The 72,089-nt window shown below is 32.8% G+C and overlaps 6 protein-coding genes across 7 annotated transcripts in view; 2 read left to right on the top strand and 4 right to left on the bottom strand.

Annotated features, from left to right (window-relative positions):
* The window catches only part of LOC107919691 (vascular-related unknown protein 4), a 752-nt gene extending 231 nt beyond the window's left edge, over positions 1-521 (top strand). Inside the window, exons 1-3 of one of the 2 annotated variants that reach the window (XM_016849087.2) lie at positions 1-135; positions 205-264; positions 337-521. The exon at positions 1-135 is cut by the window's left edge and continues 231 nt beyond it. In XM_016849087.2, the coding sequence (XP_016704576.1) occupies positions 1-135; positions 205-264; positions 337-471 (330 nt within the window). In that variant the 3' untranslated portion in view covers positions 472-521. The remainder of the gene's footprint in view (positions 136-204; positions 265-336) is intronic. The other variant, XM_041109059.1, reaches the window with a different exon arrangement.
* Positions 522-13,264: 12,743 nt separating this feature from the next.
* Positions 13,265-20,051, top strand: LOC107918370 (protein disulfide-isomerase 5-3). Its single transcript, XM_016847912.2, has 15 exons — positions 13,265-13,502; positions 13,959-14,049; positions 14,316-14,410; positions 16,221-16,278; positions 16,636-16,820; positions 16,952-17,009; positions 17,500-17,540; positions 17,631-17,705; positions 18,024-18,080; positions 18,444-18,510; positions 18,621-18,755; positions 18,890-19,111; positions 19,427-19,588; positions 19,679-19,756; positions 19,852-20,051. Exons 1-15 carry the CDS (start codon positions 13,462-13,464, stop codon positions 19,927-19,929), a joined length of 1,443 nt encoding a protein of 480 aa, XP_016703401.1. The 5' UTR covers positions 13,265-13,461; the 3' UTR covers positions 19,930-20,051.
* Positions 20,052-21,087: 1,036 nt separating this feature from the next.
* Positions 21,088-22,262, bottom strand: LOC107918841 (early nodulin-like protein 3). The gene is made up of 2 exons (XM_016848426.2): positions 21,870-22,262; positions 21,088-21,759 (listed from the first exon to the last, which is right to left on the bottom strand). The coding sequence occupies exons 1-2, from the start codon at positions 22,069-22,071 to the stop codon at positions 21,308-21,310; spliced, it is 654 nt and encodes a 217-aa protein (XP_016703915.1). The 5' UTR covers positions 22,072-22,262; the 3' UTR covers positions 21,088-21,307.
* Positions 22,263-22,743: 481 nt separating this feature from the next.
* On the bottom strand, positions 22,744-25,477 carry LOC107919484 (COBRA-like protein 10). The gene is made up of 3 exons (XM_016848936.2): positions 24,687-25,477; positions 23,199-24,622; positions 22,744-23,114 (listed from the first exon to the last, which is right to left on the bottom strand). Exons 1-2 carry the CDS (start codon positions 25,264-25,266, stop codon positions 23,205-23,207), a joined length of 1,998 nt encoding a protein of 665 aa, XP_016704425.1. The 5' UTR covers positions 25,267-25,477; the 3' UTR covers positions 22,744-23,114; positions 23,199-23,204.
* Positions 25,478-45,183: 19,706 nt separating this feature from the next.
* On the bottom strand, positions 45,184-47,157 carry LOC107920654 (protein translation factor SUI1 homolog 2). The gene is made up of 5 exons (XM_016850465.2): positions 46,958-47,157; positions 46,083-46,165; positions 45,806-46,011; positions 45,669-45,722; positions 45,184-45,571 (listed from the first exon to the last, which is right to left on the bottom strand). Exons 2-5 carry the CDS (start codon positions 46,117-46,119, stop codon positions 45,527-45,529), a joined length of 342 nt encoding a protein of 113 aa, XP_016705954.1. The 5' UTR covers positions 46,120-46,165; positions 46,958-47,157; the 3' UTR covers positions 45,184-45,526.
* A 1,140-nt stretch (positions 47,158-48,297) lies between these two features.
* On the bottom strand, positions 48,298-50,727 carry LOC107919923 (polyubiquitin). Its single transcript, XM_016849363.2, has 2 exons — positions 50,506-50,727; positions 48,298-49,913 (listed from the first exon to the last, which is right to left on the bottom strand). The coding sequence occupies exon 2, from the start codon at positions 49,911-49,913 to the stop codon at positions 48,507-48,509; it is 1,407 nt and encodes a 468-aa protein (XP_016704852.2). The 5' UTR covers positions 50,506-50,727; the 3' UTR covers positions 48,298-48,506.
* Between the last annotated feature and the right edge of the window lie 21,362 nt (positions 50,728-72,089).

Genomic DNA, 72,089 nt, shown 5'->3' on the forward strand with positions numbered 1-72,089 from the left:
TCTGCCGCTGGACCACTTCCTTCTTTAGATCATACACGTTTGAGTTTCAAGAAGAGAAAGATCAAAGGACCATCATCTGGCTTCATTGATCATGATTTGGAAGATACTGCTACTTCTCCTGCAAATAGCCCCAAGGTTACCTATACATTTTTACTTCAAATTTTTTATTATAATTTTAAATATGTAAAACTTTTATTTTTATAGGTTTATAACCTGGGGAACCAGTTTGATAAGCAGAAAGATGATGCCATGGGGATATCACAGGTAAGGAATCAAATTTTTTATTTTTGTTTTAAAAGAATCCTTGGTTTTGATTAAGTATGGCCGTTGTTCCAGGAGATGAAAGGGAGTGGTTCGGGGAAGACAAATGATGAAGTGGGGTTTATTGAAGGAGAAAATGTTGGCCATAAACTAAAGAAAAAGGGTCTTTGTTTGGTTCCTTTGTCTATGGTACTTCATTATTTAGGTTGACTCCAATTTTATTTATATAAATTGCAGACAATTATTGTTGCTGTGGAAAATATCATATTTACATCTCTCATTCCTCTTTGTTTTTTTTTTCAACAATTTTGTTTAGTATTTTGCTGTGTGTCCTTGCGACGAGAGAATCGAGTATTTATAAGATATACCGTTCATCGAAATGGCGTCCTTGGTAAGCTCCATGTATGTTGACACGTATATTGTTCTAACTTAACATGTGTTCGCCTGTCAACTCGCTTGACTTTGCATCCTCTGCCTGCGAACACCGAGAAATATTCGAACTTAGCTTGCAAGCCCTCCCTACGAACCCTTAATGTATCCACCTTGTAAGGCCTAGACTCGAGTTGCGGGTTGACATTTCGAGTTATATCCAGATTTCGAATTAGTAACGACAAGTACCATAACAAAATTGGAGTAAAATTTTTTTTTAAAAAATTCAGTGTTGGATGTTTAAAAAAAATTATTTGGTAAATAAATTAGAAATTTTTAAAGAAATTCTGAAAAGAGATTTTAACTAACTCAAATTTTATATATTTTTATAAATATAATGATATTCATATTACGTAGTTTTATAATTATCTTTTTAATGAAAAGACCTTTTCAGTCCATTTCAAAATCAATACGGAGTAAATTAGTTTTTCTCTAAAAAATAAAATAATTTAATCCCTATTAATTTTAAAAACGAGCAACTAAAGACAACAAATCATGTTTTCTATCAATTGTAATAATAAATTTGTCCCTCGAAATTTATACATTCTATCAATTTGGTTCTAATTTAACAATTTTAGCCTACAACATTTGTGTAAATGCTGAAATAAAATTTGTTGATTTTTTTAGAATGAAGACCACATTGACAAAATATATATACATTGAAGATTAAATTTGTTATCATACATAATTCAAAAAAAAAATTTGTTACCATACCAAACAAAATTATGTACAGTTGACGGAAAATATTAGCAAAATTTTAAGAATATTTATGTTTTTTATATCTAATAAATCTATAAAAAAAAATATATACATATAATTGAGAATTATGATATTTGAACCCAAAACATCAAAATGTCGAATTCAGAAAAAAACCATAGTGTTAGGCATCTCATTTTAACAATTTCAACCAAACTCACGTTTAAATTTTTATATGAATTTCGAATAAATTTATTACATAATTTAATTATAAAAATAGAAGAATTAGCGTTTACTTACTAATTTAATTCTGCCTAATCAATTGAGCTAATTAAAGTGGTTAGCAAAACTTGACAATGAGGCTATGAAAATAGGTTGCAACTATTTTCTTTTTATCTTATCAATTTTAATATTTAGAATTATAATATAAAAATGAATGACATTGCACCCATATATTAAATCAAAATGTTACCTTATGCATTTAAAAATAATTCACCTCATATATGCAATATTAAGAAAATGCTTTACAAAACATCACTTTAATTCGCATGCCATGGAAGATTTGGAATATAATTAATGGGCTGTTAAAATAAACTTAAAACTAAGGAATTATACCAAGCCCAAAGCTTTTGGGCTAAGAGCTTCCTGGGCCAAACTGAGATGATGGAGTGGCTTAGCACGTTGATGGCCTGTTGGGTAGCCTAATCCGGTTCAGGTTCAAACCAAGCCTTTGACCTAGGTCATGGCTGGAAAGAGAAGACTATTTTTTTAATCCATTTCCTCCCTATTTTCAAAACAAATTAGGGTAAATTAAAAATAGTCATTTTTGTTTACCTCATGTTTGAAATGTTATTCACTGAGCCGTTAATTGTCATTAACGATGTAATGATAAACTGACATGGCACATTAAATCATCATTTCAGACAAAAATTTTAGGTTAAATTATACAATTGGTCCCTATTTTTTTTATTTTGAGTAATTTAATTTTTTCTTTACTGTTCTTTTAACTTTCTTTCTTTTTTTTTCTTTATTTTTCATTCTCTTCTACTTCTCCCTTTGTTTTTGCCCCTTTTTTATTTTTTTAATGTAATTTTTCTATATTTTCCATGTGTTAAAAAATTACTTCAACTCTGTCAAAAGTTTCAGATAGGGAGCTTAATGATATTGCTTTTCGTAGAGATGGAGAAAAAGATTAATTTGATTATGATTTCAAACTTATGAATCGGGTTTGACAAACCATCATCTTTTGATGAGGTGAAACTCGAACCCATAACCATTGTCAACTAGGCTCCCCAATTATGCTCCAATTCATGACCACACATTAACATTCGTCAAGTACGATTCCTAGTTATACTTTAACCTGTGATCATATAAGCACCGTGAACTTGGAGCCTGAGTTGCAACATGATAAGCTTTTAAGGTAATGGTTCCATCCCGACACGATAGATGAAATGTATGAGTCTCCAAGCGCTACCGCATCACCGCCAACTCAAATATACATTTAAGCTTTCACAATGTCTACCTCAAACACAAACACAAAGGAATTTGTCCCCACAAATTTTCAACCCTAAACCTTAAAAAAAACCTAAAAAAATTTGAGGAAAGAGAAAGTGAAAGCTTGTCCTATACAACACGCTTTCCTGCCATAGAAACAGAAAACACACTTCCAGGGCGTGTTTTCACTCCTCTCTAAAATCAACTTATTTCCTTAAATATCTCGGTCCAAAATCAAAATTATTTTTAAAAATCGACACTTAATTCAAAATCGACCATATAAAAATTGCAAATTAATAGCTTGAAAATGGGTGAACTTTTATAGTGCAAACATGTGGCGTTGTAGTATGCTGCCAAGTGTCGCAAAATAAACTATGTCATGTAATTAAAATTTCTTAATTTGTAAAATGTCTAGCTAATATATATATATATATATTAGATTACTAATTAGTCTTTCTAATTTAATTTTGCGGAATCAACTAATTAAAGTTGTTTTGAGTTTCTTTTTTCTAATATAGGATATAGCTTAGAGTATATGGCTTGTGAAATGTTTAAATTCGTGATTAAATATATGAAACTTTTTTAAAAATAAGTTTTTAACTCTTAGATTAAAATAAATAAATTTAATATTTAATCTATTTTACTAAAATAAAGAGTAGAATATCTAAATTTTCTTCTTTTAACAATGAAATACATGTTGTAGGCTAAAAAAAAAATTGGGTAATCTGTTAATTTCAGATTTTATTTTGAAGCCAAAAATTTTTTGAAATAAATTTACGACGGGATTGAAAGTAAGAGATTACGGTTATTAATATTAAGTAATTTAAGTATTTGACATTTGTTTTTCTTTCAATATTTGAGATTTTTTTCTTGATGAAAAGCACTCAAAGAATTTCAAAAGATATAAGTGAATATCGAATGCCCAAATTTTTAAAGTGAAATTCTCTACAATTTTTTCAAGAAAAAAAAAACAAATACCAAATATGATACGAGCCAATGAGGTAACACTCAAGGGGTTGTTTTTCCTAGTGGTCCAATCACTCGAAGCAAGGCACGACAATTAAAATCAAAGATGAATGCTTTTGTCCAAGACTTTGTTGCTACAAATTTAATTCATCATGTTCGTGACATTGACAAATACGGGAATGCAATTCACTGGACCAATCTTGGAATAGTGAAAGCCAATAAATTGGTGGATTAATCTTTTATGTATATTATTATTATTATTTACTTAATTCTCATTGGTTGGGACATCATTTATGAGTTAAGTAATTTTATTGGTTAGGTTATTATTTATTTATTTTCTTAGATAATTTTAAAGAGTTTTATTAGGATTCAATTACTCTTTAAAGAGTTTTTATTAGCATTCAATTACTCTTGTAATTTGCCTATAAATAGGCTTGTTTTCTACACATTGGAAATATATAAAAAAGAAAGTATTTGTTTTCTTCCAATTTTGTGTGAGGCAAATTTTTGATAGTAGAGTGATTCTTCTCTTGCTATTTAGTTTGGAGTTTGTTACTTTCGAAGGTATTTCGGAGTTACAAATATTCAAATTTCTTTCCCGTTCATCGGTGTTTCTAGAGGTTCTTCTTCTAGGGGTTTCGTAGGGAGCCGCTCAATCATTGGCGTTTTTGGTTACAGGTTAACCAAGGGTTCCATAGGGCAAATCTATCCTTTTATTATTATTATTATTATTTAACTAATTATATTTATTCTCGTTTTATTTCTAATTTATGTTTCTCTTGTGTCTAGATCCGAGATTTCCGCATCAAAATACCCCAAATTGCTTAATCTTGATAATTCTAATGTTTTACTTTTTGTTTCGTTGTAAATTTGCTTCCAATTTATTTTTTTAAAAAAAATTAAATCTAAAAGTAAGAGAATATCAAAATCTTTTTATTCCTAAAACTTGTATTACATAGAGAAAAAAAAAAGAAGATTAAGTGTTGTACTCTTTATTTGATGAGGTAGATTAAATCTTAAATCTAAGGTTTAGGTTTATTCATTTTGATCTAAGGTTAAAAACAATTTGGTTCTAAAGGTTCTTATTTTAAGAGTTCTCAGTATAGCTGCCACCATTAAATACGCAAATATTTTCTAATAAAAAAAGTGAGCATTTGATATATTGACAATGCACTTTTTTTAATTCCATAGGTAGAGTTACAAATTTGTCACGTATCTAATTTCTTTTATATATTTATCTTTTACAAATTCTTTACTATACCGTACGGACACTTCTCATCATCCCAACCTACTTGTGGAATTTTTAAAATTCACTAGTAGTGTACCAAATATTTTCTCTAAAAAAAAGGAAAATTTTTTGTCATTCTATTAATGACTTAATTGGTTAGTTATTAATAAGGACAGTAGTAGGTTGATTATTTGCTATTTTAGCAAAAATTGAATTTGTAAATTTTTTGGTAGCAAATAGCAATTAAGAATGCCTAAGAGAAACTATCTTTTACATGCATAATACATATTGAATCATGAAGAAAGATACTCCAAAGGTGCGCGGGTGAATTTGCAAACTGATTCGGTATCAAATCATGGCTGTGAGCCAATTTCGCCATATTGTCCGCCAACTAGTTAACCACTCTATAAATGTGCTTGAAGGAAACCTCTTAAGGCCTGCCACACAACGATTTTACATCTCAAACCAGTTGCAGACTCACAGGCTACTATTGCACCCTTGCTTTACTGTGACCAGTTGCACTGCCATGGTGCTACCACATTCCACATCAAGACAAAGGATACCTAAGCTCTACGCCACAGTGAGTCACCTGAAAACTCCCCACAGCTCTACTTCGAGTATGGAGCAAGAACCTAAGAACCAAGAACAACCCAACATCCAATTCCCAAACCGATCTCGCAGTAGGGATGGCAACGGGGCGGGGTGAAATTTTGCATGCCTCGACCCTGACCTAAAACTTAACCTATAACACCCCTATCCCGTCTCTATCACCGAATTAAGGTTATGGAATGTCACATTAAATAATGAAATAATTAACAACTAAAAACTTCTCAATATCAATTTAAATATAAACAATCAAATCATTTATTAAACAAAGCAAACATTCACTTAAAGAACTTAAACTGAGTTTAAAAGCCTAAATGTGAATTTCAAATACTTAATAGAATAAAATTTTAAATTTTAAGTAATTAGTGAAATTCCGTAATTGGTATTGATACTGAAATGATACCTTTATGAAAACCGGTACCAAATTACTATATTATTTTCATGTCAAAACCATGGGTATCGATATTTTATAAACAAGTATCGATACTTAAATAAAAATCAATATCATTTTGGCATTTTGTTTTTCTTAACACTTTTTCACAAAGCCAGGTATCGATGCCGAATGCCAAAATATCGATACCTCAGTTCAAAAAGGTAAAAATTTCAACTTTAAAAGTTCATTTCAAGCCAAACCACTTCTAGATACTACCACACAATTAAAATACATTCAAGGACACCAAAAACATGTCAAAATCATTCATCCTAAGTCTAACCAAAATACCATCAATAGGCACCACAATTTATACACTAAAATAACTCAAATTCAATATCACAGGTTCACATATTAAGCATATACCAAACATACCAAATAACCAATTTATTAACCTTCCATTCTACTATAGATTACCTACTTTCAAAAGGGCATGCATAAGTATCCAACATCATATATTTACACCATCATTTACAAACCAACAACTAAGGGCATTTAAACACAAATCGCTTGGCACGAACTCAAAACAAACCAAGTTGCCAAGATAACATTTAAGCCCTGTTACATGCCATTTATAACCATTAGCCAAAGTAATAAAAAAACTACCAAAATGATGGATGGATAGTGTGATTGAGCTCTGACGAGATTCCAACCGATTGAGCTTTTCGATGATTTACAAAACAAAGAAAACAACTACATAAGCAACTAGTGCGCTTAGTAAGCTTGTATAAATGAAAATTAAACTTACTGAACATAATTCGATTAAACCAAACATAATTTCATTATATCATGAGCAAATTTTCCTTTCCTAAATACACTACCTCACAAGGTTAGTACGTATAAATCCAACCAATTTGTGAAACATAACTCAATAAGCATTCAATATACATATCATCCATCATGTGTTCAAATAGTACTCTTTCCATTTCAAGTATAAATACCAATATTTTCCATTTCATCTTATAATAACATAAATCTTTTCGTATACATACATACTCAGTTAAAACATTAATCACTCGTTGAACCAAATAGAATATTATTAGATACTTGGGAAATGCTCACACGAGCTATGAAATGGGTTTGCTCACATGAGCTGTGGGTCAAGATGATAAGCTACATGATGCTACTTACACGAGCTATGGAGAATCCACAACAAATGCAGGACCTCAACCATCGGTAGGACATCCAAGACCAATACCCGAAATTGTATAACTCCTAATGACATGTCATTTGTATCCTAAGTATTTGTAAGATTCAAATGAGATATTTATTCATCCAAAACCTTTCATTTCTATCCATTATACCTGATACGGGGTTGCGCGCGGACCAAGATCGAGTTGCCAAGTCACGGGTAACTCCTATGAAAGCTCTGAACGAACAGATCTAAAAATTAAAACAAAGAGCAAGATTAAACTAATCAGATCTGAAATTAAATCCCCAAATTCAATTAAATGAGCAGCAAGGAACAAAGAACGAATGAATAAATGTATTCGGAGTTTAAGAAGATGAAATCGAACTCCAATAGTGAAATCCCACAAGCCGAATTTGCCAAGAACACCAAAACAGTAAGTAGATTGAAACAATCAGATTTTTAATTGGAAGATTAGGGATTTGGGCGGCAAAAAGAAAAGAAAGAAATAGATGAAATTGAACGGTTCAAGAAGTGAATTTAAGTTGCGATTCGGTCCAATTGAACACCCAAGATGAATTGCCCAAATTTCAGCAGTCGAATTTCACCCATCAAGAAGAAATAGAAAACGGCAAGAACCCTAAATTTTGGGGAATTTTGAATCGATTAGATGCTGCCAATAAAAGAACCGATTAAATGAAGAGTTCTTGGAGTTTGAATCAAGCCTGAAACACAAACAAAAACAGCAAAGAAATTAGATATAGATTCGGCATCAACAGAAATAAAGAAAAGAAATTGAACAGCAAGAATAAAAGATAAGTCCTAAAGATCCCTAAAATCCCAAAAGATCTCACAAATCTCTTCAAACGGCTCTAATCTCCCCTCCAAAGAATATCGATGGCAAGAAGAAGGTTGAAGATGGCTCCCACAATCAAAAGATTGTTAAAACAACTTCTAAAGAAAACTCAAGAGAGAAATCTTGGAGAAAACTCAAAGAAAATTCTGCTATCTCAAATCTGAAATTTAAGAATGAATCTAAGTGTTATGTACAAGGGGTGGCCGGCCATGCCTTTAAATAGGCCTCAAGTAATCCTAATCTAACAAGTAACTAATAAAATTAAACCTAATTAATAGAATAAATAAAGGAAAATTCGGCCAAGCATATATATGGGCTGTTTTTGGGCCGAATTTTACATGTATGTTCCTAAAGCTTAAAAAATTAAATTAAACAATTAAAATGTTTATAAATTGGGCCCTTTGATATTTTGGCCTGATTTTCAACTAAGTATGAAGGAATTTCTTGATTGGGCTGGAATTTGGTTATTGGGCCTCGCCTTCAAGAATTTGGGCTCGTGATCCATCTCCTACCGAAATTGGGTCGTTGATGCTCGTAACGGAGATCCAATGCGCTTTGGCTGCAAGATTCGGTTTCTTGGACCAAGATTTCCAAGATTTGAAATCTTGATTTTCTTGATTCTTGAAATCGCTCCAAACAGCAAAATTGTGCCAAGATTCGGTTTCTTAACTTTCTTGAAAACAAGAAAGTGAATCTTGATTTTCTTGATTTGAGCCCATCACCTTCTTGAGCTTGGGTTGGGCCTTTGTGACTCGTATCAATACCATTTCAATATACTTTCAAGAACTGTACATTTCCAAATATAACTTTTAATTTGATTAAATTTGCCATAATACCATAATATCACAAATTTTCAATTTAAACTATACATATCATTAATTTTCATTAACATTTCATCCAAATTAACAAATAAAATATTTAATCTTTATACGAACTTACTTGTACCCAAAAGCAACTTCTAACACGAACCGACGACTACTCCAATACTTTAGCCTTTTTGCGATTTGTGTCCGTTTAAGTTGTTTCTTGATCTAGATAAATATTTTTATTCAATTAATCTAATTCTAGCACTTAAAATAATTAATTTAATCCTATATCTCATTTTTACTATAAATTTATAAAATTACCCCTAAAAATTTAACTTTGTACAATTTAGTCCTTAAACCCGAAACTCACAAATTAACCACCATCAATGAAAAACCAAGCTAGCCAATTTTTCCTAAGGTCCAATACAACCCATTTCTTTCATCAATTCACCCTATTTTTATTAGATTTCACTATTTTCTCAAATAAGTCCCTAAACATTAAAATCATCAAAAATCACTTAACAAAATACTTATATTTAACTACCAACCTTAGTAATCTATCAACTAAATTCACAAACACTTCCAATTCATTCATGAAAAGTCCCTAAAATTTTAATAATTTTACGAATTGACCCCTGAGTTAGCTAGATTAAGCTAAAATGATAATAAAAACATAAAAATCATTAAAAATGGAACTCAAAAACATACCATGCAAAGAAGAACACCATAGCCGAAAGCTTCACTTCTCACTTCTCTATGATGGTTTTCGGTTTGTAAAACAAAAAGAAAAGGAAGAATATGAAGATGATACTATTTTTATCATCTTTTAATTTAATTTCAAATTACTTATTTACTAAATTAACCTTTTAAAATCATTAAAATTACATCAAAACCAATCCATATTTATCCACTAACTAAGGACATAGTATTTTTACCCATTAAGTCCATTAATTTTCCTTTCCATATCTATTTAACTCATTTAACTAATAAGCATCAACTTTTATATTTTTTACAATTTAATCATTAACTATTTAAACCTTAAAATTTGTTAGCCAAATTTTAATATAACCTTCATAAATAATCGTAAATATTAAATAAATAATATTTACTAACTCGTTTGTCGGAATTGTGGTCCCGAAATCACTATTTCTAGCACTACTAAAAACGGGATGTTACATAACCAATCTGCCTCGACCCAAACTCTTAAGAAAAAATCCACCTCGAACCCAAAATTAAATATATAAGAGACTTGACTCCGACCTGACCTAGCTTGAATTTAATATAATTTTTTTATTTTGAAGCAAGTAAGATTTTTTTAGTTTAGCCTTAAACCTTAATATATTCATATATTTATTTAGTGACAGAAAAAACTTAATATATATACATATATTAGGGGTATTTTTGTAAATATATTAAGGTAGATTTACCTCAAACCTGACCCCAACCCGATCCGAGTATTTTTTTAATTTCACCCGACTTGAACCCAATTTTTCAAAAAAAAAATCCAACCCTAACAAATCGGGTCAAAACCCATCAGATTTGAGCTTTTCTTTTATCATCTTTATCTTGTAGCACACCGCCAATAATCCACCTATCCCGCATCTCCTCTCATCGAACCATCACAAGTCAGCTTAACCCAACCATCCTTTAATCGCGCCCAGACCAACTCCTTTGATGCCTTTCAACCCTACTTTTCATTATACAACTGAGCCCCTTGTACATGCCTTGCACACAACATTATTTGAGAGTGAAACTTTATAATGAAAGTATATCAAGAAAATGAAATTTTGCTTGACCTGAAGTGTTCAACAAAGACAATTGTTCACATAATGACAATATAGATGATTATTATTGAGCATCCAATATAATCGAAATTATTTAGTATAATTTTTCATGTAGATTAAAGATACTGAAAAGGAATACAAATGGTCATACAATAAAGATGGTTTTGAAGTATTGTTTCGGTTTATTTTTTGTAGAAGAAATACTGTTTCTTTATATGTATTGTGTTGGCAATATTGAATGATACAATACATCATATTTTATAAAGTTGTTAGTGATATCTAAAGCATGATAATATAATTAAATTTTATTATTTTACCTTTAAATAAAAATTGGTACACATCAACAAAATTTATTATATTTGTTGATGATTTATGTTAGTTTGAAAGATCAACTCAAAATCACCAAGAGGGGGTAAATTGACCTTTAAGAAAATGGTGAAAACAACGAATGAATGAGCAACAAAACAATGATTTATAGTGGTTCAACCCTAATTACCTACTCCATTACCTCAACTTTCCACAAAGGATTTTCTCAAATTCACTAATTTGATAACCTTTGAGGACAATGTTTAACCTTATAATCTCTCTTAAGATTTCTACGCAAAATCTTAAAATTGCAACTCCCTTAAGGTTTCTACCCAAACCTTAAGACTTAAACCTCTCAAAGAGTAAATACAAATAGCAAACTAAAAAGTAATCCTTACAAGATCAGAATGTTTGCCAATTAAACACACATAAACAATAATACACTTGAGCTAAATAATAACAATGAAAGCTTACAAGTGTGTACAAGAAAAAAGGTATGAAAGAATTAAGCACTAAGATTGTATTGGTTGATCTTTTGGCTTGATGATCTCTCTTATTGTTGTAGGACCTTTGGAAGATGGTATTTATACCATCTAATTCATTTCCAATAGTTGTGATTGTTGGAACCATGAATAGATTCATTGTGGATGAAAGCACTAGATCATTAAATTCACTTGCAACAAAGGGTATCAATACTTTTTCTATGAGTATCAATACTATTAACATTTAATGCCTGATTCAATGACCGTTAAAGTTAGTTTACAATGATATTAAAGATAATTTACGATACATGGTAAAAGGTATCGATACTAAACTTTTTGTAATTGATTGATAACAGAATATCAATCTGGTATCGATTTTAGAATGAGTATCGATATTTTGAAAACTATCAATACTTATAGACTTGTTTTAAAACAATTTTAACTTGATTGAAAATGTTTAACTCAATTGAAACCATTTTTACTTGATTTTATCATTTTGCTAATTTTTTTCAACTATAATTTTTATTCAAAAACATTTTAATTTGTTATATCAAAACATGTTATCAAATAAAGCTAGGTATAACAATTTAAAATTGCTAAATAGTATTTAATATTTTGAAAAATTGCTAAATAGTATTTAATGTATTGAAATTGAGTTATAAAATGTTCAAATGAGAGGGAGTAAATGCATATTCTTGAAGAGGTTTTATTTCATTGGACTTTTCCCACAAGGTTTTTATGAGATAAGTTTGCTAAAAGCGTATGGACATGAATAGTGTATTGTTTTTTTTATTACGATTTTTTCCTAATAAAGTTTTAATTTATTAATGGACATCCAACAAGAAAGGTTATAAATAATATTTTATTATGGATGTCCATAACTTTTGAAGTGATAACCTCTAATGGAGTAACCTTAAAGGATATATGAGATTAAAACCTATAATTCCAAAGATTTTTTTATAATGTAATTAAATATGTATTTACTCTTTGTAACTTGAGGTTTGTATTATATCTATAAATAGAGACATCTAAAAAGTTTGTATATATACAAAAAGAAATAAAAAAAAGTTCTCTATTTTGCCTTTTTATTGTATTGTTTATTTCTACTGATATTTTCTTTTAAGATATGTTTAGTAGGGTGGGAAAATGAAGAGATAAAGAGAGAATAGAAAAGTAAAAAGAAAATAAACTTAGTATATTTAGTAGAAAAGAAAGTAAGATGGAAAAAAATAGAAAAAATTACCATTTTTCATATTAACTCATAAAAAACAATACTTTAAAAATGGAATGATGAGGAGAGAGACAATGAGAAAGAAGCATTTGTTAGTTTAAAATTACGCATTTTTTAAATTTTTTATTTTAATTCCTTTTATATTTCAACTCTATCCAACAATGAATGTTAAGAAAATTGCAAATTTATCATTTTTCTTATCAATTACATTTATAAAAAGAAAATTTCCATTTTCTGTCCTACTATATTTAATTTTTTATTTTTCCTAACTTTTCTCACTCTATCAAACAAAGCATTCTTTGATTATTTCATAATAAAATATTTTTATGAAAGCCATTTATTATTACACCAAATTGTTTTTTTAATTGTATTTTATACCATTTGGGGGAAAAAAGCAAAAATGTTGAAATATTCAGATAAAATTTCGACCCAGCTTTTCCCCCCATTATGCAACGTGGCAGATTTAAGAGGACAGTTCTCCGATGTAAAATCTAGTTTCACTCACAGCAGATAACGACCAGATTGAAAAAAAGGACAAAACCTTGGGTAAAAGGAGAAATTAAAAAAAAAAAAGAAAGAAAAGAAAAGAAAACACGCACGAGAGTTATGTAGTTAAATGCCTTTTGCTCATCTCTATGAAATAAAAAAGGCTCTTCTTCGTTGCCGGATATCTGCTTGGGATTTAAATTCCCTGTTCTTTGTTTTCTCGAACATTTCTATTTAAAAATCTGATTTTGATTTATTAATATCAGAAGCAATGTTTTCTTCAAGCAAGATCAAATCCGTCGATTTCTACAGGTTCAGATCTCTCGTTTCTCTTTTTGATTCACCGCATTCTTTTGTTTTATTTTTTTTAAATTTATCTCATGATTGACTCAAAAGAATGGATCTGAGCATTTTTTAGAAAGACTTAAACTAATCTCTTTTTGCTACATTTGGATTGAAATTTCGTTTATTTGTTCGCTGGGAAATGAAAATAAATTGTTGCTTTTTAGCGCTGGATTGTATTCGTTTCAATAGTTTTGGAGAAACTCTTGTTTGGTTGCTGAAAGATTGATAGTAATTTGGTGAATGAGCTGAAATTTTTCTTCTTCAATATTGTGTATTCATTTTTCCTATTGAGGTTTAAGCATACCGCATTCACTCCATCTGCTGAAATGCTTAGTTTTTCTTATTCGGAGTTTAAGTAAATTTTATAATGATAATTCTGCTTCTATAAAGTTCCTCTTTTTTATTTCTTTCATTTCTGTACAGGAAGATCCCCAGAGATTTGACAGAGGCATCATTATCTGGTGCAGGGCTATCCATTATAGCAGCACTTGCTATTATGTTTTTATTTGGAATGGTAGGCAGCCTTTCTTTTTACACTCCAACTTAAACTCGATCTGATTTGACGCGCTTGACTTGTAGTTTGTTTGATTTTTTCACCCCGAACAACAGTTATGGTCCAACATTCTTTCTTCGTATTAGTTGTTGTCATTTCCTTGCCTTTGCTCTGATGATAATTATCAGATATATTTGTAATTTATTACTTCAAATTTTGCCTTGAAATGAAAGCATTTCTGTTTTCTTCTCCTACACCCATTTTAATCTGTTAAATTTCTTTTGCAGGAATTGAATGATTATTTAACAGTCAGCACGACAACATCTATTGTTGTTGACAATAGTTCTGATGGGGACTTTCTACGCATTGATTTCAACATCAGGTGCATTAATTTTCCGTAGCAATGTTCTCTTGGTCGTAATGTCTTTTCGTAGTTAAAGTCTTAAGCTTTATGTGGTATTACTTGCCATACAATCTTGTTATTGGATCTTGAAGTAAGACTATTTTTGGCATTTTCAGTGTTTGGTATGATTGATCACCCAAAAACCCATAATGACCTCCACCTAGTGATTAGATCAGCGAGAACTCGGTGATCTTTTGTGGCAATGATCTTTGATGACTTGAGTAATTAGATAACTTAGCTGGGTGGTAATTTAATTCCCATCCAAAAGAGGGTAGAACTTTTATCAACAAAGTAATATGTTACTATTACTCAATATGTACAGTTGAAATTTTTCATAATTTTTCATATTAGAAATTTTTAGTTTTCCAAAATGATAGTCATTATATCAATTTCAAAACCTGTGTATGTATGTATATATATTCTGTTTTCTCTTTTTTTTTTTTAAATAATCTTGTAATGTCATATGCATAGGTGGCAAAATGATTATGAACTGGGAATCCCTCCAATTGTATCATAAAGTCAAAACCAAACAAAAAATGGTCCATGCCCAAAATAATTTGAGCTTGAGAATAATTAAGCCTAAGAAATCCCGAACCAAAAATTAATTGAGCCTGATCTGAACTGAGGCCAACCTGATTTTAAACCCGGATTTAATGCCAAAAATAAGAATGGTTGAATTGTAGTTAATTAATTCTTTTATAAAACAAAATCTTTAATTCTTAACTTTATTATAATATCTTTTTACTGATTTATCTAAGAAATTTAAATTTTAATATATGTATTAAAATAATATTTTTATTGAAAATTGTATTTTTGATGTGTAACTTTAACCTCTTAAGTCTTATGTATTGATGAATCTACCATCTAAATAAGTATGTTAAATATTTATTGCTGACAGTTGTTTGTAGCAGTGGTTGGAACTCCTATCAGTCACTTAGATGATACAGGTTTTAACATTGTCATCCCCTCTGCCAATATTGTATTAATAAAACAAATATTTATTGTCTAATTGTTAACAATTAGTTTAAAATTAAATCAACATTAAAATAATAAAATAAAAATAAGTAATTGATTTTTTAATAAATGATAATTGTTTTTTTCTTAGAATTTAAAGAATAAAATGGTGATTATTATTTTTAATTCTTCTAAAAGGGAATTTTTGAATGTAATTCATTGTTCTTAAATTTTAATATGATATATATTTTCTCTCATATATTTGCATATGTAATATGTTTAAATTGTTTGAAATAACATATTAAAAGTCAAGACTATTAACTTATTAGTTAGAAGCTTAAAAACAATCATGCTACTATTTTCATATGAGATAATGAAATAAATAAAAAATGTGTAAGAAATGGAAAACTTAATTAGTATGAGATCTATTACATAACACACATATAGTTATATTACCAATAGTTTACTGGCAAATGAACAATGGGATAACATTAGCAATTCCCCATGTAATAGGCTCCAACCTCTGTTGCAATATTTTTTACTTGACTACCAAATGAACAATAAGATAACATTTCATTGTGGTTCTTACGACACTTTGTGCTGCTTTCGAGCTTTCTATACAGGTTTCTTTCTTTTCAAAAGAAAAAATGTTGCGCTCAAATTGCTACATGTCAGTCAAGATTTATTTGGACATACTTTTGTGGATTTTCTTCAAAAATGTCATAGGTTGATATACTGTCAGTAATCTTAGTATGCATGTGACTTTTCGTTTCTGTAATACCCTTGAACATTGTTTGACCTTTATTTTTGGCTGACTGTTCCAAGTGATCTCCAGTTTTCCAGCGCTATCATGTGAATTTGCATCCGTTGACGTGAGTGACGTCTTGGGAACTGTAAGTTTCTATTGTCAGATGTCTTCCATTTGCTGAATTTAATTGAACAAGAAAACCCATACTTCTATCTAGCTGTAAATATCTTAAACGGATGGTCCTTACCTTGCTTTGAAGTACTTTAATAGCTGCAAGCTTAGTAATGCACTTCAAATGCCTTCCATAGAAACTTATCTGACAATACTTTTATGCTGAAGAAACTGAAATAGACCGCACCAACTTCACCTGGATATTGTGTTAATATTTGCCTGTCAATATTGTTTTCATACTTCTTTCTTCAAGATGCCTGATTGCTTTTCCTGAAGGGCATTTACCATTATATTTGGTCCATATGACTAAATCTGTGTCTTCTATTTACAGAACAGGTTGAATGTAACAAAAACAATCCGAAAGTTTTCGATAGATCCACATTTAAGACCCACTGGTGCTGAGTTTCATTCCGGACCTCTTCCTCATTACATTAAGCATGGAGATGAAGTTGATGAAGAAACCAATGAAGGTTCTGTAGCATTAAATAGTGCTAGCTTTGACAAGCTTTCACATCAGTAAGTGGATTAATTCAAAGCTTCAAGCCATTTAATTTTGTGTTTATTATGTTCCCGCTATGGACCCTTTTTGCTAAATGCCAATTTTGGTGATACCTATATTTACTTGATTTGATTTTTTTTTTTTGAAGGTATCAAATTTTAGTTGTCAATTTTTATGCTCCTTGGTGCTACTGGAGTACTCGCCTGGTAATCTACTATTAGCATGCATGATTTGTCTTGAAGATACCTGCCGAAAGCATTATTTGTTTAGACCTTCAGCTGTGTAAAGTGGTCCCCATACATAACATTATACTGATATAGTTAAATCCTCTACTTTTAGTAATCCTTTTGTGACTTTATGTTCATTTATATTAATATCTCCTTTTTTTAGGATAAGTTTGCATTTTAATAGCCTTCTAATATACATTATAATGTGATATTTTCTCTAGTAGGAAGCTTGTGAGGTCCCGTATCTTAAATAAATGCATATTTGTCTCCATATTCTTAAAAAAATAGCATTTAGACTGAATTAATCCCTTGCTGCTAAGGAGTATGAAATCTTAGGTGGAACTGATAGTAATGATATGCTTTGAGCTGTTATGAGTTATGACTAGTATGTTTGCTCCTTTTTACCACTGAATGCTTGGAGTGGCTTCTTCACTTATCAGTAGCCTCACCATGTTTTTTTGGGTTTCAGAAACCGTCATGGGAGAAAGCTGCCAAGATAATAAAACAGAGGTCTGAGAATACATCATTTCTCTTCCATGGAACAAATTTATAAATAGTTTCTTGATTTGGCAATGAATTTTGCATCCTTGCATTTTACAGATATGATCCAGAAGTAGATGGGCGTATTCTTCTGGCAAAGGTTGATTGTACTGAAGAAGTTGACTTGTGTAGGAGGTATTTCCTTATTTGATGTTCTATGACATATAAATTAACGCTTTCTTTGTTCGAGAATATCATTATATGTCATTATTTGACCACTAATGACATTGTTGCATTCTGATCTCTTCGATGTTTCAAATACATATCAATATTTATCACTGCATATATTTAAACTGGGCTTTCTTGCTTCTAGTATAGAATTATTTCCCAAATATTGCATCTTTTTCATAGCTTTACCACAAGTTTATTCTTTTCTCTTTCTCTTTTTTTTTTTTCTTCTTCTATATTAATTACTACTGTACTCACTTGTTCTGTCTTCTTCTTGACACACAGAAATCACATTCAAGGGTACCCATCCATTCGAATTTTTCGTAAAGGCAGTGATGTGAGGTAAAAGAGAGTTTTATTTTACATATCTACTCTATCCTTAATATCAATGACTTGATGTCCCTTCTCAACTTTTCCCCGTTGTTCCTCACTCCGCCTTTTTTTTAATGTGGCTTGATACTTGACAATATTATATTTGCCAACAGCTGTTTGATCTGTTAGTAGAGTGTTGGACTTTTAGTTCTAGTTTTCAGGGGTCAAATCCTGGTAACATCAACTATTAATAAAAATATATTGTGTGCCAATGTGTTAAGCTTCCACTTTTCTTTGACCCTTGTTACTTTCTTTTAGGCTATTTAGTGCTGCTGAACTTTATGATATGTGCAATACAGATTCACATTGTTCTCTGACCTGTATATATTTCAGGGAGACCCACGGACACCACGAGCATGAATCTTATTATGGAGATCGTGATACAGACACTCTGGTTAAGGTATGAATAAATTCGTTTTGAATTGGCCATTTGAGTTTATAGATCAGTTACAGAAATCTTACAAGATAAAGATGCATGCATGACCTAATGCAGTTGTCTGTTTCTTCCAGACGATGGAAGATTTGGTTGATTCTATTCCACAGGAGGACAAGAAGATAGCTTTAGAGGATAAATCTAATGTTACAAAAAGACCAGCACCATTGTCGGGAGGATGCAGAATTGAGGGCTACGTGCGTGTAAAGAAGGTTATAATTATTATTTTAGATTAGTTTCTGACCGTTGGACTTATTTTGTTTATAATTAGTTTGTCCAATCAATTATGTTTACCTTGAGATTAATGAGCAGTTGAAAGTATTAAAATTTGAGTTGTACTTTGCAGGTTCCTGGCAACCTTATAATCTCTGCTCGATCAGGATCCCATTCTTTTGATGCTTCTAAAATGAACATGTCTCACGTCATAAGCCATCTTTCATTTGGTAAAACAGTTTCACCTCAGGTTTTGAATGATGTCAAGCGATTAATACCTTACCTTGGTAGGAGCCATGACAAGTTGAATGGTCGGTCATTCATCAATCACCGCGATTTAGATGCAAATGTTACTGTAAGTTTCCTCGTTCTTATGACCCTTTCTGTTCAGTTGCTTATTTTACCTTTTAAGTTGGTCTTAACCATGAATGTTTTGTATGCTTCTTAGTCAAAACAATTGATGCTTTTACCTTGTGGCTGATTAAGATAGGTGTAGACGTAGATGTTGATTGACAATAAAGAATATTCTGTTCTAAGAAATCCACCTAAAATTTATAAAATAAAAATGTAACCAATTCTCAAATAAGAAATTAAGCTTTCCCGTACGGATTATTGTCATGTGTACAAGCTCATGACTCACAAGCCTCACCTTGCTTGATTGCATTTTCAGATGGAGCACTACCTTCAAGTAGTCAAAACAGAGGTCGTTACAACAAAGTCTTCTCATGACCATAGAATTATCGAGGAATATGAGTACACAGCGCACAGCAGTCTGGCACAGAGTGTGTACATACCTGTTGCGAAGTTTCATTTTGAGTTATCTCCGCTGCAGGTTATTCTTTAAACTATATAAACTTATATTTACCTTCCATTCTTGTTTTCCATTAATTTGAGCGGATTTTTCTTCCATTTTTGTACTCAGGTTTTGGTAACAGAAGACTCAAAATCATTTTCACATTTTCTCACCAATGTCTGCGCTGTAATTGGTGGTGTTTTCACGGTTAGTATCTTACTAATATCCCCATTAGAACATCATTTTCTTTTTTCGTTTCGAAACTTGCCTTGGATCAGTAAAATCTTCTCTATCAATTGCAGGTTGCTGGGATATTGGATTCAATTTTTCATAATACAATTAGGCTAATGAAAAAAGTAGAAATAGGCAAAAATTATTGATAGGCAGGCAAAAAGGAACTTGTTATTCTGTAGAGTTCTAATTAGTGAAGAGTTTTCCAAGGGAACACAAGTCTAAATGTAGCCCCTTTACATATAAAATGAAGCCCAAGAATTTTATTTCACCTTCATTCTAGTTGCTATAGTCGGAAGCTATGTTATCTGGACTTTCTTTTCCTCAAGTATTTTTGTTTAATATCTATGTTTAAACGTATATCCGGGCATGAAAGTGAATTTTTTCTCAAAATATGAAAAATAAGTTTGAAGTATTCAGAATATCCATATCTGATAGGTCCGATGTCTCTCAATTTTGATTATGAGCAAATTAGCCCTTTTTTTAAAAAAATTGGAGAATTTAGTCTTTGTAAATTTCGAAGTAAACAATTAAAGACAATTAATCATAGTGTTAATACTTTTTATTAATTATATATAATTTTGATTGGTATAATTCACTAGTTTAGCTCACAATATTTATATATTGTGTGTAAACGTTGACAAAATATATACATATTGTGGGCTAAATTTGTTAAATTTGTATCAAACGAAAGAATGTGTAAGTATCGTGAGCTAATTTTATTAAATTTGAGATCAAATTGATAAAATGTGTAAATTTTGAGTGTTAAATTTATTATTAAATTTATAAAAGAAAATAGGTACCATGAACGAAGTGATTTAGGGTGGGTTTGGATGAGCGATTGGGTGCGGTGCGGTACGTTTAGCTTACTTTTTGTCTCACACTACAGTATTGCTATAGTATCTAATTTCACCGCTACCGCTGTTTTTATACTAACTGCATATAAACGCATCGCTCATCCAAATTAACCGTTATTGCTTTGAAAATTTGATGTGAAAATTGAAAGAAATGGGTGAAATATTTTTACCTGTGGGACATTATTTGAATGTAAGGTGGAATGTGAGTATTGGGGGGTCTCTCTGGCAGCAGAACTTAGATTGAATTGTGACAATGGTGTGACTTATTTCGGCTAGTCAAGCACATTTACCTTGTGAGATATCATTCATTTTTATTGGAAAGTTTATATATTATAGTTGAGCTGGATAGTATCTTAGTGTAGAATTACTGGTATTATACTGCTAATGATTTTTTTTTATGGAGGGGGTTAAAAGAAAAATAAAATATAGAGATGGAGACAAGAAAGCTGGTAAACCAAATCCACAGTATACAAATCCATTTATTTTGTATCACATCAACTCTATACAAAGTATCACATTCTTCCTTGATTATTTTAACAATCAATTTTCAAGAAAAACCCAGTTGAACCCAGTGAACAGTATCTGATGAAAATCAAACAAAGAAGTGTTTTTTTTTTCTAAAAATTCAAGAAAAAAAGAGGAAACAAATGGAATTCATAATTTAAATCTTTCAGAATCCTAAAAGAAGAGTTGAAGCTGCAAATACTGCTCCCATAGAAGCGGTAACACTCATGAATACTGCAGAAGCTGCATTTGGTGGTTTAGATTCATCACTTGGTGCTGGTGTAGGGTTCTCAACCGTTCCAGCTGGTGGAGACTCACCGGAAGGTGCCGGGGACGGCATTATATCGATTGAACTCGAAGGCGGAGGTGAAGAAGGGTTGGTTTCGTTCGCGGTCGAAGAACGGTTACTTCTATCGGCTAAAACGACCACCTCCAACTTTTCGTTCTTTTCACAGTTGTCTTTGTTTCCACTGATGAAATAGTAAGGCCCTGAATGACTCAAGGAGAAAACAGTGTGTCCATCGGTGTAGCTGGACAGTGGTGATTCCACACTGCAGTTTTTGTAGGCATCTTTATTCACTTGTAGCACTGAATCATCGTTTGGTGTGTAGGTAAACACTGTGCCATTGTCACACACAACAACGAAAGTTAGATGTATGCATGTTTATATGAACTAAACCCGAGTTTTTACAAATCACTTTAAAGTTGACAAGTGACCAAGAACTTACCAAGTGAGTCCCCAATCTGAAATCTGTTTTTTTCTGCCCATTGGTTGTAATTTTCAGCATTGGGGCCATTGTGAATGCCCCAATTCACTGAGAAATCCCTTGCATAACCCTTCTGAATCATTAGCACCATGAAAGAAAGCCCCAACCCCAATACATTAAAAGCTTTTCTTTGATAATCTGATATCAAAATGGAGTTGGCCATTGCGAACCAAAGACTAATTGTTTCTTTGTACCAAAAAATGATGAAAAATGAAGTCTACAGAAGGGGTTGGCAACAATGGGTGGCAAGACAAGGCTTTTTGTAGGCTAACTTGCATGAAACCTTTACCAACTGTGGCAGAGAAGCTTTTGTGTCTTTTCCATATTCTTAACTTGTTCTTTGGATTTCTTGGCTTCTGGTGCAAAGCATAAATCTTCACCTTATTATAGTTTATAAGGTATCTACGTTACTTTGGATTCATTTAATAAAAATGAAGAGTCGAAATAACATAATGCTAACTCTCTCTTTTGAATCATTTTCATTACTTACTTTATCGAGGGTTTATGCTTTGCTTGATCTTAAACAAAGAATATTCATGTTTTTTTTTCCTTGGGCAAAAACATTACCATCATGTATACATTAAGGGAGCTTGCATTCACATTACAGGAAATGTTTTTCCCAAGAACCATTGAATCCTAGTAATTTGTCTGAAGAAATGTATTTAAGCTTTGGGTTTATTTCAAAGTTCCTTCTGCCTCAAGCTGTTCTTGAATTTTTAACCATTATGAAGAATTAGAATCAGAAAAAGAAATAATAATTTAAAAAAAAACTTTAAAAAATGAAGAAAAAAAGAGAGAGAGAGAGAATCTTTTGAGACAGAGACAGGTATGCACATCTTAAATCTGTTTAAAAACTCAAAAGTATTGCTTCTGTGGAATTCCATTCCACATTTTTCATACGTCTAAAACTTCTCACAAAATTCGAAGTTTCATTCAGATTGTTAACACTATAATTTTCTGTATATAATATATATATAATCTTTACAGCTAAAAATGATATATTGCATAATATAAAAACAGGTCAGATTTGAGCTTCAGACCCATATTTTAAATAAGTTTTATCTTTTTTGTCTTTTCGGGTCTATTTTTTTTTTTGTTTAAATCTTTCAAAACATTGAACAGATGATTTTGTGATTGAACGAATAACCCGACTTTTCAATTCCGCCCTCCTCTGTATATCCATCAACAATGCATCATTTGATTTCCCTGAAGTATCGAAAAGAAGTAATGTGATGGATGGGTTTAGTTCAAAGTGTTATTGAGTTAAAATCATAAAAGAAGAAGACTTGCCAATGATCATGAATGGAAAGGATATGTGATGAGCAAGAAAGCAATGGCAGAGAAGAAGAGGAGAGGCATGGATGAAAGAAGAGTTGCAGCACTTGGTAAACTATCAGGCAACGCACATTCAGCTCCATTGAAGAAGACTTTAGAAGGGAAGCCATCACCTTTTCTTATGTTAATTGCTTCAGGTTTCTTCTTGGTGAATGAAATGACGGATTGTTGTTTCCCAGGCACTTTAGGCTTACTATCACTAGACCCATTTTTTATTTCAATTAAATATTCCAACCCTTTCAAGCCTTGGAAGAAGATGGTGTTCTTAGGGGAAACCAGTTTCGTCCCATTGAATGAATACACATCGTCGTACCCAGAGGCTGCCTTTTTTAATTCAACAGCAGCATACCAGTCTTTAAACTGTGTTTCTCCCCAGTTAAACAGTGTCATACGAGCAGTCCATCCAGCCTTATGATCGGAACTCACATGCCAGTTTATGCTAACCACACAATTATCAGGGCAAGGCATGGCTCTGGGCACCGGTTTTTTCTTCAGTTTTGCATACGCTTTGATCTTTGCCGTCCTGTTTACAGCAGGGAGTAAAAGCGCATCTGGTGGAAGCAACATCGCCCGAGAACTCGGATTGCATTTATCGGTTTGGCTATCGTCACATCCGCAAGCGCACGTACTGCACGGAACCGCCCCGTTGCTGTAATAAGCCGTGAAGGAAACGCAGCACTTGGCTCTCTTCTTCTCCGGTTTGGTCATATTGCACACGACTTGCCAACTTGCTACCGCGTAGGTTTTGGCGCCGGTTCCGGTGGCTTCGGGGAATGCGGAGGGGTCGACTCGGACGGGAGCACTGCAATGGTAATGGGCACTGACTAAGCTAGTGATGTTCCATCTTTGGGGTGGATACAAGACGGTTTTGGGTGTATCAGGGGGTAGTTTGTACACCCTTAATTGAAATACAGCCCTTGCATTGTTTTCATCCATCACGGGTGACACTAGAGAGCCGTTTTTACAACAATTAGGAATATGGCCAATCTCGGTATCATTAGCTTTTTCAAGTGGCAAATCCGAAATTACAGGCCTTTTCTCACAGTTCATCACTTGACTGAAATCGAAGCCCTTGAGGTATTGGCCGGGTAAGCCGAAAATACAATCGGAGTACTCGATTCTCCGAGTGTAAGCTCCTCTCATGGAATGAATGAACTCGCCTCTCATCCATTCCCAAGTCAAGTTCCAGTTATCAAGCCGACTTAAGGTACCATCATTATCTATGGTTACTTGAGCCTCATAGCTCCCTTCATAAGATTTAAGAACATCATACATCAAGTTCACGTCTCCATATTGCCTAGGCGTGTACTTTCCCTTCGCAGACTGGTTCAGGCTCTTGTACTTTGGGTCCTTGTGGCAACATGTGGTCAAAAATGTACCTGTATAATAAAACAAAACAATTTAACAATCATGAAAATAACCAAAAATAATAAAAAGACTTACGGTATGTAGTAAGCGTAGGACATTTCCAGCCGTCGTTAGCGAGCCTGATGGACTTGGGGAGGGGAATTGCTTTTTCGTTCAATCCAAACATGGTACCGGTGAATTCAATCTCAGTCGACATCTTTGTTAAATCCCCAGCAGTATCAACGGAGGTCTTGAGATCCGTGTTGGGGTACCCTGATAAGGTTGCACCCTTTTCGACCTTCGCCGGAAAATCACCAGCACCGTCGACGAGGATGGCGTTCGTCGCCGACACCAATACCTCTCTGTGTTGAAACCTAATGAACATCTTCCATCCTTTTAACTCTTCTAACCCAGTATTCACTAGGGTAGCCTTGGATTTAAACGACCATGCTTGAGCTGTAACGTTTTTTACGTGGGGTAACTCTTTATTCCGTTCCGTGAATGTATACGTCAAGAATATACCGTTACATTTGTCTTGCCCCGGCGGATTTTTTTCCTTTGGCTCCTCTTCTTCATCATAGTCGTCATAGTCGTCCGGAGCACCGTAACATATCTGATTTCTTAAAGACAGAAATAGAAACGCAAGACATATGAGTTTCATCCATGGCATTTTCATGCCTGCTTTTCCTTAACCTTATCTTATGTTATTTTTTCCCGAGATGGAGGTGGAAACGGAGGGGGGAGCGCCGCGCAGCGACGACGCGGCAAAGAGGAGGGGAATTTCTGAGTGAAACCCTATGAAAATTAGGGATGGAAGGGTTATATGGAAGAAATAAATGGGAGATTAAGTGGAGCAAAATTCTCTTCCTCTAGTTTCAGCGGCTGCTTCGGACAAGATAATTAAATATTATGGTGGTTTCAATTCTTGTAGTAAGAATGTTTTTTAGTTTTTTTTGCTATTTTTACTTGTGGTTGATCAACTATGTCGTTTCTTCGGATTGTCCAAATTCGTTTCTTTTTTTACCCCCAAAAATTGGGTTTTGATCTTAAATCGGATTAATGTGGTTTTATATTCTTGTTTGTCGAATTCTAATGAACACTGCACCACTCTCTTGCTTGTTGTCTCAACATATCCCATCTTCTTACAAACGTAGGGTTTCTTCTTAAGCTGGGGTTAATCATCTTAAACCCTAAACATTTTATTATTTGAAGAACCTGTTATCATCTTTCCTTGTGCTCAGCCTATGAATTGCAATGTAATTAATCAAAATTTAATTGTTGATGTAAGAACAAACAAACTCATGAAAACTTTGTATGTATTATTGCTCAAAGAAGGTGGTCAAGAAAGAGAGATTAGGTTATTCCGGATTTTTTCTCCTACGTGGAAATTCAAAATTAATTAATAATAACATGAAAAAGAAAAAAAATAGAATAGATTGTGAGTAAAATGAAATTTAAATACATAAATGCATATCATATTAAGAATACTAAATGCACTACTATAATTTATCAAGGTGTTGTCATCAATTTTGAGTTGGTGTCGAGTTAACTTATGACACCAACTCAATCAACAACATTATCAATATTAGAAATTCTATTACAAGCGTATGTGCGTGGAAACCACGTCTATAGAATACAAGGATGCGTTTAAAAATAAAATATAATAAATAATAAAACATATGGTTTGAAACTAATAATAACACATGCAATATGATGGAAAGTATAGATTGCAAATTTATATGAGAACTATTCAAATTAAAAGTGATGATTTATCATCCAATGAATACATTTCCATGGGACATGTTTCTCCCAAGGAGTATGTCCAATATGTTTCTCCCTCTAACAACTTTGTGTGGGGGCAAATAGTTCTGTTTGAAAAGCATCATTCGTGCCTCGAAGTCTACTGTTTATTTCCATACAAGTCTCTGGTTCTACCGTCTCCACTCAAATATCCAACAATCAAAGAGAACTATTTTTGAAGATGGCGACAGAGGCTACTACCGCATTCAAAGTGATAAACCAAGAGTTTGTGAAACTTGACCGATTTGATGGTTCAAACTTTAACTGTTGGAAGGACAAGATGTTGTTCCTTCTTACTGTCTTAAACATGGCGTACGTTCTGGATCCAAACCTACAACCTGTGGAGGGTCCTGCTCCCAATGCAAAATTCGATGAAATTGTGAAAGTGGCTGAACTCAAGAAGAAACGCGAAGAAGATAATTTTACATGTCGAGGACATATCCTCAACACCTTGTCTGATCGATTGCATGATCTTTACATGTCGATGCAATCCCCTGTAGAAATATAGAAAGCTCTTAAAGAGAAATACAACACCGAGCGACAAGGTACTGATAAATTTTTAATGATGAAGTATTTCGAATTCAAAATGCTAGATAGTATCTTGATCATGGATCAAGTCCATGAATTACAAGTCCTTGTAAGCAGACCTCGTGCCTTGAAAGTTTTTATTCTAAAATTGTTACAAGTCGGGGCTACTATCTTGAAGTTGCCCTCGTCTTGGAACAATTATCGGAAGAAACTTCTGCATATGGCAGATGACTTCATTGTGGAGAAAATACTTAGGCATTTGTGTATTGAAGAGGAAACTTGGAAGCGTGATGTGGTGTATCTTCCCCAAATTTCTAAAGTAAACCATGTGAGTGAGTCCAACAACTCTCGAAATGGTAAGCGAAAGGCGACATCCGAGGCCAAGGAAGTGCAATACAAGAAGAAAAAGCTCGCAATTGTTATAATTGCAATAAGAAATGACACATATTAAGGATTGCAGACTTCTCAAAAAGAAGCAAGATGCCACAACTTCCAAAGTCAATATGGTGGAAGGCATGGACTTAGTGGCCATGGTTACGGAAGGGATCAAGAGTTTGAAGATTGGTATGATTACTGAACTCAACATAGCCATGACTAATAAGTCTTGTAATTAGTGACTAGAATTCGGAGCTACTGTCCATGTGTGTAATGGCCGACAACAATTCAAGAGTTATGAACTAGTGGCAAACTGTGAAGTGCTTATGGGCAACTATTAATCGGTTAATATGCTCGATCAAGGGACGGTGGAACTCAACTTCACATCTGGAAAGAAATTGACTTTGACCAATGTGTTGCATGTTCCCGATGTGAGAAAGAATTTAGTGTCCGCAAGTATTCTGTGTAACAAGGGGTTCAAGATTATTTTGAAATCTGATAAGTTTGTCTTGCTTAAAGGTGATATATATGTAGGAAAAGGATATTGTAACAATGGTATGTTCAAGTTGAGCATTGATATGAATAAAATTAATTCTTCTGTTTATATTGTTGAATCTTACCTTTGTGGCATGCGTGTTTAGCACATTTTAATTTTAAAACTTTACAATATATGCAAAAGAATGGTTATATAAGTCTAAGTAATGATGAGTTTGTGGATAAATGTGAAACTTGTATTCAATAAAAAATGACTAAGAAGTTGTTTCCTAATAAGTGTGAAAGGAATTCACAAGTGTTAGATTTAATTCATTCGGATGTTTGTGAATTAAATGGAACACTAACAAGAGGTGGAAAACGATATTTTATCACTTTTATAGACGACTTCTCTAGATTTACTTATGTGTATATTATGAGAAATAAAGACGAGGCTTTTGATATGCTTAAACATTTGTTTAGTAAGAAAATCAAAGTGCTTCGTAGTGATAGATGTGGTGAATATTTTTCAAATGAATTTAATGTATTTTGTGAGGAACAAGGTGTGGTACATGAGTGTTCCGCCCCTTATACTCTGCAACAAAATGGTTTGGCGAAAAGAAAGAGCTGTACTTTAGTAGATATGGTTAACTCGATATTGTTAAATGCTAAACTTCCATATAATCTATGGGGTGAAACATTATTGACTGCGTGTTATATTCTTAACAGAATACCATTAAGAAAATTCAAAGTATCTCCATATGAGTTATGGAAGGGTAGGATGCCAAACTTAGATTATTTCAAAGTATGGGGGTGTTTGGCTTGCTATAGAGTTCCCGACCAACGGAGAACAAAGTTAGGTCCTAGAGCCATCAAGGGTGCATTCGTTGGATATGTCTAACACTCTAAGGCTTATCATGCTCATGACTTAGTGTCAAATACGGCAATTGAAACAAGAGACGTATTCATAGAAAATAAGATTTTCAATGATTCAACATATTCGAAAAAATAATATCAACCAACGATCTCAAGTGATCAAACCAAAAGAAGTCTTTGTGATAATAAGGATACAGAACCGAGGAAAAGTCAAAGAGTGAGAAAAGTAAAGGACTTTGGTCCTGATTTCATTTCCTCGCAATCTCTAGCATTCCTTGTTGAAGGAAATAGAGAATCTGTAATTAGGAAGATCCCCATAATGTTTAATGTGGATGGTGATCCACAATCCTATGGTGAAGCCATGAATTCTAGGGATGCAGCATTTTGGAAAGAGGCGATCAATGATGAAATGGATTCAATATTATCCAACAATACTTGGATTCTAGTTGATTTTCCTTAAGGATCGAAGCCTATCGGGTGTAAATGGGTGTTTAAAAGGAAGAATACTCCAACAGGGGGTTCTCCAACCTTTAAGGCTAGGTTGGTGGTTAAAGGATTTAGGCAAAAAGAAGGCCTAGATTATTTTGACACTTATGTACTAATGGCTAGGATGACCTCCATTCGAATTCTTATAGCACTTGCATCTATCCATAAGTTACATGTACATCAAATGGATGTTAAGACGACTTTTTTAAATGGTGATCTTGAAAAGGAAGTCTACATGGAGCAACCAGGAGGTTTTGTGATTCTTGGGAATGAACATAAGGTGTGTAAATTGATCAAGTCAATATATGGTTTAAAACAAGCGCCTAAACAGTGGCATGAGAAATTTGACTCAATCATCTTGTCATATGGTTTTTGTAATGACCCAAAATTCACGAGCATCGAAAAAGTATATTATCGGGCCTCCGTCTTAGTAAACCGAGTCATAAATAATTATTAGAAGTAATTATGAGTTTAGTTGAGTGCTTAATTAGGTGACTTTAGTTTAATTAAGAGAAATTAAAAAAATGACTAAATTGAATTAGGGGTAAAATTTGAATTATAGATTAATAGAAAATAAAAAGAATTAAAATGACAATCAAGCCATTAACAAGAAATGAGGTGGCATAAGTGATAAAAATCTTAGATTTTTTTATGTTTTAAATATATTAATATATTATATTATATTATAATAATTATATTATATTATTATATATTAAATAAACTAAATAGATAACAAATGTATGGTAAAGGTTAAAGACAAGTGTAATAGTAATAATTATATAGGTACACTTGTAATAAAAATAAATATATGCTTAAATAATAAGTAAAAGATTTTTATAATATATTACTATTATTATTATTTATAATAAAATAAATAAGGTAAAGTAAGTAAAATAAAAGAAAAAGAAAAAGAAACAAAAGAAGAACAAAAAAGAAACAGAGAAAGAGACGAAAATAGGGGAAGAAAAAGGGAAAGAAAAGAAAAGGGGAAAATTGAGATTTTAAAGTTTCAAGTTTAATTGGTAAGCTAAATTTAGCCCTTTTATCTTAATTTTGATGTTTTAGAAGCCTTGGAATAAGGTTTTGATGAAACTAAGTTAATATTTTGAGAATTCATAGGTTTTTAAACATGATTCATGTTGAACAAGTTGTTAAATTTTGGTTGATATAATTTCTAGTTAGAATTGATACAAGAATTAAATTGTAAAATAGATTATAAGTTTTACATAGTTGGGATTAAGTTATAAGAAGTCTTAAATTAGGGTTTAATTATGAATATTGAATAGTTGAGTTAAATATGGCAAGAAATTAAGTAGAAAAGAAGTATGAAATAAGCTAGAAAAGTAAGTGAGCTTAGTTAGAATTAAATTGGGAATAAGTAAGAATTGAATAAAATTTAATTATTTTTATTTTTATAATTTAATGCTGTAATTAATAGTGAAATTAATTATTATTTTCGTAGCTAACAAGGAAAACGAGGCATCGGCACCCAAAGGAAAAGAAAAGATCGTTGAGGAGTAAACGCCTATTTCGAGTTTGTATTACTATAACTTAATCTATTTAATAAATGCTATATTGAAATGGTATTCATGGGTCATTTAAGGTAAGGTAAGTAATAACATTTGAAATTAAGTAAGAATATGTGTGAATATTGAATTATATGTGAATTGAAATAAGAGATGTTTTGAATTGATTGAATATTTGAAATTGTTGTGGAAATGAATTCGAAATTTGAAAAGTAAAATAATACCCTATTAACTAATCGGACTAGATTAGATACAAATGGCATGCCATAGGATTTGTGATGTGATGAGGAGATTTGTAGTTCGGCCGAGAAAATGATTATGTTATTATATGCTTCGGTTTATCCGAAGAGGCATTTAATGCCTTATTGGTGTGTTTGGGAAGATATGATATACTGGTGTGTTATGGAGGATTTATATTATTCCGGGTGTGTTTAGGTTGGATATTCTGGTGTGTTTGGGTGGAATCCGCGTATCTGTCAGAGTCCGAGCTTTGTTAATAGGGTAAATAATTGAAATGAAAATTTGAAAATGAGATTAATTGATTTGGCACTATTGAAAAGTACGAGAAAGAATGTATGAGTTAAATTATGAATTGAATTAGTATGTGAAATATATATATATATGAATTTAAGATTTATGAAGTGATATATAAATATGTATATTTAGTTTAAATGATTTATAAAGCTTATGGTTGATGTTTGTAATTTTATTATTATTAAATAGTTTGATTTATAGTAATACCACTGACTATGAAATACTCAGCGTACGGTTGTTTCCGTGCGCAGGTCATTAGAGTTCAAGGTCCAGTTCAGCATCTAGAAAGATCTCGACTCCAACAAGAAAATTTTGGTGATGTACTTCTTTCTTTTGTTTAAGTGGCATATACTAGGTGATTGTACACAAGTCGTATACATATATGTAAATATATATGCTAAATGATCTTAGTTGTAAGTATATGGTTATGATCTTTTGGATGATAATAAAGTTTAAAGTTATAAATTAGTAGACTTAGTATTAAATCTTGAAATGGAATGAAAGATATAAAATCTTTATTTGAAACATTGGTATTGGTTTGTTTTGGTTTTAAATTTGCAGGGGGTTTTATGTAAAAATAAGCAGAAATACTGTCAAAATTTTTCAAAAAAAAAATTAAAAATTTTTTCGGAATACTCGAACAAGTTTTGTTCTATTTTAATACATGTTTTGGGCTTCAAGTGTAACACCCCTTACCCGAGACCATCGCCGTAATCGAGCACGAGATGTCATCTAACTTAACTTACTAGTTCGGAGCATAAAAATTTGCTTTTAAAATTAATTTTACTGTTCACAACAAAACTGTTCACTTGTGCGACTGTTACTAATTTTAATTATAAATTCAGTTACGAAACTCGAAATTTAAATTCGTAAATTTTCCTTGAAACTAGACTCATATACCTCATTTCCATAAAATTTTCAGAATTTTTGACTTAGTCAATTAGTACAGTTTATTCATTAAAGTCTCCCCTATTTCACAGCTCGATAGTTCTGACCTCTTGGCACTAAAAATCAATTATCCCATTTTACAGAATTCATATAATGGTATCATTTGTTTCTTTTGAAAATAGACTCACCAAGGAATCTAGACATATAAATTATGACCCATAATTCTTTCTGTACAATTTATAATGATTTCCTAAAGTCAGAACAGGGGGCTTTAAAAACCATTCTGACCCTGTCTGACTCAAATTCAAATATCTCAAAATCTAATTTTTCTTTGCCTACAAAGTTTATTTTATGTAAAAATAGACTTGATAAGATTTAATTCTATATCTCATTAACTCTCTAATTCCATTTCTACTATTTTTGGTGATTTTTCAAATTCACGTCACTGCTACTGTCCAAAAACTGTTTCTTTGTATTAGTTACCATTTAAACATACATAACACCAAAACATATTCTTTACTAACCATTTCAATAGCTAATCTTAGCCGTATCATTTGAACATACACAAAATGATTAAGACACTATATATGCCATAACTTTAAACATTTTGAAAACACATAATACCGAAATGGCTGTGATAGTGTGATACGAGCTCCGACGATCCCCAATTCGAGCAAGCTCAAAACACTATAAAACAAAGAAAAGGAAGAAAGGTGTAAGCTACTAATAGCTTAGTAAGTTACATGTAAACTATAAATACTCATTTAACAATTAACATTTCTCTCATATAACTAATCAAACATTTCTTAGCAATTTCAATCACTTACACATACATAGTCTTACCAATTCACTTGCACATGCATTTATACACTTAACTTTAATCACATATGCTCATTCTTTCAATTGTACCTGCACATACCCTTCATTTCATATTCACTTTAACTCATTATTAATCTCATTGAACACTCGGAATATACACAGATACGTAGAGAATTAGCACATAAGTGCCACACTAATATGTAGCCAAAGCTACCACTAATATGTAGCCGAAGCTACCACTGTAATGTAGCCGTAGCTACCACTGAAATGTAGTCGAAGCTACCACTGATCAATAACACTGGAAATGTCCACAGGTCTGCTCGCACAAGCTGTCAGGTATCTGCAACACATGCTAGTTCACCCAGCACCCGGGACTCACTGTAACACTGTAACACTGTAACACTGGTCTCTAGTGACATGTCACTTGTATCCACTTCTATTCCTAAGTTCAACCGGGAATTTACACTTAACACTTGATTTTAAACACTTTATCACTTGAATAATTCATGAACAATTTTCCTTCCACATTCAATATTAATTCACATATCGAATATAATTCACAATTTATATAAAAATACTGTTATTATTTACACATAACTTACCTCGGATGCAAAACGACTATTTTTGTAAATTAGTCGATAACCTTCTCTTTTCCCCGATCACTTCCACTATTTCTTCTTTCTTGATCTATATTAACACAATTTAGTGCATTTTATCAACATTCCATTCCAATACAATTCATACACAATATTTTGACAAACTTACATTTTTTTCCCTAACTTTTCAAAAATTCCACTTTTGTCCCAAAGCTCGTAAAAATAAAATTCACTAAATTCTTAAATTTCAAACCTCACTAAATCATATTTCATGCTCATAACAGCCTCAAATAAATGGTAGAAACATGAAATTCAAGGTTCAATAAGCATAAAAATACGAAAATAATTAAAAACGGGGCAAGAAATCAATTACAATTGAGCTTAGAAAAATCAAGAACCCTAGCTTATAGAACATGAAAGTTTCGACAGTAACTCTTTAATTTTGAAGAAGATGGACACTTATTTTCACTTTATCTTGTCTTTTATTCACATTTGACAAAAATACCCTTGACCATTTACTTAGATATTTTTCTAGAATTAGCCTTTTGTGTCCATAACACTAATTTATGGTCTATTTTACATAAACACTTCCAATTTCATGCAATAATTCACTTAAGTCATTTAGTCATTAATTAGACCCACTTTGCATTTTTCTCAATTTAGTCCTAAAAATTCAATTAGGCACTAAATCATTAAAATTTCCTATCCATATTTTCACACAATATTTCAATCAATCAGTAATTAATAAAAATTTATAAAATTAAACTATTTCACTTCGGATTTGTGGTTACAAAACCACTATTCCGATTAAGCCCTATTTCGGGCTATCACAATTCTCTCCCCTTAGGGATTTTCGTCCCCGAAAATCTTACCAGTGAATAAGTTAGGATACTGTTTCCTCATAGCCTCCTCTGTTTCCCATGTTGCCTCTTCCACTCCATGTCGTTGCCATAACACTTTCACTAAAACAATTTCTTTGTTTCTCAACTGTTTTACTTCTTGTGCTAAGATTTGAATCGGCTCTTCTTCGTATGTCATATCCAATTGAATTTCCACTTCAGTCAGTGAAATCACATGCGATGGGTCTGATCGATACCGCCTCAACATAGAAACATGAAACACATTATAAATTCTTTCCAATTCTGGTGGTAAAGACAATCGATAAGCCACTGGACTAATTCTTTCTATCATTTCAGACGGACCAATAAATCTTGGACTTAATTTATCTTTAAGGCCAAATCTCAAAATTTTCTTCCATGGAGACACTTTCAAAAATACGTTATCACCCACTTGAAACTCAATCTCTTTTCTTTTTAAGTCCGCATACGACTTCTGTCGATCCGATGCAGCTTTCAAACAATCACGAATTATCTTCACTTTTTCTTCGGTTTCTTTTACCAAATCGACTCCATGTAACTGATTTTCATTAAGTTCAGTCCAATATAACGGAGTCTGACACTTTTGTCCATACAACGCTTCATAAGGTGCCATTTTTATGCTCGATTGATAACTATCATTACATGCAAATTCTACCAAAGGTAAATATCTTTCCCAATTACCTTCAAATTCCAATACACAACATCTCAACATGTCTTCGAGTATTTGAATTTCTCTTTCAGACTGTCCATCGGTTTGGGGATGGAATGCTGTACTAAAATTCAATTTAGTACCCAATGCCTCTTGTAATTTCTTCTAAAACCTTGAAGTAAACCGTGGATCTCTATCACATATAATAGACATAGGCACACCATGTAATCGGGCTATCTCAGAAATATACAATTCGGCTAACTTGGCAAGTGAAAAACTCATTCGCACAGGAATGAAAAGAGCCGACTTAGTCAATCGATCAACTATCACCCAAATTGAGTCTTTCTTTTTCGGTGACAATGGCAATCCGGAAACAATATCCATAGTAATTATATCCCAATTCCACTCGGGCACCATAATAGGTTGAAGTAACCCTGAAGGTACTTGGTGTTCAGCTTTTACTCGTTGGCACACTAAACACTTTGTCACATACTCGGAGATATCCCGTTTCATACCTGGCCACCAATATAATTTCTTCAAATCATTGTACATTTTTACACTACCAGGATGAACTGCCAAACGACTATTATGCGCTTTCTTGCAAAATTTTCTAGATTAAATCAACATTTTTTGGAACACATATTCTGTCACGAAACATTAAACATCCATCTGAATCAATCCAAAAATCAGAATTATCGTCCACTGCACACTGAGTCTTTCTTCTTTGCAATTCATTATCCACTTTTTGAGCCTCACAAATTTCTTGAAGAAATAATGATCTAGCTTTTAACTCTGCAAACAATGATCCATCTTCAGTCAATGTTAATCTCGTATTCAAAGCTCTCAAAGAAAAGATAGAGTTTCTCTCAAAGCATCGATAGACTTTCTGCTCAAAGCATCAGCAACTATATTGGCTTTTCCCGGATGATAATCTATCATAAGTTCATAATCTTTCAACAATTCCAACCATTTTCATTGCCGCAAATTCAAATCTTTTTGTGTCATAACATATTTCAAACTTTTATAATCCCTATAAACACGACATTTCTCACCATATAAATAATGACGCCAAATCTTCAAAGCAAAGACAATAGCAGCCAACTCTAAATCATGGGTAGGATAATTTCGTTCATGCGGTTTCAATTGTCGAGAAGCATACGCTATCACTTTTCCTTCTTGCATCAATACACATTCGAGCCCACTTAACGACGCCTCACTATAAACAAAAAATTCCTTTCCTGACTCGGGTTGCACTAACACTGGTGCCTCAGTTAAACACTTCTTTAATTTCTCAAAAATTTGTTGACACTCATCGGTCCATTTGAACTTAACATCTTTTTGCAACAATTTTGTCATCGGTGAAACTATCATCGAAAAACCTTCTACAAATCGACGGTAATATCCGGCTAAGTCCAAAAAACTCCTAACTTCAGATACATTTCTTGGAGGCTTCCATTCAACTATTGCCGATAGCTTATTCGGATCCACTCGGATGCCATCTCCGAGACAATATGTCCCAAAAATCCAACTTCATTGAGCCAAAATTCACTCTTGCTAAATTTAGCAAATAATTTCTTTTCTCGCAGAGTCTGTAGCACAATTTTTAAATGTTCGGCATGCTCAACTTCACTTCGGGAATAAATAAGAATATCATCTATAAACACCACAACAAATTTATCCAAATAGGGCCGGAAAATCCGATTCATCAAATCCATAAAAACAGCTGGAGCATTAGTCAGACCAAAAGGTATTACAAGAAACTCATAGTGGTCATACCGGGTTCTGAAAGCAGTCTTTGGCACATCTGTCTCTTTAACTCTCAATTGGTAATATCCGGATCTCAAATCAATTTTGGAAAACATTGTGGCATCCTTTAACTGATCAAACAAGTCATATATTCAGGGCAATGGATACTTATTCTTCACTGTCACTTTGTTAAGTTGACGATAATCAATACACAATCTCAATGTTCCATCCTTTTTCTTCACAAATAGCACGGGAGCACCCCACGGAGAATAACTTGGTCTTACGAATCCTTTATCCGTCAACTCTTGTAATTGCACTTTTAACTCTTTTAGATCAGTTGGTGCCATTCTGTAGGGAGCAATCGATATTGGAGCGGTATCTGGCATTATTTCAATACCAAACTCTACTTCTCTAATCGGAGGCAAACCTGACAACTCTTCTGGAAACACATCTAAATATTCACATACCATTGGCACTGATTCGATCTTTATTTTAGACACTTTTGTATTCAACACATAAGCAAGATATGCTTCACAACCAATTTTCAAACATTTTTGAGCAGACATGGCAGAAATCACAATTGGCATCACATTTGACTTATCTGTTTCAACCCGAATAACTTTACCACTACTACACTTCAACTCAAGAATTTTCTGACTACAATCTATCTTAGCCTTATGTAATGTCAACCAATCCATTCCTAAAATAACATCAAATTCATCAAATGGCAACAACATCAAGTTGGCAGGGAAACACTGACCTTGTATAATCAAAGGACAATTTTTGCATATTTTATCAATTATCACATGCTTGCCTAAAGGATTCGACACTTTAACCACATACTCAGTCAATTCAACACACAAATTCTTATCAGACACTAAATTCATGCATACATACTAATGAGTAGAACTAGGATCAATCAATGTAAGAACATTAGTGTCGTAAAGAGAAAATACACCAGTGATCACTTCAGGGAAAGATGCTTCCTCTCTAGCTCGGATGGCATAAGCTCTCGCTGGAGCTCTCGTTTCGGATCTTACAATAGTGTCTTTTGTTACACATTTACCACTAGTTCCAGTCCCTACATTTCTCGGTGGTCTTCCTCTAGTAGTCACACTGCTTGATCTTACATTTTGAAACTTTTCTATCTCTTCTCTTTCTGGAAAATCTTTCACAAAATGATCTTGAAATCCACATTTAAAACATGCTTGGCTGATTAAATAACATTCCCCCAAATGTCGTTTTCCACAATGTTGACATTTTGGTCTAGTAGGTTTAACACTACCTACACTTGTCATAGAAGTCGCTTAAGTTTTAGAACTTGAATATTGTTTTCCTCAATCTCTTTGAAAATTCACACTAGAAGCATTCGATTGAGTATTCATTTCTCTAGACTTCTTCGCTTGAGACTGAAATGACTTGTTCATTGATCTTTTTCTTGCATCTATTGCTTCACTTTCCACCTTTCTTTTCTCTTTGCTCAATTCTTCAACCTTGATAGCTCTTTCAACTAGTACCACTAACTCTTTAATTTCAAGGATTCCCACCAACAATCGGATATCCTCGTTTAATTCATCTTCAAACCTCTTGTACAATGTAGCTTCATTAGATACACACTCTTGGGCATACTTGCTTAATTTGACAAATTCTCGTTCATATTCGGCTACCGTCATGCGCCCTTGTTTCAATTCAAGAAACTCTTTTCTCTTTTGATTAATGAAATGCTGACTTACATACTTCTTCCGAAATTTCTCTTGAAAGAAATCCCATGTAACTTTCTCTTTAGGCACCACTGACACTAAATTTTTCCACCAATTATAAGTTGAATCCCTCAACAATGAGATAACACATTTGAGACTTTCTTCTAGAGTACAAGATAATTCATCCAACACCCTGATAGTATTTTCAAGCCAGAACTCTGCTATTTCAGGATCATCATTTACATTAGCTCGGAACTCTTTGGCTCTATACTTTTGAATTTTTTCCACTGGAGGCTTTGACAATCTTAACACTTCAGTTTGTTGAGGAGCTATGGGAACAGCTTGAGGAACAGGAGGGGGGAAAAGAGGTTGAGCATTAGGATTAGTTTTAACAAACTCAGTATACTAAATGCTCATCATATGGAGAAAAGCTTCCCTAGCCTCATCCCCTTGACCCTAAGTCTTGGGTCGACTTTCAACTAGCGCCGTCCCTTGCGCGGAAGCAGGCGCATTACTTTGAGCATCATCAGCTGTATCTCAATTAGGATTCATTACTATAAAAAAACATTTTAAGATGTCAGGAGTCGTCACACTATCATTATTCAATTATGGCATGTATAGATAGTCTATTGCACTCGCTACGTTAGCCCGAGAATCGACTAAACCGTAGCTCTGATACCACTAAATGTAACACCCCTTACCTGAGACCATCGCCAGAATTGAGCACGAGATGTCATCTAACTTAACTTACTAATTTAGAGGATAAAAATTTGCGTTTAAAATTAATTTTACTGTTCACAACAAAACTATCCACTTGCGCGACTGTAACTAATTTTAATTATCACTTGAGTTAAAAAAACTAAAAATTTAAATCCATAAATTTTCCCTTAAACTAGACTCATATATATTCTTTTCATAAAATTTTCATAATTTTTTACTTAGCCAATTAGTACAATTTACTCATTAAAATCTCCCCTGTTTCACATCTCAACAGTTCTGACCACTTGGCACTAAAAATCAATTATCTCATTGTATAGAATTCATATAATGTTATTGTTTATTTCTTTTGAAAATAGACTCACTAAGGAATCTATGCATATAAATTATGACCCATAACTCTTTCTGTACAATTTATAATGATTTTCTAAAGTTAGAATAGGGGACTTTAAAAACCATTCTAACCCTGTCTCACTCAAATTCAAATATCTTAAAATATAATTTTCCTTTGCCTACACCGTTTATTTTATGTAAAAATAGACTTGATAAGACTTAATTCTATATCTCATTCACTCTCTAATTCTATTTATACAATTTTTGGTGATTTTTCAAATTCAGGTCACTACTGTTGTCCAAAAACTGCTTCTTTCTATTAGTTACCATTTAAACATACATAACACCAAAACATATTCTTTACTAACCATTTCAATAGCTAATATTAGCCATATCATTTGAACATACTCAAAATGATTAAGACTCTATACATGCCATAACTTTAAACATTTTGAAAACACATAATACCGAGATGGTTGTGATAGTGTGATACGAGCTCCGACGATCCCCAATTCGAGCAAGCTCAAAACACTATAAAACAAAGGAAAGGAAGAAAGGTGTAAGCTACTAATAGATTAGTAAGTTACATGTAAACTATAAATACTCATTTAACAATTAACTAATCAAACATTTATTAGCAATTTCAATCACTTACACATACATAATCTTACCAATTCACTTGCACATGCATTTATACACTTAACTTTAATCACATATGCTCATTCTTTCAATTGTACCTGCACATACCCTTCATTTCATATTCACTTTAACTCATTATTAATCTCGTTGAACACTCAGAATATACACAGATACGTAGAGAATTAGAACATAAGTGCCACACTAATATGTAGCCAAAGCTACCACTAATATGTAGCCGAAGCTACCACTGTAATGTAGCCGTAGCTACCACTGAAATGTAGTCGAAGCTACCACTGATCAATAACACTGGAAATGTCCACGGGCCTGCTCACACAAGCTGTCAGGTATCTGCAACACATGCTAGATCACTCAGCACCCGGGACTCACTGTAACACTGTAACACTGGTCTCTAGTGACATGTCACTTGTATCCACTTCTATTCCTAAGTTCAACCGGGAATTTACACTTAACATTTGATTTTAAACACTTTATCACTTGAATAATTCATGAATAATTTTCCTTCCACATTCAATATTAATTCACATATCGAATATAATTCACAATTTATATAAAAATATTGTTATTATTTACACATAACTTACCTCAGATGCAAAACGACTATTTTTGTAAATTAGTCAATAACCTTCTCTTTTCCCCGATCACTTCCACTATTTCTTCTTTCTTGATCTATATTAACACAATTTAATGCATTTTATCAACATTCCATTCCAATACAATTCATACACAATATTTTGACAAACTTACATTTTTTTCCCTAACTTTTCAAAAATTCCACTTTTGTGCCAAAGCTCGTAAAAATAAAATTCACTAAATTCTTAAATTTCAAACCTCACTAAATCATATTTCATGCTCATAATAGCCCTCAATTTCACAAAATCACAATTTTATGCACACTTTACTATCTTTCACAATTTAGTCCTTTTTCAACATTTTCATCATAATTCTTCTAGTAAAACTTGTAATTAGCACTTCAAACATTTATTATCTAACATCACTCATCAAATTACAACTATATCATGAATGGGTCAATTGGTAAACTTTAATTTCATTTAAAATAAATGGTAGAAACATGAAATTCAAGGTTCAATAAGCATAAAAATACGAAAATAATTAAAAACGGGGCAAAAAATCACTTACAATTGAGCTTAGAAAAATCAAGAACCCTAGCTTATAGAACATGAAAGTTTCGGTAGCAACTCTTTAATTTTGAAGAAGATGGACACTTATTTTCACTTTATTTTGTCTTTTATTCACCTTTGACAAAAATACCCTTGACCATTTACTTAGATATTTTTCTAGAATTACCCTTTTGTGTCCATAACACTAATTTATGGTCTATTTTACATAAACACTTGCAATTTTATGCAATAATTCAATTAAGTCATTTAATCACTAATTAGACACACTTTGCATTTTTCTCAATTTAGTCCTAAAAATTCAATTAGGCACTAAATCATTAAAATTTACTATCCATATTTTCACACAATATTTCAATCAATCATTAGTTAATAAAAATTTATAAAATTAAACTATTTCACTTCAGATTTGTGATTACGAAACCACTATTCTGATTAGGCCCTATTTCAGGCTATCACATTGAGAGTCCATTATAGGGATTTAATTATTAAATTATATTATGAATGTTATTTTAATTTTGATTTATTAGTAAGTTTTCTGATAGGTTCGGTAATGCCTCGTAATCCCGTTTCGGCGACGGTTGGGGTTAGAGGTTGTTACAGTTTTTTTACATAATAGTGTGGATAAATGTATTCACACTAAATTCACCGATAGATATGGTGTAATTGTTTGTCTCTATGTAAAATATTTGTTGATTTTTGGTACGAACATGGAAAGTGCTCGTGAGACCAAAGAGTATCTAGCCTCGAAATTTAAAATGAAAGATCTCAATAAGGTAGATACATTTCTAGGAATAAAGGTGAAAAAGCATGAAAATGGCTTTGCACTAAGTCAATCCCACTACATTGAGAAAGTATTGGAAAAGTTAAAACACTTGAATATCAAGGATTCAAACACTCCATACGATTAGAACTTCAAGTTAAGTGAGAATAATGGAAGGGCTATATCGCAACTTGAGTACGCCAGCGCAATCGAAAGTCTAATGTTTGCAATGCATTGCACTAGACATGATATCGCATTTGCCATGTGCAAATTGGCTAGATTGACAAATTGTCCTCGTACCGATCATTGGAAAGTAATTTGTAGAATTTTTTGCTATCTTAAGAAAAAAAATTTTGGGATTATTCTATAGTGATTATCTCACAGTACTAGAAGGTTACTCTGATGCAAGTTGGATTACAAGTCTAAGTGACAATAAGTCTACATCGGGATGGATTTTTACAATTGGATGTGGAGCCATTAGTTGGGCCTCCAAGAAACAAACTTGCATCTCATATTCAACTATGGAGGCTGAATTTATAGCCTTAGCGGTTACTGGTAAGGAAGCGGAATGGCTAAGAGATCTTTTGCTAGATATAAAGTTGTGGCCACAACGTAGGTTCGCCATTTTCGCATATTGTAATAGTGAATCTACCATGTCTCGAGCGTACAATAAGGTGTACAATGGAAAGTTTAGACATATAAGTTTGAGACATAAGTATGTGAGACAATTGATTAAGGACGGTGTGATAACTGTTACCTATGTTAAGTCAATTGACAATTTAGCGGACCCATTGACAAAAGGTTTGTCAAGGGATTTGGTTAAGAGTACCACCGCTAAGATGGGATTAAAATCATTCTAATCACATCATTGATAATGGAAACCCTATCTTGTTATAGCCAAAAGTTAGTTTCAAGGTTCAAAGGGTAATAACAAGTTATCGAATGACAACGTACACTAAGAATCAAGATTTAGTGTTTATATTTTAGGACGATGAGTTTTACTCTTAATGGATGGACATTAATTGTCATGAAATCCACCTATATGGACAAGAAGTGGTGCCGCTTCAACGAGATTTTCTTTATGGTTTTCTCTCGTACATGTTCATGAAACGAGATGAGCACATGGCCATAACAGTGCTAAAGCAAATTAAATTCTTACTCTAATACTTTACGATTATGTGTGAAATTTTTTCGATATTAACTTTAAGAGTGATGGTTCAAGCGACTAGCCACCATTCACTTTGTTGACACTCTGAGAGTTTGCACTAAAGGAAGGTTCAATCTGCGGACACCTTTCTTTATGCATAATCACTGTGTACTTATTTTCTGGAATTAGCAATCTAGTGGGGGATTGATGGAAAGTATAGATTGCAAATTAATATGAGCACTATTCAAATTAAAAGTGATGATTTATCATCTTACAAATTTAATTATTCATAAGCACTATTCAAATTAAAAGTGATGATTTATCCTCCAATAAATACATTTCCATAAGACATGTTTCTCCCAAGGAGTATGTCCAATATGAAGGGTTGTGGCTCTTCAAATTGTACCCATTGAGTGCATATAAATAAAGGCATTACGGTGCTCACAAAATATACAATTACAATCAATCTTATTTTCAGAAGATAGAGTAAGAATTAAGGAATTCCTCAATTTTTCTAATCAAAGGAAATTCAAAACTTCGTAGTATCCCGGGTGGACCTTTGTCTTAATCTTCTAACAACTTTGTGTGGGGCAAATAGTTCTCTTTGGAAAGCATTATTCGTGCCTTGAAGTCTACTGTTTATTTCCATACAAGTCTCCGGTTCTATCGTCTCCACTCAAATATCCAACAACATATGTATGAAATTTAAATGAAAAGATTAGTTTAAATTGTGAGTAAAAAACTCAAATATGTAAATACATTAGATTAATAATAAATGCACTCCAATTGTTTAGCACTTTTAGAGCACTTAAAGAGTTATCGAAGAAAAAATCAACATTAGAATTTAAATTATGGCACATTCACTATGTTTGTGAAAAACAAAATTATATAATAAATATATTTGTAAAAAGTTGATAAGAAATAATATAGTTGAATGGTAAGATATAAATGTGTGTGAGATGCGAAGGAGACATGAGTTTAAATTTTGCTATATGTGTGTAGTTTTCTATTTTTCATATAAAATAAATATAATAAAAAATATATCTTCAAAACAATATAATTTACTTTGTAATGTGATGATGGTATTTTCATCTTTAACCAATTGAGATAAAATTAATATTTTATTAATGTAAATAATATCAGTTCAAATTCAATCTCATGCAAATTTTTTAAAAATAAAAAGACTAAAATACCCTTTAATAATATAACTTATTTAATTATAAGACATTTTCCTAATTTTCCTAATTGAGTCAGTGCCCGATTGACTTGAGACACCAACTTAAAAAGAGATTTAAATAATACATATGGATATACAATTGATGGAGGTAATAAAGTAAGTATAATACAATTAAAATGCACATACTACATTAAAAATTTAGGATTTATTAATATAAATAGCGCCAGCATACAAATTTTTATTAATTTTTTAAATAAAAATACTAAAATACCTTCTAATAATAGATATATATATATATTATTTGAGTGAGGCACTCATATTTAGATCTAGTGTTTATGTATTTTATTTTTTTTCATAGTATTTTGTATTTATATAAATATTGATGTATTTTCAAAAGAAAATATTAATTGTTGATTACCCCAAATACATTTATATGTGGCTTTATCTAGTTTTTAAAAAATTGTACTATGACTCTGACTCAGTTTAATTCTGATCTTGTATTTTTCTATCTGTTCTTTAGTTTTAATCTCAATCATTTATTTTTATTTTTTTAAGATAATCGAAATTGTAGAATTTAAAGTTCCAAGTTTTGGGTGTGATATAATTATAAAGAACATAAAAAATAAATATAAAGGAACAATAATTTTGATATGATTTCTTAAAAACATAAAAATGGAATAAAGTTGGGGATGTTAAGAAACTGGATTTTGCGTGGTTCACCATTTTCTATTGCATAAACATTTTAATGAAAAAAAAATATTAATTTAATTATAGCATCATTCATGGGATTAATATGAAATATCATCATGTCCAATCTTTTATCATTTCACTAGTCAATCCAACCAGTATCAAGCTTGTGATTGTAGAGATCCAGCTCGGCTAATTACATCTCTAATTACTATATCTCATTTTTCTTCACCCATACTAATTGCCAAAATAAGCACCAAACCACAGAATATTTCAACACATATAAAGGTCTAACATAAGCAACATAGCCAAACAAACTTCCAAACATATCATAATCATCCACTGAACTGGAAAGCACATGTAACACAACATGCATACTTTGTCATCCAACCAACATAAGATATGTCCTAATCAGATAGTATTTCCTGCTTCCACCGCGCAGGCTTAGAAACCGTGGATTTTGATGTTTTCCTTCTTCACTATGCCAGCCTGATCAATAACCAAAGTCAAAACGCAAATTTCCAACTTTACCACCACACTTTTTGCATAAACACGAGAAGCTTTCAAAAACACACTTATGAATTACCTGAACAAGGAAGGTTGATACATTCTTACGCTGGTCACCTTGAAGTTGAATCACCTAAATACATACCGCAAAATAACAGACTAAACAATTGGGTTCCAATAACAGATACAGGTAAGGTAAGGGGTTACGGGACACACCTGTCCTAATTCAGGGTCCTGGACCACGGTCCCATTGCAGCAAAACTCCTTCTTCAGGTCTTTAAGTATCTTGTTATAGCTGAATTCTTTCTTCAACCCCTGGACAGTTGTCAGGCTTTTGCGACCATTCCTTTGCTGAATACGAATATGCACATACTCCTTTGCACCCGCACCTGAGTCCTCAGCATTTGCATCAGCAAAGGGATCTAACACAACAAATACACACGTTATTAACAAGAACAAAGGTAAATATTTGGAAGTTAAGATCAAATCATACCAAAGGCAGTAGGAATTTGAACGTCAAGATCAGACATGAAACTTAGTTTGATCAAAGAGGCCTAACAAACCACAAGCTCAGACCTGAAAAATGCAGATCAATACGATCATCAGATTCAACATAAACCCCTATCAAGAATAATAACAGTTTTCAGGCCAAACAAAAAGAAAAAGTAAGATTCAATTCGGCAATCAAAAAATAGTGGAGAATCTCAGTGCTTCTCATCAACTAATTAATCAATAAACAAAAACCTCACAAATCTCGCATAAACAAGAAGTAAATAAAAGAATTAGGCATCCAATAATTGTAAATTCAAAACCATTGGCTGTACAAAACACAAGAACCATATAAACCTAACAAGACGGAAACTTGCTCGCGATAACCAAGATTCGGCCTAGAAGATTAAAGTCTTTAAGTTTCCAATTAACGATTTGATCTTCTGACTTCCTCCAAGAAGTAGAATACGAAATAGAATTAAAATGAAAAAAACAAAATGTTGAATCAATGCAAAATACTGCAACTTGATCACAGATATCATCAAAGAATCACCTAACAAGTTTATTAAAAAAAAAAAGGCCCAAACATGAAAAGACTAAAGATTCACTATTTAAACTACGTATCTCAAAAATAAACAAAGAAAAGTCACCATGAATCATTAAATTTTGTACCCTTCACTTCAGACATAAATTTTCTCAATCCAAATTAATTATATACAAGTAGCATGCCATTTAAAGAAATAAATATAAATTTTGATCATATAATTAAAACCCAAGATCAGAAAAACCTAAGTTCAAGCAACGACCGATAAAGAAACGATCTTTAACCCACAAAAGAAAGGGGGAAATCAATTGAAGAAAATAGAGATGCAAAGTTACCTGATTCAAGGATTTTAGGGCTTCTTTTAGATGATTGAACTCCGGATTATCAAAAAATAATCAGAAAAGTTAGAAAAGCCCTAAAAACCTTTCGTTGAGAATGGCGAGGAAATTATAAGGAAAGGGCTACACAATTATTTTATTAATTTTAAAAATAAAATTACATTTTTTTATTTATTTTCGGAAGTTGCACGCAACTTAATGTGATGGGAATCTGTAATCGTGAGATTATGACGAGGGAACTGTACTCGCTTGGGAAAACCTTTTGATGATAAACATGTAAACGTGGCGTTCGATGGATTCGAGCGTGAGTTTCACGGTCAAGGGAAAAGTTGAAAACGGCGTGGTTTTTATTAATCATAAAATCAGCACGTGTAGGTGGTGGTGGTCGTTGTTTGGACATGGTTTAGGAGGGAACTAGATTCAATTTGGATAAGGTTGGAACATGATTCCAAATGACAGCCCACCAAACACACTGACAAATGCAGACTGCAGTGTTTTAACATCCGTAGGCCCAGCTTTAAATTTGTTAAGATTCTTCTTTCTTTTAATTTGAAATTTTTTACTTTATCAAAAAGGGTAAACTACTCAATTTGTCACTTAATTTTTAGACACTTTCATTTTAGTCACTTCAAAATAAATCTTTTCAATTTTGCCACCTAATTTTTAGTGTGCTTTCATTTTAGTCATCCAACTATACATGTCAAATCATGTTTGCACATTCATTTTAGTTACCCGCTTTCATTTTGGTTATGGAAAAAAATTTTTAAGTTTTGATCTAGGTAAAAAAAACATTAAAGATTAAAGTGAAAAAGCGATAGAAACTAAAATAATGCATTAAAATTTAAACTCTTTGTAAATTTTAAATTTTTATTTTATATTTCCAAATTATCATTAAGGGAGTTAACTTAAAGTGATAATAGTGATTAGTGCGAATTAAGAGAATTGGGTGAGGATGAGTTTAATAATTGGATTGAGTGATGGGTAATTATTTTAGCTCGAGAGAAAGGTTAATTTTATAACATTTTGGTACGTCGTGGAAAAACAAAAAAGTAACAGTTTTCCTTTAAAGCTTTCCATATATTTTATAATTTTTAACATTTTAATTATATTTTAATAACATTTTAATAATTTTTACACGTAAATGCTAAAAAATTATAAATTTATTAGAAAATAAATGAACTTTACCACATGTCAGTAATTTTCACATCATCAATATATTTTAAAAGCTTAATAAAATGTAAATTTTAATGATTACTCTTAATCTGGTAAATATTGGCCACCTAAGACTACGACGGTGTTATTTAACCCACCCCAAAAGTAGTACAGACATGTCCGAATAAATAATTTAATAACTTAATAATAGATTATTAGCACCTTCATGTAAATTCGAACAAGAGAGAAACTTGAATGCAAAAACGAACTTATTCAAACCTAAAAAACAACTAAAAGCGTTTATAAAAAGCAATTATTTTTACTTGTAAGCTTCCCCTGCCTAGTGGCCAGCTCACATCAGCATACGACCCACAAACATAACAAACTTAACACATCAACAATAACTGGACAGGTGTTCGGCACAACACTTAAAACCACCGCGGAGGCGAAGGACCAGGTGCAAAGTGGATTCCTTCTGGATGTTGTAATCTGCAAGGGTCCTCCCATCTTCAAGTTGCTTCCCAGCAAAAATCAGCCTCTGCTGGTCTGGTGGGATTCCTTCCTTATCCTGGATCTTGGCCTTAACATTATCAATCGTGTCTGAGCTCTCAACTTCCAGGGTGATGGTCTTTCCAGTCAGGGTCTTCACGAAAATTTGCATCCCACCACGGAGACGGAGAACCAAGTGGAGGGTGGACTCCTTCTGGATGTTGTAATCTGCAAGGGTCCTCCCATCCTCTAGCTGCTTTCCAGCAAATATCAGCCTCTGCTGGTCTGGAGGGATACCTTCCTTATCTTGAATTTTGGCCTTAACATTATCGATTGTGTCAGAGCTCTCAACTTCCAGGGTGATGGTCTTCCCGGTAAGTGTCTTCACAAAAATCTGCATACCACCACGAAGACGAAGCACCAAGTGGAGGGTGGACTCCTTCTGGATGTTATAGTCAGCCAGGGTACGGCCATCCTCCAGTTGCTTACCAGCAAAAATCAGCCTCTGTTGGTCTGGGGGGATTCCCTCCTTGTCCTGAATTTTTGCCTTAACATTGTCAATGGTATCTGAACTCTCTACCTCCAATGTAATGGTCTTCCCAGTCAAAGTCTTAACAAAAATTTGCATTCCTCCACGTAGGCGAAGCACCAAGTGGAGTGTGGACTCCTTCTGGATGTTGTAATCAGCCAATGTGCGGCCATCCTCAAGTTGCTTACCAGCGAAGATCAGCCTTTGCTGGTCTGGGGGGATGCCTTCCTTGTCCTGAATCTTGGCCTTGACATTGTCAATCGTATCAGAACTCTCCACCTCCAATGTGATGGTCTTTCCGGTGAGGGTCTTGACAAAAATTTGCATACCACCCCTCAATCGGAGGACCAAATGGAGTGTGGATTCCTTCTGGATGTTGTAGTCAGCAAGGGTACGGCCATCCTCCAGCTGTTTACCAGCAAAGATAAGCCTCTGCTGGTCTGGTGGGATCCCTTCTTTGTCTTGGATCTTGGCCTTTACATTGTCGATGGTATCAGAACTTTCCACCTCAAGGGTGATGGTCTTCCCGGTGAGGGTCTTGACAAAAATTTGCATACCACCCCTCAATCGGAGGACCAAATGGAGTGTGGATTCCTTCTGGATGTTGTAGTCAGCAAGGGTACGGCCATCCTCCAGCTGTTTACCAGCAAAGATAAGCCTCTGTTGGTCTGGTGGGATCCCTTCCTTGTCTTGGATCTTGGTCTTTACATTGTCGATGGTATCAGAACTTTCCACCTCAAGGGTGATGGTCTTGCCAGTGAGGGTCTTGACGAAAATTTGCATCTATTTAGAATAAAAATAGAACACAAATAAGACTAAATAGATTGAAACAAGAATAACAAATATACTTCAACAACCAGGTACACGAAAACAAAGCAATTCTGATACAAATTTTCTAGAAAATATACTAAATCTTATAAAGGGGGCCTTAATAGATCAGCGATTCATGCACGATCTAAAAATATTCAGCTTGTTCTAATCCATTAGAACCCAACTTCACCACGATTTCGTCAACAGTAGCGTCAAATTCGTAAGTTTCATTTAATAAATCGAAATAATTCGAAGTATATAAATTCGAAAGAGAAAAACAGAAATCTACATGTCAAATTAAAGAATTAAGAGGTAAATTCATGTTCCGCGATTGCATATAAAGAAAATCTAGCACTGAAGGAGAAATCCCTAGCTTTAATTCATAACTTGCGATTGAATTTAAAGAAAACCCTAAAATCGAAAAGGAAACATAATCCCTAACTTAAATTTCATAAAATTCATTGGAAATTTCCAGAAATAAATAAATAAATTAAAAATTAAATCTACCAGAATCTTTTGAAAATAGAACACTGAAATAATGAAAGAAAATAAAGAAAATAATTACCTTGAAAGAGGAATTTCGAAGAAGGCTTCAAATTGATAATCCCAAGGCTCTATGAATTTGGTATGAGAACAGCGAGGCTCAGATCTTAATTTATAGGCCGAATTAGCATGTCAAATGACGAAAAAGGGCTTGATCATCAACCAATGGAATGAGACCACATTTCTTAAGTTATTTACTCTAGTTTGGCCTGCACGCCAGGATTACGATTGAATTCTTGTCGTGGAGTGTCCTAGTTTTAGATAATATCGAGAGATGGGTGTTCCAACCGAACACGCTACTTTTAAAGCGAGTCCAAAACACGCTCTTTTATTTATTTTTTAATATAATGTTAAAAATTCGTAATTATTTGTAATAATATTCTCTAAAATACGAATTTTATATTCTTTATTTTAGAGTATAATATATTTTATTATAAGATTCAAAAAACAAATTTTAGTTGAATTCATTTTGATATTTCTTTACTAGGCATTGAATGTGTCAATAAATATCTTACATAAAATAACTTGATATTAGTTGTGAATAGAGCCAAAATTAGAAATTAGGTAAAGCTAAAACTGGAAAAATAATAATTGTAAACTTTATTTAAAAGAAAGCTTTATTTAAAAAGACAATAAAGGGGTTTTTTTATAAAAATATCTTAAAATTTTGAATAATTATAAAAATAATTTATTTATTTTTATCATGTACGTAATGTTAAGCAACTGACTCAATCCACGTCAACTTCCTCACCTAACTGACATGGCTTGTTTCTTGTTTTCAATTCAAATCAGCTAGGATTGGATTTGTTTATTTTTTGAATAATTTGAAAGATTCAACCCACTGTTGTATTCTATCTCAAACACCTAGTTAAACACTTATATTTATTTGTAATGCAAAGCAATGAAAAAGTATTCTTGCCATTCAAACCAAAGTAGCTTCTTTTACATGGTATCAACTTAGCCATCTTTTAGGATTCAACGCCACTCTCTCTTTTTTTTCTTGTGCCAAGTATCGAGGGCCTGTCATCACTGTCTTTGAACTGAAAAACCTGTTCATCAAAGATAACATGTCGTGAGTGAAAAATTTTATTGGTGGATAACGATAAACATTTATAACCTTTATGACGAATACTATAACCAAGAAAGACACATTTTGTAGAACGAGGCTCTAATTTATTCTTTATATACGGGCGAAGCCAAGGATAGCAACAACAACCGAAAACACGAAGAAAATTATATTTCGAGTTTCGTTGAAAAATAACTTGATATGGGGATTTATGGTTGAGTTTTGGGGTTGGCAAACGATTTATGGTATAGACAGCAGCAGCAAAGGCATGATCCCAATATTTAGGTGGTACTTTGGAATGATGTAAGAGTGCTCGGCCAGTTTCAGTAATATGTCGGTGTTTTCTTTCAGCGCAGCCATTTTGTTCAGGGGTGTATGGGCATGAGGCTTCGAGTGTTGCAACCCTGTCGACTCTACAAGCTGACTTGGTTGCTTCCTCTACTACATTTGAGGATCCGACACTGTATCGACAAATTGTTGGTGCTTTACAATACTTGGCTCTCACTCGTCCGGATATCTCGCAGGCTGTCACTAAAATGGCTCAATACATGCATTCGCCTTCTGTTCATCATTGGCAAGCAGTTAAGCGCATTCTTCGCTACTTACGAGGAACTCTTGATCATGGCATTGTGTTCCGTCGATCTAATTCGAATGCTTTAACTACCTACTCTGATGCCGATTGGGGTGGAGACAAACTTGATCGAAAGAGTACCTCGGCTTATGTTATTTATCATGGTGCCAATCTTGTTTCTTAGTGCTCAAAGAAACAGAAGACCGTTGCTCGTTCCAGCACTGACTCTGAATACCGAGCGCTTGCTACAACTGCCTCTGAGTTATACTGGCTTTGTTGTCTACTTCGTGAGCTGCGGCATCCTCTACTGTCTGCTCCTCGGATATGGTGTGACAACATGGCTGCTACATACTTGGCTGCAAATCCAGTTTTTCATTCTCGCTCAAAGCATCTTGAGATTGATTTCCACTTTGTTCGAGATCAGGTTCGGCAGAAACATCTTGTTGTTTCCTACATACCCACTGTGAATCAATTGGCTGATACTCTCACTAAGCCACTGTCAAAATCACGCTTCTTGTTGATGAAAAACAAACTGCTGGTTCTTCCCCCCATCCGTTTGCCGGGGGGTGTTAAGCAACTGACTCAATCCACGTCAACTTCCTCACCTAGCTGACATGGCTTGTTTCTTGTTTTCAATTCAAATCAGCTAGGATTGAATTTGTTTATTTTTTGAATAATTTGAAAGATTCAACCCACTGTTGTATTCTATCTTAAACACCTAGTTAAACACTTATATTTATTTGTAATGCAAAGCAATGAAAAAGTATTCTTGTCATTCAAACCAAAGTTGCTTCTTTTACACGTAAATGACCTAAAACAAATAGTAAAAGTTGGTGGAACCAAAAAGATTGACGCCACCTGTATAAATATGAGAGAAATATTGGGTTTTTTTTACAAAATTATTATAAAAAAAATAACCAAAATGTTATCCCTTTTTTTTATTTACCAAAATATTATAAATTTTTTTATTTACCAAAATATACCAAAAAAAACCTGACAACGGCCTGATCAGGCCAATCACATTGGCGGCACCAAAGGTGCCAAAGTGATTGGCGGCAGCAAAGGTGCCAAAGTGATTGGCATGACCAAAGGTGCCAAAGAGATTGGCCTGACCGGACTAAAATGTAACTTTATACAGTTTCAAGGACCTGACATGCAAATTTACCGTTTTGAATTTTGAAAGTGAATTGCTGCCGCTGTGCGTGAGAGGCGCACTAAAATTGAAATGTGGCTAATTGCCTTTTGAGCCCTCTTTATTTATTATTTTCTTTTTATTCCCCTTCAACTCACTTTTTTATTTAATAAACAAGCTCTCAACCTATTTTTGTAGTTAAATAAGCTCTTAATCTATGATTTTTACTCATAAAAGCCCTTTATTTTATTATTAAAGTAAATATATTTTACTTCTCCTAAATTTTTACTCATAAAAGCTCTTAATCTATGATTTTTACTCATAAATTTTTACTTCTCCTTAAAAACATTTTTTTCCTAAAAACATTTTTTGAAACATTACTAAACTAAGCCTAAAAGCAATAGTTTATTAAAGTAAAATAGAGTTATTACTTTTTAATAAACTTATTAAAGTAAAATAGAGTTATTACTTAATTAGAATTCTAAGTATCTTAATTATCACTTAACTAATATTATAAATTTTGGTAATTTGATGAGAATAGTTTATTAAAGTAAAATAGAGTTATTACTTAATTAGAATTCTAAGTAACTTAATTATCACTTAACTAATATTAGATTTAATTAAAAAAATTAATAGAAATACCAAGCATGCCTTATTGAAAAACCAGAAGTAATAATAAAACTGATCACCCATAAATGTAACCCAAATAGAAAAAATAAATTATAATTATAAACTATTCTCATCAAATTTAGTAAATTTTTTTATTTAATAAACTATTCTTGTAACACCCCTTACCCGAGACCGTCTCCGGAATCGAGTACGAGATGTCATCCAATTTAACTTACCGATTCGGAGCATAAAAATTTGCTTTTAAAATTAAATTCACTGTTCATAACAACACTGTCCACCTGCGCAACTGTCACTAATTTAATTATAACTTGAGTTACGAAACTCAAAATTTAAATCCGTAAATTTTCTGTGAAACTAGACTCATATTCCTACTTACCATGAAATTTTCATAATTTTTGACTTAGCACATTAGTACAGTTTATTCATTAAAGTATCCCCTGTTTCACAGATCGATAGATCTGACCTCTTGGCGCTAAAAATCAAATATCTAATCGTACAGAATTCATATAAGGTTACCATTAATTTATTTTGAAAATAGACTCACTAAGGAATCTAAACATATAAATTATGACCTATAATTATTTCTGTACAATTTATAATTATTTTCTAAAGTTAGAACAGGGGACTTCAAAAACCATTCTGACCCTGTCTCACTAAAATTTAAATATCTCAAAATATAAAATTCCTTTGCCTACACCGTTTCTTTCATGTAAAAATAGACTTGATAAGCTTTAATTCTATATATCATTCACCCTCTAATTCCATTTCTACTATTTATGGTGATTTTTCACATTCACGTCACTGCTGCTGTCAAAGAAACTGCTTCTTTGAATTAGTTACCATTTAAAACATACATAACTCCAAAACATATTCTTTAATAACTACTTCAATAGCTAACATTAGCCATATCATTTGGACATGCTCAAAATGATTAAGACTCTATACATGCCATAGTTTAAACATTTTGAAAAGCACATAATACCGAGATGGTTATGATAGTGTGATACGAGCTCCGACGGTCCAGTTTTCGATCAAGTTCAAATCACTATAAAACAAAGGAAAGAAAGAGATGTGAAAGCTATAAATAGCTTAGTAAGTTACATGTAAACAATAATTACTCAATTAATAATTAACACTTTTAACATATAACTAATCAAAACATTTCTTAGCAATTTCAATCACTTACACATACACAATCTTACCAATTCACTTGCATATACATTTTCACACTTAACATTTCATATTCACTTTAATTCATTATTAATCCCGTTGAACACTTGGGATATACACGGATACGTAGAGATTTAGCACATAAGTGCCACACTGATATGTAGCCGAAGCTACCACTGATATGTAGCCGAAGCTACCACTGGATGTAGCCAAAGCTACCACTGAAATGTAGCCGAAGCTACCACTGATCAATAACACTGGAAATGTCCACGGGTCTGCTCACACAAGCTGTCAGGTGTCTGCAACACATGCTAGATCACCCAGCACCCGGGACTCACTGTAACACTGTAACACTGGTCTCTAGTAACATGTCACTTGTATCCAATTCTATTCCTAAGTTCAACCGGGAATTTACACTTAACACTTTATTTTCAACACTTTATCACTTGAATAATTCATGAACAACTTTCCTTCCACATTCAATATTAATTCACATATCAAATATAATTCACAATTTATACAAATATAACTATTATTTACATATAACTTACCTCGGATGCAAAACGACTATTTTTGTAATTTAGTCGATAACTTTCTCTTTTCCCCGATCACTTGCACTATTTCTTCTTTCTTGATCTATATTAACACAATTTAATACATTTTATCAATATTCCATTCAAATACAATTCATACACAACATTTTGACACATTTACATTTTTCCCCATAACTTTTCAAAAATTCCACTTTTGTCCCTAAGCTCGTAAAAATAAAATTCTCTAAATTCTTAAATTTCAAACTTCACTAAATCATATTTCATGCTCATAACGGGCCTCAATTTCACAAAATCACAACTTTATGCACACTTTACCATCTTTCACAATTTAGCCCTTTTTCAACATTTTTCATTGAAATTCATCTAGTAAAACTTGTAATTAACACTTCAAACATTCATTATCTAACATCACTAATCAATTTACAATTATATCATGAATGGGTCAATTTTTAAACTTTAATTTCATTTAAATTAAATGGTAGAAACATGAAATTCAAGCTTCAATAAGCATAAAAATACGAAAATAATTAAAAACGGGGCAAGAAATCACTTACAATTGAGCTTAGGAAAATCAAAACCCTTAACTATGGTAACCTGAAAGTTTCGGCAGCAAGCTTCTGATTTTTTTGAAGAAGATGGACACTTATTTTCTCTTTATTTTGTCTTTTACCCAATTTGGACAAAATGCCCTTGACCCATTACTTAGATATTTTTCTAGAAATACCCTTTTGTGTCCATAACACTAATTTATGGTCTAATTGCCACATAAACACTTCCAATTTCATGCAATAATTCAATTAAGTCATTTAATCACTAATTAGACACACTTTGCATTTTTCTCAATTTAGTCCTAAAAATTCAATTAAGCACTAAAGCATTAAAATTTCCTATCCATATTTTCACACAATATTTCAATCAATCAGTAACTAATAAAAATTTATAAAATTAAACTATTTCACTTCGGATTTGTGGTTACGAAACCACTATTCCGATTAGGCCCTATTTCGGGCTATCACAATTCTCCCCCCCTTAGGGATTTTCGTCCCCGAAAATCTTACCAGTGAATAAGTTGGGATACTGTTTCCTCATAGCCTCCTCGGTTTCCCATGTTGCCTCTTCCACCCCATGTCGTTGCCATAACACTTTCACTAAAGCAATTTCTTTGTTTCTCAACTGTTTCACTTCTCGTGCCAAGATTCGAATCGGTTCTTCTTCGTATGTCATATCCGATCGAATTTCCACTTCAGTCGGTGAAATCACATGTGATGGGTCCGATCGATATCGCCTCAACATAGAAACATGAAACACATTATGAATTCTTTCCAATTCCGGTGGTAAAGACAATCGATAAGCCACTGGACCAATTCTTTCTATCACTTCATACGGACCAATAAATCTTGGACTTAATTTGCCTTTACGGCCAAATCTCAAAATTTTCTTCCATGGAGACACTTTCAAAAATACTTTATCTCCCACTTGAAACTCAATCTCTTTTCTTTTCAAGTCCGCATACGACTTCTGTCGATCCGATGCAGCTTTCAAACAATCACGGATTATCTTCACTTTTTCTTCGGTTTCTTTTACCAAATCGACTCCATGTAACTGATTTTCATTAAGTTCAGTCCAATATAATGGAGTCCGACACTTTCGTCCATACAACGCTTCATAAGGTGCCATTTTTATGCTTGACTGATAACTATTATTATAAGCAAATTCCACCAAAGGTAAATATCTTTCCCAATTACCTTCAAATTCCAATACACAACATCTCAACATGTCTTCGAGTATTTGAATTACTCTTTCAGACTGTCCATCGGTTTGGGGATGGAATGCTGTACTAAAATTCAATTTAGTACCCAATGCCTCTTGTAATTTCTTCCAAAACCTAGAAGTAAATCGTGGATCTCTATCAGATATAATAGACATAGGTACACCATGTAATCGGACTATCTCAGCAATATACAATTCAGCTAACTTGTCAAGTGAAAAACTCATTCGCACAGGAATGAAATGAGCCGACTTAGTCAATCGATCAACTATAACCCAAATTGAGTCTTTCTTTTTCGGTGACAATGGCAATCCAGAAACAAAATCCATAGTAATTCTATCCCATTTCCACTCGGGCACCATAATAGGTTGAAGTAATCCTGAAGGTACTTGGTGTTCAGCTTTTACTTGTTGGCACACTAAACACTTTGTCACATACTCGGAGATATCTCGTTTCATACCCGACCACCAATAAAATTTCTTCAAATCATTGTACATTTTTACACTACCGGGGTGAACTGCCAAATGACTATCATGTGCTTCTTGCAAAATTTTCTGAATTAAATCAACATTTTTCGGAACACATATTCTATCACGAAACATTAAACATCCATCTGAATCAATCTGAAAATCAGAATTATTGTCCACTGCACACTGAGTCTTTCTTCTTTGCAATTCATTATCCACTTTCTAAGCCTCACAAATTTCTTGAAGAAACAATGGTCTAGCTTTTAACTCTGCAAACAATGATCCATCTTCAGCCAATGTTAATCTCGTATTCAAAGCTCTCAAAGCAAAGAGAGACTTTCTGCTCAAAGCATCAGCAACTATATTAGCTTTTCCCGGATGATAATCTATCACAAGTTCATAATCTTTCAACAATTCCAACCATCTTCTTTGCTGCAAATTCAGATCTTTTTGTGTCATAACATATTTCAAACTTTTATGATCTGTAAAAACACGACATTTCTCACCATATAAATAATGACGCCAAATCTTCAAAGCAAAGGCAATAGCAGCCAACTCTAAATCATGGGTAGGATAATTTCGTTCATGCGGTTTCAATTGTCGAGAAGCATACGCTATCACCTTTCCTTCTTGCATCAATACATATCCAAGCCCATTTAGTGACGCGTCACTATAAACAACAAATTCCTTTCCTGACTCAGGTTGCACTAACACTGGTGCCTCAGTTAAACACTTCTTTAATTTCTCAAAACTTTGTTGACACTCCTCGGTCCATTCGAACTTAACATCTTTTTGCAACAATTTTGTCATCGGTGAAGCTATCATCGAAAAACCTTCTACAAATCGACGATAATATCCGGCTAAGCCCAGAAAACTCCTAACTTCAGATACATTTCTTGGAGGCTTCCACTCAACTATTGCCGATATCTTATTCGGATCCACTCGAATGCCATCTCCCGAGACAATATGCCCCAAAAATCCAACTTCACTAAGCCAAAATTCACTTTTGCTAAATTTAGCAAACAATTTCTTTTCTCGCAGCGTTTGTAGCACAATTCTTAAATGTTCAGCATGCTCGGCTTCACTTCGGGAATAAATAAGAATATCATCTATAAACACCACAACAAATTTATCCAAATAGGGCCGGAAAATTCGATTCATCAAATCCATAAAAATAGCTGGAGCATTAGTCAGACCAAAAGGCATTACAAGAAATTCATAGTGGCCATATCGGGTTCTGAAAGCAGTCTTTGGCACATCTGACTCTTTAACCCTCAATTGATAATATCCGGATCTCAAATCAATTTTGGAAAACACTGTGGCATCCTTTAACTGATCAAACAAGTCATCTATTCGGGGTAATGGATACTTATTCTTCACTGTCACTTTGTTAAGTTGACGATAATCAATACACAATCTCAATGTCCCATCCTTTTTCTTCACAAATAGCACGGGAGCACCCCACGGAGAGTAACTTGGTCTAACAAATCCTTTATCTGTCAGCTCTTGTAATTGCACTTTTAATTCTTTTAATTCAGTTGGTGCCATTCTGTAGGGAGCAATCGATATTGGAGCAGTACTTGGCATTACTTCAATACCAAACTTTACTTCTCTAATCGGAGGCAAACCTGGCAACTCTTCTGGGAACACATCTACATATTCACATACCACTGGCACTGATTCGATCTTTATTTTAGACACTTTTGTGTTCAACACGTAAGCAAGATATGCTTCACAACCATTTTTCAAACATTTCTGAGCAGACATGGCAGAAATCACAATTGGCATCACATTTGACTTATTTGTTTCAACCCGAAGAACTGTACCACTACCACACTTCAACTCAAGAATTTTCTGACTGCAATCTATCTTGGCCTTATGTAATGTCAACCAATCCATTCCCAAAATAACATCAAATTCATCAAATGGCAACAACATTAAGTTGGCAGGGAAACACTGACCTTGTATAATCAAAGGACAATTTTTGCATATTTTATCAACTATCATATGCTTGCCTAAAGGATTCGACACTTTAACCACATACTCAGTCAATTCAACACACAAATTCTTATCAGACACTAAATTCATGCATACATATGAGTGAGTAGAACCAGGATCAATCAATGCAAGAACATTAGTGTCGTAAAGAGAAAATATACCAGTGATCACATCAGGAGAAGATGCTTCCTCTCTAGCTCGGATGGCATAAGCTCTTGCTGGAGCTCCCACTTCAGATCTTACAGTCGTGTCTTTTGTTACGCCTCTACCACTAATTCCAATCCCCACATTTCTCTGTGGTCTTCCTCTAGTAGTCACACTGCTCGATCTCACATTCTGAAACTTTTCTATCTCTTCTCTTTCCGGACAATCTTTCACAAAATGATCTTGAGATCCACATTTAAAACAAGCTCGGCTGATTAAATAACATTCCCCAAATGTCATTTTCCACAATGTTGACATTCCGGTCTAGTAGGTTTAACACTACCTGTACTTGCCATAGAAGTTGTCTGAGCTTTAGAACCTGAATATTGTCTTCCTCGATCTCTTTGAAAATTCACACTAGAAACATTCGACCGAGTATTCATTTCTTTAAACTTCTTCGCTTGAGACTGAAATGGCTTGCCCATTAATCTTTTTCTTTCATCTCTTGCTTCACTTTCCACCTTTCTTTTCTCTTTGCTCAATTCTTCAGCCTTGATAGCTCTTTCAACTAGTACCACTAACTCTTTAATTTCAAGAATTCCCACTAGCAATCAGATATCCTCGTTTAATCCATCTTCAAACCTTTTACACAATGTAGCTTCATTAGATACACACTCTTGTGCATACTTGCTTAATTTGACAAATTCTCGCTCATATTCGGCTACTGTCATGCGCCCTTGTTTCAATTCAAGAAACTCTTTTCTCTTTTGATCAATGAAACGCTGACTCACATACTTCTTCCGGAATTCTTCTTGAAAGAAGTCCCATGTAACTTTCTCTTTAGGCACCACTGACACTAAAGTTTTCCACCAATTATAAGCCGAATCCCTCAGCAATGAGATAGCACATTTGAGACTTTCTTCTGGAGTACAAGATAATTCATCCAACACTCTGATAGTATTATCAAGCCAGAACTCTGCTCTTTCAGGATCATCATTTACATTAGCTCGGGACTCTTCGGCTCCATACTTTCAAATTTTGTCCACTGGAGGCTTTGACAATTTTAACACTTCAGTTTGTTGAGGAGCTATGGGAACAGCTTGAGGAATAGGAGGGGGCGGAGGAGGTTGAGCATTAGGATTAGGTCTAACAAACTCAGTGTACCAATTGTTCATCATTTGGAGAAAAGCTTCTCGAGCCTCATCTCCTTGACCCTGAGTCTCGAATCGACTTTCAACAGGCACATTACTTTGAGCATCATCAGCTGTATCTCGGTTAGAATCCATTACTATAAAAAAAAACATTTTAAGATGTCAGGAGTCGTCACACTATCATTATTCAATTATGGCATGTATAGATAGTCTATTACACTCGCTACGTTAGTCCGAGAATCGACTAAACCGTAGCTCTGATACCACTAAATGTAACACCCCTTACCCGAGACCGTCTCCGGAATCGAGTACGAGATGTCATCCAATTTAACTTACCGATTCGGAGCATAAAAATTTGCTTTTAAAATTAAATTCACTGTTCATAACAACACTGTCCACCTGCGCAACTGTCACTAATTTAATTATAACTTGAGTTACGAAACTCAAAATTTAAATCCATAAATTTTCCATAAAACTAGACTCATATTCCTACTTACCATAAAATTTTCAGAATTTTTGACTTAGCACATTAGTACAGTTTATTCATTAAAGTATCCCCTGTTTCACAGCTCGACAGATCTGACCTCTTGGTGCTAAAAATCAAATATCTAATCGTACAGAATTCATATAAGGTTACCATTAATTTATTTTGAAAATAGACTCACTAAGGAATCTAAACATATAAATTATGACCTATAATTATTTCTTTACAATTTATAATGATTTTCTAAAGTTAGAACAGGGGACTTCAAAAACCATTCTGACCCTGTATCACTAAAATTTAAATATCTCAAAATATAAAATTCCTTTGCCTACACTGTTTCTTTCATGTAAAAATAGACTTGATAATATTTAATTCTATATATCATTAACCCTCTAATTCCATTTCTACTATTTATGGTGATTTTTCACATTCACATCACTGCTGCTGTCAAAGAAACTGCTTCTTTGAATTAGTTACCATTTAAACATACATAACTCCAAAACATATTCTTTAATAACTACTTCAATAGCTAACATTAGCCATATCATTTGGACATGCTCAAAATGATTAAGACTCTATACATGCCATAGTTTAAACATTTTGAAAAGCACATAATACCGAGATGGTTATGATAGTGTGATACGAGCTCCGACGGTCCACTATTCGATCAAGTTCAAATCACTATAAAACAAAGGAAAGAAAGAGATGTGTAAGCTATAAATAGCTTAGTAAGTTACATGTAAACAATAATTACTCAATTAATAATTAACACTTTTAACATATAACTAATCAAAACATTTCTTAGCAATTTCAATCACTTACACATACACAATCTTACCAATTCACTTGCATATACATTTTCACACTTAACATTTCATATTCACTTTAATTCATTATTAATCCCGTTGAACACTTGGGATATACACGGATACGTAGAGATTTAGCACATAAGTGCCACACTGATATGTAGCCGAAGCTACCACTGATATGTAGCCGAAGCTACCACTGGATGTAGCCAAAGCTACCACTGAAATGTAGCCGAAGCTACCACTGATCAATAACACTGGAAATGTCCACGGGTCTGCTCACACAAGCTGTCAGGTGTCTGCAACACATGCTAGATCACCCAGCACCCGGGACTCACTGTAACACTGTAACACTGGTCTCTAGTGACATGTCACTTGTATCCAATTCTATTCCTAAGTTCAACCGGGAATTTACACTTAACACTTTATTTTCAACACTTTATCACTTGAATAATTCATGAACAACTTTCCTTCCACATTCAATATTAATTCACATATCAAATATAATTCACAATTTATACAAATATAACTATTATTTACATATAACTTACCTCGGATGCAAAACGACTATTTTTGTAATTTAGTCGATAACTTTCTCTTTTCCCCGATCACTTGCACTATTTCTTCTTTCTTGATCTATATTAACACAATTTAATACATTTTATCAATATTCCATTCAAATACAATTCATACACAACATTTTGACACATTTACATTTTTCCTCATAACTTTTCAAAAATTCCACTTTTGTCCCTAAGCTCGTAAAAATAAAATTCTCTAAATTCTTAAATTTCAAACTTCACTAAATCATATTTCATGCTCATAACGGGCCTCAATTTCACAAAATCACAACTTTATGCACACTTTACCATCTTTCACAATTTAGCCCTTTTTCAACATTTTTCATTGAAATTCATCTAGTAAAACTTGTAATTAACACTTCAAACATTCATTATCTAACATCACTAATCAATTTACAATTATATCATGAATGGGTCAATTTTTAAACTTTAATTTCATTTAAATTAAATGGTAGAAACATGAAATTCAAGCTTCAATAAGCATAAAAATACGAAAATAATTAAAAACGGGGCAAGAAATCACTTACAATTGAGCTTAGGAAAATCAAAACCCTTAACTATGGTAACCTGAAACTTTCGGCAGCAAGCTTCTGATTTTTTTGAAGAAGATGGACACTTATTTTCTCTTTATTTTGTCTTTTACCCAATTTGGACAAAAATGCCCTTGACCCATTACTTAGATATTTTTCTAGAAATACCCTTTTGTGTCCATAACACTAATTTATGGTCTAATTGCCACATAAACACTTCCAATTTCATGCAATAATTCAATTAAGTCATTTAATCACTAATTAGACACACTTTGCATTTTTCTCAATTTAGTCCTAAAAATTCAATTAAGCACTAAAGCATTAAAATTTCCTATCCATATTTTCACACAATATTTCAATCAATCAGTAACTAATAAAAATTTATAAAATTAAACTATTTCACTTCGGATTTGTGGTTACGAAACCACTATTCCGATTAGGCCCTATTTCGGGCTATCACAATTCTCATCAAATTACCAAAATAATACATAAAATGCGAATTAGTTTATTCTTTTTTAAATAGCTTTACTTTAGGTAAAATATATTTACTTTAATAATAAAATAAAGGGCTTTTATGAGTAAAAATCATAGATTAAGAGCTTATTTAACTACAAAAATAGGTTGAGGGCTTGTTTATTAAATAAAAAAGTGAGTTGAAGGGGATTAAAAAGAAAATAATAAATAAGGAGGGCTTAGAAGGCAATTAGTCACATTTCAATTTTAGTGCGCCCCACACGCACAGCAGCAGCAATTCACTTTCAAAATTTAAAACGGTAAATTTGCATGTCAGATCCTTGAAACTACAGAGAGTTACATTTTAGTCCGGTCAGGCCAATCTCTTTGGCACCTTTGGTCAGACCAATCACTTTGGCACCTTTGGTGCCGCCAACGTGATTGGCCTGATCAGGCTGTTGTCAGGTTTTTTTTTTGCAGGTTTTTGTTTTTTTTGGTATATTTTGGTAAATAAAAAAATTTATAATATTTTAGTAAATAAAAAAAAGGGATAACATTTTGGTTATTTTTTTATTTTTTTATAATAATTTTATAAAAAACCCGAGAAATACTAGTATTTCTCAATAATTGGGGGCTAAAAAATAAATAATAGTGGTGAAGCCATAGAGAATAACGTCACCACCTTAATATGTCAATGTTTATTTTTTTAGTTTATTTTTTAAATGATATTTTATTTAGTAAGGCCATAGAGAATGGTAACACCAATGTCATGAGTCAAATTTTTTTTAAATGTTTTTTTAATTTAAAATTAAAATTGATATTTTATTTGGTAGAACTATATAGACTTGTGCCACCAGTGTCAGATTTATTTTTTTAGTTTTTTTAGTTTAAAAGTGAAATTATTATTTTATTAGGTGATGCTTTAGAGAATGGCGCCACCACTTTCCACAATTTTTTTGCACGATTTTTTAAATTATTTTTTTAAGTAATAAAAAAAAAATTAGTGGTGCCATTGAGAATGGCGTGGCCACCATAAAAATGAATTTTTTTATTTATTTTGGTGGAGTCATTCTCTTTGGCATGACTACTTTAGTGGTGCTACATATATAGATCTTGTTGACATTCTTGTAACAGTTGAACTGGAATAGAAGAAACGAGAGAAATTGTTGTGTTTAGTAGGAGAGTTTAGAAATTGTGGTGAAGATGAATAACTCGGTGTTTTTGGTGTACGTTTTTTTTATGGTGAAATTGTAGAATGTAATGCCAATTGTGTATTTCAAGGTCGGCAGAGAGTAGGGTTGCGATTCAATAAAACTGTGAAGCTGGAAGAAACGAGAAGAAAGATCAATACGGAAATAGCTATTCGTTGTGGAATGGCGATGTCTAAATTATTTTACAAGTTGTCAATCTCTACAAATCTGTTAAAATTTTGTAAGATGCAACTGTTAGATGATGATGATGACTTGGGCACTATGATGGAAATATGGTGGTCAACTGGGAATGAGAACCCCAACTAGTTGAGTTATTTGCTAAGTTAGCTGACTTAGAGCTCGTTGAGAATGTTAGTCTAATAAGTCAATATCGCAAGTTTGACTTTGATATTAATGTTAGATGGACAGATCAGTCAAACTGCAGAGGGACATCGTAGATGCCCAAAAATCCAAATTATTGTGGGAGTTCGTATAACAACCTTGTCCCGGTGCACATCTACAAATACATTCGAAGGTGATAGGCATTGATGCAAACATCGAAGAAGGGTCCAATAATGATGAAGATTCTAATCACGACATTGAAAATTTTAGAGACCCCAATCTTGATGAGATTCTGGACGATATCGATGCTTAAGGCCTAGAAGAGGTTGAAGATGTTCACACCCCTTCTTTTAGTAACCCGAGTTATGGCATTATTTTATAGAATGACCCTGGGGGCGACATGTTGAGCCCCTACTCATATATTGACATCAAATTCGTAGTTGGAAGAGTTGTTCGTTGGGCAACGGTTTGAGAACAAAGTGGATTGCATGTTTGCCATCAAACAGTACAACATGAAACTGGCCTAGGGTTGAGGACGACGACAACCCTAACTTTATAAATAGGATCTTAAACACTTGTTTAGGGACAGTTTGGATATTCTCAGTTCCCTATAATTTAGTTTTCAAGTTTTTTTCCTTTCTTCTAGGGTTTATATTTCTTTTTAAGTTCTTTTATGTTTGTGTTCTTCGAAGAACTTGCTTTGTAAATGCAATCAAATGTTTGAGGATTATTGCACTTCATCAATCGAATACAAACATGATTCTCTAAACTGTAATTTTGATTTATTCTTTATGTCTATCGTTATTGTCAAGTTTAAGATGTTTATAGATTCTATGAGAAACTAATCCTCTTATTGGGGATTAGTCTTGAAAAGAGTTATATTTCATGCATTTAGTTCTGGGTAATTGCCTGTATTTAGGTACATTTAGTTGCATTTTAGGACATCTCATTAGTATTCTTTTTGTTTTAACATTACATTAGGAGCTAGGGCTATACTTAAATATTAGTAATTTTTAATTGCTTGTGGAAAGGTTGTGTGTGATGGTGGATTGGTAGCTTACCAATATGAATGCCATGGCAATGCCAGGACGATGTCCATTCAGCATTCAAAGAGAATCGATCTTACATTCAGTTGAACTTGTACCAGATATAACTACCTGAAAAATAGGGAAGAAAATTATGGACTGTTGGATTTACCCTAGGGAAAACGACTATAAAAGCCAAAAGAGGAAAACCTAAAGGGGACGGACAACCAAACGGAAGATCCTTAAGCAGAAAAATAAATGGTAGTGGCTGAGTAGAGACGAAGGTAGTCCCTCTCAGCCACCACAAGACACTGCATCGCTAGAGTATGGGCTGGATAAACGGAAGCTATCTCCCAATGTTCTTCCATTTTTTCTTAATTACTCATCGTAAATTGATTTGATGAAAACGATGTTGAATGATACTTTGGATCTGAATTAGATTGAGTATGGCTTTGCCAATGCATTACTTTCAGTAAAGGCAGATTCTTAGTAATCTCGACCTTCTAAATCAGCATAGTAGACCCTCTATCCTTTGCCATAGTATCTTCGCCATAACATTTTTAGTTGTTTACTTGTTTGTTTGCATATTATTCACATAATTATTCTCGAATTTGCCATTGCATTCTTATTATTGTGTTGCCATATCATTTTCCATTATATATCAATTATTCATATTACACATATCATTATTCCTTCAAATTATTGCTACATTCTTATCATTATTTTCGTCATAACATTAATCATACTTCATTATACTAACTCAACCATTTTACACCTAACCAATCCCTACGGAAATGATCTCACTTATCACTTTATTACTTGAATTGACGTGTATACTTGCACAATTTGCATATCATTTCACACGCGACAATTAGCGAGTGAATGTGTGATTAACTAATTATTATGTAGGGTTTTTTTAGCGAATCAGTTGTTTGAGAGAGAAAAAACTTAAACCCTAGGATTAACGACCCTAGGAAGTCATTTAAGTGAGAATTAACCTAAAATTGGTATGGCATATCCGTGAACACCTTAGCCCTGAACCAATCTGGACATTGAGGTCGAGAGATAAGTAGTTCTTTTTGACTTGTTAGTTTAGTGGAAGGTTGAGAGATCTTGCTAGGGTAATGACTAGTTGATGGAATAGAAATCTGAAATAAGAATTAGTTATGATCACCAAAGCAAGCTAATCATCCATGTCTAGATTTGATTAAGTTTATAAATTAAGTTTTCTAAAGTCTACTTTATTTAAGTGTATTTTATTTCTTCATTTATAAAAATCCAAAAATTCTTCTTTATGTTTCATCGTACTATAATTTATTTAAGCTACTAATTAATTCTATTTGTGTTTAGGTTAACGTTAATTTAGTACTCGCTTCCTTTGGGTACGATCCTCAGAGTACTTGCCTACTTTGTTGTAAAAACTATATTACAACTTGATCCGTATACTTGTGGACACTGCGTCAGTTCTTTATCTTTTGTTGCAGTATTCCTACTCTAGACGTTAGTACGTCTGAAGACAGTCAACGACTATTGGCAAAGAAGGCGTTGAGAAAATATGAGTCAATGTGGAGATTTCTGGAGTGTGCCTCGCATTTTTGAACCCTTTTAGGCACTTACTGCAACCCATATCGCAACACGAGGACGTTAAAAATGCAACACCTCCAACAGGCGACGATGTCATGATAAGGAGGTTTTTGACATCACAACAACGTGACATCACGATGAGGAGTTTCCTTATGTCACGACGTCGTGACAAGGCGATTCGGGATGTTGCGACGTGTTCCCACATAAATCGAGCTTTTTTTCTAGTTAAACACTGCTATTTTTTCCCAGTTAAACTCTAATTATTCTAGGATATTTTAGTCATATATTCACACGAATTTCAACCTATAGCTTTATAACCCTGGAATCGTTATCTTCATCACATTAAGATTAAAAGAAGATTAAGAGAGCTTAAAAAAATTCATGTTGTAGTCAGAGAGCTTTGTTTCTGGGGTTTAAGGTTTGTTTCTTTTTGGGTTATCTCCATCTTCTACTCGTTCAGATTATTTTTCGTTTTAGTGAATTTTTCTTTGCCCATGGTTTTTATCCTCTTCGAAGGAGTTTTTTACGTAAAATATTTGTGTTCGATCTCTCTACCTTTTTCTATTTCGTTATTTATATGGGTTGATCCCCAACACATCATATCCTACTATATGATACCATTTGAGAGTTTGTCCATGGTTTTTATCCTCTTCGGAGGAGTTTTTCACGTAAAATATTTGTGTTCGATCTTCTTTGCCTTTTTCTATTTCATTGCTTATACGAGTTGATCCCAACACATCATATCCTACAATATGATACCATTTAAGAGAATGAAGTCAGACACAAGCATCAAAGACAACTTGTGAGCTTTTTAATTTGAAATATTCAAAGTTTCAAAATGTGATTAAGTGAACATTTGTTGTTCTAAAAAAAGATCTCTCATATTCACAATCACATCAGTATAGCATAAAAAATAGGTTGGATTGTACTAGCATATTGTTGACTTCATAACTTTATTTGTAAGTGCAATTGATATTATCCATACTTTGAAGAGTACATGAAGGAGATCTTAATAATCTTAATGATAAAAATTCAAATTTAGATTCAGATGATGACAAACTCGGTTAAGGACCAATAGATGATGATAAGAAGTACTTGTTAAATCTAGACCAATAGATGTTTATTTTTCTTCTTATTTTTAGTAGTAATGTATTATCAATTACTTTCTTATACTAATATATTACATATAATGATTTGATTTAAATTTTTGTTACTCATTTAGAAATTTTTTTATTGTACTGTTAATTTTTTATAGTAATTATTATTTTAAAAAAGATAAAATATATTTGTGTAATTACAATTTGTATTTCTAAACATAATATAAAGAATTACAGTTATTTGTAATTACAAGAGAATGTAATTACTACCCTAGTATTTGCATTTATCCAATTATTATATATTGTCCAAATAGACCTTAAATGTTAAAGGGTAAACTACCAAAATAATCACTTTTGTTTACCTAAGGTTACATTGTAGTCACTTACGTTATCATGTTGTAACATTTTAGTCACTAAACTGTTAATTTCCGTTAACGGTGTACCAGTAATCTGAAGTGGCACATTAAATCATCATCTCAAACAAAAAAAGAACAGGTTAAATTATATAACTGGTTACCATATTTTTTCGTTTTGAGTAATTTAATTTTGTTCTTTTATGTTCTTTTAATTTTTTCCCTTTATTTTTATTTCTTTTCTGCTTCTCTCTTTGTTTTCCTCCCTTCTCCATTTCTTTTAATATAGTTTTTTTCTATGTTTTCCATTTGTTAAAACTTTTTTATGTTCATGAAAAAAGAAAAGGTGAAGCTTAAACTAAAATAAAACTTGCTTCGCATATTCTCACCCTATAATGACAAACCCGCATCATTCATCACCGCTTTAACAAACCAATTTGGATCTCTCAATGACCTAGTCCACAAGCTCGCCTCAGTCAAATACGTCGCCAGTCGTAACTTATGGCAGTTCACCCTTAAGAAAGTTTCTTGAGCCCATTCCCTCAACCTCCTAACTAACCCCCATGACCACATTATCTATCTTACCTACAAGATTCTTGTCCTCTCGAAATTACGTTGTTTCACAGATTCTTCAAACGAGTTGTACACTCTCAATAACTAAAACAAACACCATACGAAACTTACTCTCAACTTTACCCAAACCAGTTTGGTTCCATGCTTGGCTTCCAATCAAGCTTGCTTGGGAATATCTAAGAAGGTTTAGACTAATTTTATTGTTTACTTAATTTTATTCACCAGAAAATAAAAGAAAAAGAAATGAATAATTTCCACAATTCTGTAAAAATTTGGAAACAGAAAAAATTGTTTTGAATATAAAGAATTCAATTTATGTTTATATTTGATTAATGATATGGTTTTTTGTATTGAATAGTTAGATCCAATTTTAGTTTCAAAATTAGGTTATATTCAAATCGAGATTTGATTAAGAATGATTGATATTCAGTTTTGAATGAAATTCAATTTAGGAATCATGTGAAAGAAAGAATGACTTGGTTTATTTGGTGGGCAAAGATTATGTTTCTATAGTGAAAAATATGAGAATTCTTTTGAATATAACCAAATTTTGAATATAGCCATTTTCTTATGCATTCTTTGCTCTCCTAATTTCTTAGAAGCTTCCTGCCATCCTCCTTACAAAAAATTTAGAATTTTCTGGTTCATTTCATTTTCACATGAAAGTTGTCGTAAAAGGGTAACTTCTTGCCAATATAAATGTTCGTATTGTTGATGTAACTCAACTACTTTTTCTTGCCTTGAAATATTAAATTCACTTTGAATTGGTTTTGCTACAATATCACTTTGGCAAAGAATAAAAATTAGGTAGTCGATTGAGTTTTAACTCGATTAGTATTGATATTGTTGTCAATGTAGGAGGATGTGCGTTTGAGTGTGCTGAAACATGTTATCCTCCTCTTTAAGGGTTGGGGAGGGAGTATGAATAGTTCTAGATATTGTATAAAAAATATATTTTTAATATATAAAATTAATAATAAAGAGTTGATAGGAATGATAAAAAAATAGGGAATAAAAGAGTTTTATTTTTATTTTTATTTTTATTTTTTATCAACAATCAAGTAACTATTTTGGATGAGGAATGATGCTCCATTTTGAGCAAAGGCAAAAATTATTTAAGGGGGTCGGAATTAAATTATGTATTTTTACGATAGTAAAAATGTAATTTCTTCATTTTAGTAGGTTGTATCTTTATAATTTTTAAAGAATTAAATCAAATTTTTATCATTTGAGGGGATAAAGTGAAATTTTATTATTACTAATTTAAAATTTTATAAATTATAAAAAATTTTAAATAGAAAATTTTCCATTTTATGGCCTGGTCCAATGTGTGTCCCCTAGCTACATTATTAACGCCTGAAAGATGGTAAGAATGTACGAGGTATATATATAGCGATATGAGGGCCCTTACTTTCTGTTTAGGTGAAGGTTTTGAAAAAGAAGTAGATTTCTTTTGCATTTAATTTTAAGAGGAATTATAATTTTAAATTGTATTTAAAAGCGGATCAAAGATTCAATTATTTAATACGTGGTAAGATTATAATGTTGAGAAAAATTTAGATTTGTGATCGAAAGGATTAGATTGTTTTTTATGGGAATAAATTATATTTGCTACAACTCGGGATACTTGTTCAGGTTTGAATGTTTGTTTGAAAAATAGGAGGGTTTGGATAAAATACGAGCCCTAAAAAATGAGTTTAAGTAAAAGTTAAGGCTCGTTTTCTATATAGGTTGGGCCTTGTACAATATTTTTTGACCCGATCTTGGCCTGACCCAAATAAATTATGTTATAAAAATATTATATTAATTATTTTTGTTAAATAATTATATATATTAAATTACTAATCCAATAACAATTAAACTCATTACCCATAATCTAAAAAAAGACTCACCCAGCTAAATAACCCAACCCAAAATATAAAATTTTAAAAATTATA

Source organism: Gossypium hirsutum, chromosome D13, assembly GCF_007990345.1.
Source record: "Gossypium hirsutum isolate 1008001.06 chromosome D13, Gossypium_hirsutum_v2.1, whole genome shotgun sequence".
In the NCBI taxonomy this organism is placed as follows: domain Eukaryota; kingdom Viridiplantae; phylum Streptophyta; class Magnoliopsida; order Malvales; family Malvaceae; genus Gossypium; species Gossypium hirsutum.

What these genes read in the sequence shown, in the direction of transcription:
- LOC107920654 (XM_016850465.2), bottom strand. Translation starts at nt 46,119, where the DNA reads ATGTCTGATCTTGACGTTCAAATTCCTACTGCCTTTG. An exon ending in TCAAATTCCTACTGCCTTTG is followed by an intron (nt 46,012 to 46,082) that starts GTATGATTTGAT and finishes TTGTTGTGTTAG; the next exon opens with ATCCCTTTGCTGATGCAAAT. An exon ending in TATCAACCTTCCTTGTTCAG is followed by an intron (nt 45,572 to 45,668) that starts GTAATTCATAAG and finishes GTTATTGATCAG; the next exon opens with GCTGGCATAGTGAAGAAGGA.
- LOC107919484 (XM_016848936.2), bottom strand. Translation starts at nt 25,266, where the DNA reads ATGAAAATGCCATGGATGAAACTCATATGTCTTGCGTTTCTATTTCTG. An exon ending in TCCTACGCTTACTACATACC is followed by an intron (nt 24,623 to 24,686) that starts GTAAGTCTTTTT and finishes TTTATTATACAG; the next exon opens with GTACATTTTTGACCACATGT.
- LOC107918841 (XM_016848426.2), bottom strand. Translation starts at nt 22,071, where the DNA reads ATGGCCAACTCCATTTTGATATCAGATTATCAAAGAAAAGCTTTTAAT. An exon ending in TCAGATTGGGGACTCACTTG is followed by an intron (nt 21,760 to 21,869) that starts GTAAGTTCTTGG and finishes ACAATGGCACAG; the next exon opens with TGTTTACCTACACACCAAAC.
- LOC107919923 (XM_016849363.2), bottom strand. Translation starts at nt 49,913, where the DNA reads ATGCAAATTTTCGTCAAGACCCTCACTGGCAAGACCATCACCCTTGAG.
- LOC107918370 (XM_016847912.2), top strand. Translation starts at nt 13,462, where the DNA reads ATGTTTTCTTCAAGCAAGATCAAATCCGTCGATTTCTACAG. An exon ending in TTTGACAAGCTTTCACATCA is followed by an intron (nt 16,821 to 16,951) that starts GTAAGTGGATTA and finishes TTTTTTTTGAAG; the next exon opens with GTATCAAATTTTAGTTGTCA. An exon ending in ATTTAGATGCAAATGTTACT is followed by an intron (nt 19,112 to 19,426) that starts GTAAGTTTCCTC and finishes TTGCATTTTCAG; the next exon opens with ATGGAGCACTACCTTCAAGT.